Source organism: Sceloporus occidentalis, unplaced genomic scaffold (genome assembly GCF_023333645.1).
Source record: "Sceloporus occidentalis isolate IW3139 unplaced genomic scaffold, rSceOcc1.0.p SCAF_38, whole genome shotgun sequence".
Lineage (NCBI taxonomy): Eukaryota > Metazoa > Chordata > Lepidosauria > Squamata > Phrynosomatidae > Sceloporus > Sceloporus occidentalis.
This window is the reverse complement of record NW_028317018.1, coordinates 1,757,780-1,812,411: the sequence shown is the minus strand read 5'-3', so window position 1 is coordinate 1,812,411 and position 54,632 is coordinate 1,757,780. Positions and strand designations below refer to the sequence as shown.

General features: G+C 37.8%; 2 protein-coding genes across 10 annotated transcripts in view; both read right to left on the bottom strand.

The window, feature by feature from the left end:
- Window positions 1–439: 439 nt before the first annotated feature.
- On the bottom strand, window positions 440–26,271 carry LOC149290606 (collagen alpha-1(VI) chain-like). The gene is made up of 35 exons (XM_089488563.1): window positions 26,103–26,271; window positions 21,605–21,734; window positions 20,945–21,145; window positions 20,563–20,722; window positions 20,307–20,429; window positions 18,528–18,548; window positions 18,381–18,401; window positions 17,713–17,757; window positions 17,525–17,578; window positions 16,894–16,938; window positions 16,788–16,814; window positions 14,631–14,657; window positions 13,957–14,001; window positions 13,485–13,538; window positions 13,228–13,290; window positions 12,935–12,997; window positions 12,570–12,623; window positions 12,445–12,480; window positions 11,737–11,799; window positions 11,246–11,308; window positions 7,709–7,771; window positions 6,621–6,683; window positions 5,356–5,406; window positions 5,152–5,187; window positions 4,997–5,059; window positions 4,280–4,345; window positions 3,946–3,981; window positions 3,577–3,613; window positions 3,308–3,316; window positions 2,965–3,098; window positions 2,334–2,443; window positions 1,832–2,015; window positions 1,567–1,741; window positions 1,280–1,309; window positions 440–1,053 (listed from the first exon to the last, which is right to left on the bottom strand). Exons 1-35 carry the CDS (start codon window positions 26,269–26,271, stop codon window positions 440–442), a joined length of 3,135 nt encoding a protein of 1,044 aa, XP_089344689.1.
- Window positions 26,272–46,354: 20,083 nt separating this feature from the next.
- The window catches only part of LOC149290605 (poly(rC)-binding protein 3-like), a 23,349-nt gene continuing 15,071 nt past the window's right edge, over window positions 46,355–54,632 (bottom strand). For all 9 annotated transcript variants that reach the window (XM_089488375.1, XM_089488377.1, XM_089488368.1 and 6 more), the window contains 3 exons: window positions 52,268–52,320; window positions 49,275–49,444; window positions 46,355–46,391 (listed from right to left, as the gene is read on the bottom strand). In XM_089488375.1, the coding sequence (XP_089344501.1) occupies window positions 46,355–46,391; window positions 49,275–49,444; window positions 52,268–52,320 (260 nt within the window). The remainder of the gene's footprint in view (window positions 46,392–49,274; window positions 49,445–52,267; window positions 52,321–54,632) is intronic.

Genomic DNA, 54,632 nt, shown 5'->3' with positions numbered 1-54,632 from the left:
CATGATCTTGTGACACTTACCAAATATTTAGACTCTATAATAAAACATTGCAAGCCAAACCTATTTTTTTTAGAATGCACTGGCATGTTGGTATATATGCACAAACAAATGACCTCTCATGCCTAACCCTTAAAGGTCCAACACAAAGGTCATTAAACTAACCATGGCATTCTAAAAATTGTAATGTTACTTTTTGATGGGTGTTTAAATCAGTATTTGAGGAAAGTACACGAGGTGAGTTGATCGCAATCATCTTATCACTATTTCTGATGATACATTTGTGGGTCAAAGAATGAGTATGAGGGACTGTGAGGTTTAGAGTGGGATATCTGGGAAGTAGGGATGGTATCCCCCAATTATAATCTCAAGATACAATGTCTATGGCATACAGTCTCAGGTTTGGTGTGTCATCAGGTAAAGAGCTGCTTGGTCTATGCCCCTACTGGTTTGGGTTGAGGGAAACTCTGCGTGTGACGGTCTGGTACAGAACACCTCTAAGAAGAGAAGGATAATCAGGTATACGGAAAAGGTTTCTGTCAGGGAAAGGTGCAGTGATGTCTGCTGGGGCACCCGTCAGCAGAATCCTAAGGTTAGCCTCATTAGGTCGACTGCCCACGGCCAAAACAGAGATCTCTATACCCGCTGCCCGTGCTTCCCGAACTGCCTCTAGGAGATTATCTTCTTGATCTGTGTTTCCATCAGAGAAAACTAGCAGCTTCTTACTTGCACCAGGCATGGCATCTTCACGATAAAGTTCGGTTAATGTACGCAAGGCTGCTCCCAGATCTGTGGCACCATTCATGAATTCCATGTTGTCCACTGCATTCACAACTTCGGTATAATTTGACAGGAACTGTACTTCAACCCTTTGCTGAGTAGGTCCACTGTACTGCATCACAGACAGACGTACAGAGTCCAGTGCTGGACTCTTAGCAGTGAGGAAACGTTCTGCAACACGCTTTATAAAGCTCTTGCTGGTCAGGAAGTTCCGACTGCCTACACTGGCAGAACTGTCTACAAGCAGAGTGATATCAGCTGGAACCTGAAAAGAAACTGTAAAAAAACACTTCTTAACTAATGAATAAGACTTAGTTGTGTCCATCATAAATACCTAACAGTCACACACACAGTAAGACACACTCAGATCATCTAGTCTTCTAATTTGCCTCATTACGAATATATATAGCGTTATTGTGTCGCAAAAGTGGCAGAAGCGTTATTATCTGCTGCACTGGATTTTTAATGCCCAACTATACATAGTCAATAATCAAATACTCACTGGGGCAGGTATAATCTGGGCACTTCTTCTCTGTAAAAAAGAATTTATAGAATCACAAATCAGAAAAAGCAACTATCATAATACATTTATTTACAACAAAGTGTAAGTATTTGTCATTTTAGCAAATCAGTCAAAGGATTTCCATGAACTAATGATAAATCTATGGGGTTAGAAGCATTGTATTTCTATTAAGGCTCCATGTTATACTCTTTATGACATATGAATCAGATCACCTAGCCCTAAACAAGCCTGGCTGTTTATGTATCATTGTTTCTGCTGTCTCTCACCTTTGCAAATATGAGCAGTTACATTGTGAAGGAAGGCATCATCTAGGAGCTCTGCATAACTTGTCCTCTGCAAGGACAAGCCCTGTGTGATCGCTGGCCCCCCACATGATATTTCCTCAAGCTGGTCTGGGTTAGCGGCAGATTGGAATATGTCACCCACCCCTAGTGATACCACCTGTCCAAGAAAAAAAGAGTGGAGTATTATCGTCATGCTACTGTGGGAGCACCTTGGGAACAACTCACACTTGTACAGAATACTACTTACTGGAGTGACCTCACACAGTGTATTTAGTGGAGTTTTGTCTCTCAAGATGTCAGAGTGGCCATCAGTCAGCACCAATGCCACTCTCTTATCAGATGCAAACCGTTTAAGAAGATTGTCCTTTGTAAAAGCAAGTGCCTCTCCTGTCCATGTTCCACCTGCAATCCAGCCCAAATTCTTCACTGCTCTATAGACAAAATTTTTATATATATAGACACATTATTACAGTTAATAGTTCAATTTGTTATAATTAACTCTAATTTTCTAAGACTATCCTGGGTATTTATGGGATTCAGCCTGACATGCTACATTGTGATAACTTCTTTCATTATGTAAATAAATAAATAAATATCACCTTAACTATGGTGTCACATATACACAATACAAAAGTTTATTTTAATATAGCGTTCTGTCTGCTGTATTTAAATATAAAGACGCTGCAGTTTATTCACTTTCATAAGTTCTGTACGCTTGGCTTCCATTTGAGAATCTCTGGGTTACTTACTCCTTTAACTGGCCAATAGACTGGATATTGGCATCTCCCATGGCCACAGATTCCTGAGTGTTCCCATGACTGTATTGTACCACCCCAACCCGAGAGTCCCCAGAATCAAACTGTAAAAAGAAGATTAAAGAAGGTAATCAATAACAGAAGTACATAAACTAAAATCTGAAACGTATGGTGTTTTTTATAGTTTCAAATTAAGACAATTTTAATACTGTTGTGACACTAACTGAGGTGAAACTGCATGAAATGACCTTGTAAAAGAGCAGTTTATAAAGAATGGGAGTTATTTAACTTGTAACACAGCTCGTGTATTGTTTTTCCTGTACGTGTTAATGTTTGTGAAGAAGAACTTGGTAGAAACAATCACTTACTCTTAATCAACTATAACTTAAACAACAAACCCATCGTCGGCTGTAAAGTATCGTACAAAACTACCAGAAAAACCGACGGTGTATGTCTGAAAGCATGTTAAAGAGGCCTTGCTAACAGGTTTTTTATATGTTTTCCCACAGGCCGCATAGTAAACTAAAGCAGGATCTTAAGCCCTAGTTCCTGTGTCCTTCAACACGTGATGCTAAAGACAAAAATGGTCTAGTGATACAGCAGACATGCAACTGGGAGGTCTCACCTTAACGTGTTCATCCCGGGCCAGACGATCAATTACTTTTATAATAAATTCTTTGGCTAGTTGGAAATTAGAATAACCAATACTCTCAGAACTATCAACCACAAAGAGGACATCAATAGGACCACAGATGCATTCTGAGGGAGGAAATGCAGACAGGATTATTTAGGATTTCACTTCACTTCAGATTGTAGAAGAGGGAGGAGAAAGGGGATAATCCAGGTTTAATCTTTCTGATGAGTAACCATTAAATAGCAATGTTGTAGGTGGAAGAGAAATGTGATAGTTGGAATTAAGAGCAGATGAAATAAATATACTGAGCAATACACAGAGGCAACATACTCACCACAGCAAGCTGGAGGAAAAAACAAAATACACAATTAACAGAATTATAAAATCAGCTAATAAGCAAAATAAAATTCTACAAACAATTTAATCTGGAATTTTCTCATGATATAAAGCATGTATACATTGGAGAATAATAATGAATCGCACAGACTAGTACCCTATCTACCAGAGGTGCAACTAAGGCTACACACTTTGTAGTTCTGGATGCAGCAGGATAATACGAATGTTTCTTAACACATGAATTTTTAAAATAAACTTGATACTCACAGCACATTTTCATTATAATATCCAGAATCTCACACTCCTGAGAAAGACACAAAATATTAATCACATCCAAAATAATCATATTAAAATACAAAACAGACAGACACTCAAGCTAACCATGTGGGCTAGCACAAAGCCTTTAAATACAGAAGACATTTACAGATCTTGTTTCTAAATGTGTGGCATTTTAAATGATGTGTTTCCTATAATTGTTTGATGAGATCGCTATTAAGGTTAAGTATTCCCTACCAGGAAGATGTGATATAAGGCACAGACTCTATAGCAACCATTACTTATTCTCACAGTCACACTGTGGTGGGCGGCTTATTGGGTCAAGGGATACTTTGGCAACAAAAATATAAAGGCACTCACATCCGGGCCTGGGGGTCCTGGAGGTCCTTGTGATCCCTGTAAGAGAATATGGTTTGTGTAAAAAAGCAATGATAACACAAAGAATATATACCACAAACACACACTTAGACTGATTACGATTCTTATTATAATCAGTATGATATAAATCCTGAGTATTATCCCAAGCCTCACTGCACGGAAATCCTGCCTTAGCTATTGGCAGACACACAGTGTTATCCTGAGCAAACCCATGTTTAGACAGAATAAGAGTAGCTTTCCTTATAAAGCTGGGTTACTGCACAGCAGCCGAATATGGAGATCTGACAGATACTCTCCAAAAGTCTGTGTTACTTACTGGCGGTCCCTCTGATCCTCTATAGCCTTTTGCTCCTTTAGCACCAACTGGGCCTGGAATTAGATTCTGAAATATGGCACAAAACAAAACACATTTACATTTACTTATCCAACTGTGTCTGTCATTCATTTATAATACAACAATAAGAAATGCAGTTGACTAAATGTGGATCTCGGCCATGCAATATGAGAAGATTAGTTTGTATCGCTGCATTTATTCCTGGGAATTCTGTATATTGATCATTGGGTTGTCTTCTAAATTATTCTCCAATTTTTGTCAGCATACCAACATTACTGGGAGCTTTAGCAGGTGAAAACAGATCAATGTCTAGTCTCTAATGAAAAAAATAGATATACACAAAGATAAAGTAGCTAATATATGAATACTTTTGGATATATAAATATATATATATAAAAAAACAGTCACCTAATGTCAGCAGATACAAAGAATGGAACATTGCAAATGTTTATGCCACGCTTCTAAGCTCACATGCTGTGAAACGAATGAGCCAAAAAAATACCAGTGTAACCCTAGTTATCCTTTCTTACAACGGTTTAAGCAGCTGTTGTGAGCCTTGATACCATGTGTAAGTCATATATATATATACCTACTTACAGTTCCATATATTCATATAAATCTAGAAAAGAGTTGTGAATGGAAAACACTGCCATTGAACGCTCTTTGTTTTGCAGCAGTACTATATGCCTTCATACTCACATCCTCGCCAGGGTCTCCAGGCTCTCCCTCATCTCCTTTTGGTCCAGGATACCCCTTTGTTCCCTGCAGAATAAAAATGGAAAAAAATTGTATTCCTTTTACTTTCCATAAATAAAAAGGACAATGTCTACTCTTGGTACAAAACAATGACTTACATTAGTTCCACGTTCTCCACGAGCTCCGGGATAACCCTGAAAAACAAAGACAACAGAGATACAGGGAGTTTTATATTATCATCAAGCTAGAAGAATTCCATGACCAATGACATTATACACCTTCTGAAAATTAAAATCTAAGTTACAGCCCCCAGATCTATGTTGCCCACTTTCACATTTCTTTAACAAAAATGAAAACCTCACCTGGAAACCTTGGAATCCATCAGTGCCATTTCCTGGAAGGCCATCTTCTCCCTAATTAGACAAATAAATAATGTATGTTCATGTTCACCAGACCAGTGCTCTACATTGTATAACAATAACAAATTGTGGCCCACAGAAAAACGTATGATTAACAATTTAATTCTGCCACTGCAATAAATCAGTTCTTTAAATCCAACACAAATATTTCAAGGTCCTCTGATTCTTCTTTGTACACAAAAATATCTGCTCTAGATATATAGCACGTGTCTCCATGTTGTAGTGTATATATAAGCCTAATTGCCTCTTCAGATTAGACGTAAACTCATCCTGATGTGCTCTGTCTATACCCTGTCCAATACATGGAAAGTACTCACTCAAGCACTTCTAGATCAACTGTCTGGATAGTTAATAGTCTGGATTGTGGATTGTTTTCAGGCATTGCATACAATAGTACATTTTACAGCAACATACACCCCCTCTCCATGTCCATATCGTACATACAAAAAAACAGATGCAAGTGTGTTTATTTACAATATCCGGCCCTCTGCCCTGCAGATGCAGCCCTGATTCAAACCCATCACCTCAACACATACAACACAGAAACTGAAAATTTAAAGGCAGACAAGAACCATTTAGCTCATCTAGTCTACTCATTTTAGAAAGACTCTCAGACCTTTAGCAGTCCTTGGTCTTGTCTTAGACTCTGAATAGCGTTATACCTATACATGTATTAGCACACCGCATTTTGCCCGGAGACTCTGGGTAAAGCGCTGCTTCTTCCGGTCACTAAGAGGAAACTCTGGGTTGCGGGAGCTCTTTTGCAGCACACAACCCACTCCACTCATGGACAGGACCACCTACTGACGTCGCCTGGACGGTTCACTGACGTCAGTGGGATCTCATAACCGCAAGGAGGGCTCCAGGTACCCAGAGCTAGAAAACTCACAGGTATGTATATTAGCCTCCACCGTTTCTGATAGGAGGTTGTTCTATTTAACTACCACCCTCTAAGCAAAGTAAAAACCCCTTATATAACGTCTAAAACGTAACATCACATATTTAGTTATGATACATTAGTGATACAGAACTTCAGCCTACTGAACTGATCACACCAAACAGCTCCTTTGTGTACATAACGCTCCCCTTTTCTCTAAAACATTTGTCTGGCTTGTAAACACATTCCCTGTAAGCTTTAAGGGAAGTTATTCTACACATCGACAGAGCACAGAACACCACCACCTCCCCTCTTCTGTAGCAACACTCACCCTCTCTCCTGCCACTCCCTGCTCTCCGGGTAATCCTTTTGCACCTCTTGGTCCTTTAGGCCCCTAAGCAACAAAAAATAATAAAGTAAAAAACATGTAGAAATAAAAGGAAAAAAAAAGATTTATAGTTAATGGGAAACAGGAGACACAGGAAACAGCTGCAGATGATTCCAGTTTAATACACATGCCAGGGAATCCAGCGGGAATCACAAGCAACTCATTAAATCTCAATCTGGACAATTGTCCCCCTGCTTTGGTAGCACTTCCAAGCTGCTTGATGGGCACATAACTCAACTCACACTGTGGTAAGGGTGAGTGCATGGTGCACTATGAAGTTTGGAGGGCTCACCCAGGAACACAAAGCATTACACCCTGTAGAAAGCCGTGTTCTTGGAATGCATTCAAGAGTACTAAATTTTAGTATAAACTATAAAATGCAATGCAGATTGTAAATCGAGGAGAAATAAGATACGCAGCATGAAGCACAAATCATATGGTATGCAAGGATTTTTTTGTATGTACTAGGGGATATGTCATATTTACACTCACTTTAGATGGTAGTGGTGACCAATGCCACATTTAGCACAAAACCGTTGTATATGAAGATAATATGTCTATTGCCATTTGATGATTCATTAACCATATATTTGCCTGGACAACTAACTGTAAAACACAGTGTGACCAAACTTTAATATCCACAGTAAGTTCAGCTATTTTATTATCTTTCAGTTGAAGAATAAAGAACACCTGTGATAAAGTAAAAAGCTGAATGGTGGTCACAGACCCTGCTACTTCCTACCCCTTTTTTTCAGTAATTAACAGGATAACTGAACTGGCACAGCTGTAAATTAATCTGAACATATGACTTTTAGTTATTAAACTGTAATGCAAGTTAGGGATTACTAGAAAAAAGGAAATAAAAAGTGAAAAACAGTCTAGTGTTCCATTACACATGACTGTTACACATAACATGGGATACATGTTATAAAGCAGATTTTGTATTGCACGTTACCTATGGTAGGTTACCTTTGTTCATTACAAATAGTAGAGCACACTGGTACTGAATGAGAGAAAAAAAGGATACTAACCTCTGGTCCAGGAGGACCTTCATCACCTCTGTACCCTTTTGCTCCCTCGGGTCCAGGTTCACCCTACAAAAAGAAAGGAAACATAAGAATTAGCTGCTCAGGATGAAGACAAGGAAGACAATGTCTTCACATTATCAAAAAGAAAATGGAGCTAAAACCATGGAGACAGATGGTAATATAGATATAAAATATTGTAAATATAAAAAAATGAGAGAGAAGAACAAGTAGGTGGTATAAGAAGTGAATATTATAATATGAATAAGAAATATTGTATTGTTTATTCTAAACCATGTCCATTTTGCTGTATGTACATCGATTTTTTGACACTATCTAGAACAAGTAGCAGGGATGAGGATCCAAAAGAATTGAATGAAACCAGAAACTGTCAGAAAACAGGGGGTAATCTACAAAAGATTAATTACTAGAAAGAAAGATCTTAAGAAACCAAAAGGGAGCAAGAGCAGAATTCCACTCAGAGGAAAAAAGTTCCCGGGATTCCATTACGCAGGGAAACACTGATAACAACCAACAGAGGTGTCATGTAAGATAGCAGCGGTAAAAGTAATCCAGAATGAGACCTGATGGAATGATTCAGCTGGAGACACCAAACATCACCATAACACATAGTGGGAGGGAAGACCACAGAAATGTGAAAACAGTCAAACAGTTATCCAAAATACTCAAATAAAAACATTACTTTTCTACAAGCAGTAGGAATCTTAATGTCTATGTCAAAATTTCTTAATTGTACACTTAATTCTGAATGTGGCAGGACTGCTTTCATCACAGGTCCAAGGCACATCATTTGTCATCAGAAACTGAAATAAAACATTAGAGCTCCAACTACTTAATGAATATGATTATTATGTGCTACTCCTTCTTTTGGTCCATATTCCAGGTGATGCCTAAAAAGAAAATTCTCAGCAACCCTTAAGAATAATTACCTCAGATGAAAGATGTGTAAATGTTTAACTTGCTCGCCTCCTTGTTTAGTAATGCACAAGGAACACAAATGCAGTAAGCCTAATGAACATACAGTATCTCACAAAAGTGAGTACACCCCTCAGATTTTTGTAAATATTTTATTATATCTTTTCATGTGACAACACTGAAGAAATGACACTCTGCTACAATGTAGTAGTGTACAGCCTGTATAACAGTGTAACTTTGCTGTCCCCTCAAAATAACTCAACACACAGCCATTAATGTCTAAACCTTGGCAAAAAAAAGTGAGCACACTCCTTAGTGGAAATGTCCAAATTGGGCCCAATTAGCCATTTCCCCTCCCCGGTGTGATGTGACCCGTTAGTGTTACAAGGTCTCAGGTGTGAATGGGGAGCAGGTGTGTTAAATCTGTTGTTATCGCTCTCCCACTCTCTCATACTGGTCACTGGAAGTTTAACATGACACCTCTTGGCAAAGAACTCTCTGAGGATCTTAAAAAAGAATTGTTGCTCTACATAAAGATGGCCTACGCTATAAAAGGATTGCCAAGACCCTAGAACTGAGCTGCAGCACAAGACCATACAGCGGTTTCACAGGACAGGTTCCACTCAGAACAGGCGTCGCCATGGTCGACCAAAGAAGTTGGTGCACGTGCTCAGCGTCATATCCAGAGGTTGTCTTTGGGAAATAGACGTATGAGTGCTGCCTGTCAGTGCTCAGACCATACACCGCACACTGCATCAAATTGGTCTGCATGGCTATCGTCCCAGAAGGAAGCCCCTTCTAAAGATGATGCACAAGAAAGCCCGCTGAAGACAAGCAGACTAAGGACATGGATTGCTGGAACCATGTCCTGTGGTCCGATGAGACCAAGATAAACTTATTTGGTTCAGATGGTGTCAAGCGTGTATGGCGGCAACCAGGTGAGGAGTAAAAAGACAAGTGTGTCTTGCCTACAGTCAAGCATGGTGGTGGGAGTGTCATGGTCTGGGCCTGCATGAGTGCTGCCGGCACTGGGGAGCTACAGTTCATTGAGGGAACCATGAATGCCAACATGTACTGTGACTTACTGAAGCAGAGCATGATCTCCTCCTTTCGGAGACTGGGCCGCAGGGCAGTATTCCAACATGATAACGACCCCAAACACACCCACAAGACGACCACTGCCTTGCTAAACAAGCTGAGGGTAAAGGTGATGGACTGTCCAAGCATGTCCCCAGATCTAAACCCTATTGAGCATCTGTGGGGCATCCTCAAAAGGAGGTGGGGGAGCGCAAGTCTCTAACATCCATCAGCTCTGTGTCATCAAGTTATTTATTATTTGCACACAAATTGCAAAGAAACCAACAGGAAAACAGTGCCTATAGTATTTTTCTAAAACCTTTTAAGACAACAACTAGGTTGCCCAATAGGTTGACTTTCACTAGGCCACTGGCTAGACCACTAATGGGTCTCCATTATTCAGTGGTGTCAATTACAACTCATCCACCCTTCCTTCTTCTTTTATCCCTTATACCAATAGATGTGTAACCTCAAAAAGCATTGGGAAATATAAATCCAGTCAGGAACAGCACAGTCCAAGTATTGGATGACTAAGTGTAAATATCAGTGGTACTATAAACATATAAAGCAAACTGAAAAATATCTGCTGGAATGGCCTAGGACACAAAAGTACCAATTAAAAAATTAAAAAAAGGGAATTTGTAGAGAAGGAAAAAAAGGCATTATGAAATATTTTGGAAATCATAGAGATTGCAAAACTTAACTTAATGCTGTTCACACAATAATCATAAGGTAAACTATTTGGCTTTCTATGTTCATACATTCATGGACACGAAAATAAAGTAAATAACATAAAATACAATTGTCTCGGTGCTTCTGTATAAATCTCGTCCACGAACACCTACTTACACAGATTGGAGACATAGCATCCACAAATACTTGTGTATTATTCAGTGTTTGAAGAAGGTGATAACTATACATCATGTTATATGGGAGCAGATATCATGGGCTAAAAGGAATGCTCGTCACGCGATAAGCTAGATCGCTTTACCTTATAGAGGGTTTGCTGATGCTGACCATGTAATGTTGATAACAGGAGATCATAACCACCTATAAATGTACTTGCATACATTAAACTTGTAGACAAGCTAAATATGGAAAATTGATACAGCCGTATTAGTCCAAGTGAAGATATAGTCTTTAGCTAATGTGATACCTTTGATTGGGCCAACATAAAAAAAGATGTTGAGTTTCTCATGAAGCCTAAACAAGAAGTATCTAAGGTCCCTTATGTGACTACATGTTTTTATGTTGCCAAAAAAAAAAAGATATCACCTTCAACTAAAGACTCTATCTGCACCATCCGAACACACTGATGTATTATATGGTAGGATAATGTACTTATACCAGATGTTTAGTTTAACTGTAAGCTAAGGTGATATGAGAAGCCCTAGAGATATTCTACAGTAAGAATACCCCTCATAATGTATAGTTAATCTTGTTTCACCATCCATTGATGTAAAAAAGGATACAGAAAATAATATTTCAATACTTTAAAATAAGCACATATGTTAACATAATGTGTCTTACTGGATCCCCGCTGGGGCCAACTGGTCCATCACGTCCTTGGTCACCTTGCTGTCCTGGTTCACCCTACAATCAAAAATGAAATTTAGAGAAACAATAAGGTAAGGCTTATGGTGAAGAAAAAAAAAACCTTATTGGGGAGAGGAGGGAAATTTGAGTATTGCACCCAACAAAAACCATTTAGTATTTGGCATTATGGAGAGTTTGAGAATTTGGTAACATTGTTACATACAAATTACAACACTCATGTTAGACATGCAACCAATAACACATTTTTTGTGTAATTAAAAAAAAAACAATGTAAAACTCAATTTATTGACAAAAGATCATATAACATTGTGTATCAATACATGGAGTTTCACAATGTTTTTGATCACTTGCATACACTGAAACACACACATATAATAAGCATCTAACATGATACTGATTCAACTCGCACATACAACTGTGCTTCATACACTCATGTGTAAGATTCACCATTTTTAAAACATTACCCTGTCTCCTCTGGGTCCACGTGCTCCAGACACCCCAGGAGGGCCACGCTCTCCAGGTCCTCCCTGTAAAAGTTAATCAATTTAAGTGAAACAAAATCAAAAATATTTCATAAAATCTTTCAAACTTTTATAAAGGTAATGTTTGATGCTGCATCTTCTCTTTAGTGGTCTAAGCAGACTACAAGTCCGGCATTTTAAGCAAGTATAAAAAGTAGGGTTATAGCTGAGAGTGCTTCTATTTGCAATCACATTAGATTTTAATCTAGATTTTAAGCAATAAGTCCATGGGTCCATAGTTCTAGGCCAAGGTGGGCTAGAACTAAGGCTTTGCGTGAAGTGTCAAGTGAACTTCATTCCCTTTCTACTATGTAAAAGCAAGCGACAGTATTTATATCATTAACCTAATATAGTATAATTCACAATTAGGGTTTTCTGGACCTATACCAAACCAGTCAATACGTATGTAAGGAAATTACAAAAATGTTTACAATTGGCTTTGCGAGAACCAACAATATAAAACTATGGTTAAAACAGAGGCACAGATACTGTAGAATTTTGTTTTGGTGTGAATGAAAGCATCATACACATCATAAGGAATTTAAGATAAAGATATCTACACAAAAGATCACTACAAAGTGCTTAATTTCTTATTTTGGAACATTACATGCTACTAAACATTCTATAACTAGTTTATGTCGTGAATCTTACCCTTTCACCTGGAGGCCCATCTAATCCAGCATCTCCCTATAATGACAAGAAACATACATGTCTCAGGAAGGTTTGAAGACATTAGTTTCAAATTAGTCGGTAAAGAGATTATGTAGGTCACTCACCTCATCCCCAGACTCTCCCTTCTCTCCAGGTGCACCATTTGTCCCTGGATCTCCCTGGAAAACAAAGGAAACAAGGAATTTACCAACAAAGCTTACAATGAAACTTAGTATAATTAAATTGGACATTCCCTTGGAATTAAAGTTCAGAGGACTACTCAAGGTCTGTTAAAAGGGAGAGAGACATCTTATGCATCACAGTTTAATCTGAATTTTTGAGTGACGGACAAGTTAACAAGCACATAGGTGTTCTTGTCTGGTAGGACACCACCATTTATGACATAGGGCCCTTCAAATAACCTTGACCTTGAAGCCACATTTTTGGTGAATATTATTTCTCTGCTTCTTTTAAACTAGATTTTTCTTACCTTGTCTCCTGTATTGCCAATGCTCCCAGCTCTACCTGCAACACCTGGAATTCCCGATTCTCCCTGAGAAAAGGAAACTTGATTACTTAGACAGAAACATTTACTGTAATTTCTTTGCAATGCATTTGTCCTCATGTGTTGTTTTGGACACCAGGTTTCTTCCATACATTTACGCTGCTTTCTCTCTATTATAACCCCTTCTTGTGTTTCAGTCAGTATACTTTGACTTGTATATTACATGGTAAGAGTAGTAGTAGTTATAAGACATTTCAAAAAAGAAGACTGAAACTCACCTTGACTCCTTTGGGTCCATATGATCCAGGATCTCCTTTGGGTCCAGGTGACCCTGGTTCTCCCTATTATTGGAAGAAACCAATATTACTAGCCCAAAAAATTGTTATAACAGGACAACACATTCAAAGCCAAATACACAGAAAGGATGACAACAAACTGCCGTTTTGCTTTCTTCAACACACAGAGATTCACATACTGATCTTCATGACACAGACTAGTGACAGACTTCTAAAACTTCAGGATTAACTCTCCTTACTTCAAACCCAGGGGATCCTTTGCATCCAGGGAGTCCAGAGAATCCATCATCCCCCTTTTAGAAAGAACAAAAATATTTTAGTAAAACAGACAAAACACTTGCCTTAAATGCGACATGTACGCAATATGAGTGCAAATTTCAGAATGTATTTGTTTATTGTGTATTTATGGTTACATATATTTTATTAGTTTTCAGAAATTATGACAGCTAATGTATTGTTAATTACAATAATTTCACATATCATCTAACTTAAATTGGAGACGTGTATGTAATAAATCATCAATAAGCTGGCAATGGAAAAGAAAGTTGCTCTCATTTGCCTGCATATGCAGGTAGACCACTGTAGTGTCTTCAATAAAAAAAATGAAATAGCAAATATGGTAACTTGTGTAATTGAATGCATTTGTTTAGATAGTATATATGTTTGGGTGTAAATATGTGTAGTTTTCATGCAAATAAAATGAATACTAACCTTTTGTCCATCAATTCCATCAACTCCTCTCTTGCCTTTATCACCCTGTACAAAAAGATGAACGTATTACAGAATTGTAAAATGAATCTGGGTTGGCGGAACAGTCTGTGTGAATGTTTACTAATAACAGGAAAATTCAGACTACTTTGCGAGCATCTGTAAAGAGATTGGTTGCTCTCTCACTGTTCATGGTCGAGTTACTAATTGAACAAGAATGTTACAATGAACTCAATACAGTAAGAGCTGTGATTTAGCAAAGTCAAATAAGTGTATTCGCAATAGGGGAGCAAGAATAAACCATTGGGGGCTTGGACAAATATTTAACACAAGATATTGAGTCTGTCTAAGACACAGCAGTTTGTTGGACAGGTATAAAGATGACACAGAGACGGCAAGAGAAGGGCCTGCAGCAATTCAAGGTTTGGCTGTCAGATGTCAAAAACGGAACAGGGTAATTTCCGTCGGTATAGTAGTGGGCTGGTCAGTCTACAGAGTCAAAGTTGTACCTAAAAGTATGTGCAAAGACAATGAAAAGTTAATACCCGTGTCTCATAACAGTCAATGTGCAATCAGAGACTGGATAGACTGCAGGGGCCTAATTAGGATTATAGAAAATTAAAATGGCTAGTATAATAAACCCTGTTGCTCAACATAATATAAAAGTCAGTACTTACTTTTGATCCCTTTGCACCTCTTCCACCCTGTAAAAGGATGATTGCATAAGATAAATATTCCATACTTTTCTCCTGCCTGTAGTATTCTTGTGTTCTCTGAGTAGGAACTAATTTTTCTCTTTCTCATTCTCTCATCTACATTTTTGACCAAACTTATCTAAAGCCCTGGTTCCCTTTATGTGTTCTTCTCACCTCTCTTGTGTACCCACAATCACTCTTTCCTATTCGGTTCCTTAATTTTAGATTTAGCAAGGGTGTGCTTATCATATTGCTTATTCTACAATAAGTTTATAATAATGTATAAGTTTATTTATTCCTTTTTACATAGTCTAAATTATTTCTCAGGCTGTCTGTTCCATTTTTCCATCTTTGTAAATAAGGTTGCTTTATATTTAGAGTTTCTCACTTTATTTTAATACCGGTTACTACATGAAGACAACCTCTTAATATAATGAAGTGAGTTAAATATTATCATGGTGCTTATGACAAATTATGTTTATATATTATTAAATCTTCATGACATGAGAAAAAAACAGTAACAGATGAATGTTCGTAAGATAAATTTAGATGGGAAATATGTAGGCCATACGGACAAAATTCTAAAATATGAATAGTTTACCTAGAAACGTGTCTGTCACATGTAAAATGGTATATGTTCAAGGTACAAAGAAAATATGCATATTCAATGTCAGTTCTAAAATATATAAAAGCTTCAAAGAAATATGATTAAAACAATTACTGTGATGATGGAGGCTTTGTTTACTGAAACTCTGAGAACATAATCATTTGGAAATGGTAATTATCATAGACAGATGTAAGACCCGCAGTCACATGCTGCTGATTACATGAAGCGTACAAATAGATTGTTGACATAGCGTGATGTTATATGTAAGTGTAAGCAACAAGTTTCATTTATTTCAAAAATGAAATGGAACATGTACGAATACAACATGCTACAGTTTGGAAAGTACAGTGGGCATAAATAATGAACTTACAATTGTGAATATCTTTGATTTTGTTTATACTTAATAAAATAGCATCTATGTTATAACCCACATTTGTAAATTTTTAAATGTGTTTAAACTTGTAGCTACATAGATGGTTTCCAAGGATTTGTTATGTGACCTCTATATATATCCACAGCATAACATTATATTAAGAATACAGACTGTTTTAATTCATTAGACCTAACCATTGCATTTAAGACACGGATGGCTATTCCCCAAAGTGAGAGTTTGTAGCAGAATTAAGTGTTTCAACTCCCTAATATGTCACTGGATATTATGAAGGGCACATCTCAGTGAGCTTCTCCTTCAGTAAGAGCTAAATCGATCCTGTATAAATCATAGTTTAATCAGTGAGGAAAGTTTTAAGAAATCTCTCATATTACCCATTCATGATGCAGGGCCAATGTAGATCTAATTGCAGGAAGAAGTCACTGGGGTTTCACTTAAGAATGCATAATGATATCAGAGAAACATCTGATCCCCCCTGATCTTCCCTGATCTTCATGTTTGTGACTCTTCAGATACCCAGAGTTCCCGCTCAAAATGATATAATCTTTGCTAACTGTTCATGGACATGGAGGATTTTCTCTTAATTAAATGCACTGTTATATCTGCTATGCTGGATGTATTGATTTTGTAACTAAATCCACAGCATTAGAAACATCATTCCTAATGATGTGGAACACTCGGACCTTCCTCAGAAATAATTATTCAATCATGTTAAAAAGTTGCCTCAACCAATTTATTGAATGCTGCCCTAGAAACCAAAACAACTTCTTAAATGTTTCTGTGTTTTTTTATGAAACCTTCATACACAAACAAACACAATTATGGCTCTACTAAAGTAAAATTTTTCCTATAAAGTGCAATTAATGTTTTGTTTCAGTAAAACAGCACCTTTCAGATATACAATTATTGTTCTTTTATTTTTCTCCTGGATTTATCATTTAATGGTCCTTTCTAAATGATCACTCGATTCACCTCCCAATTACAGGTACTCAGTTCCCCTTATGCATAATCTGGGTTCTTCTATGTCTAGGTCCGCTCTATAAACTACAGATCTAGAGATAAGTGCTTATGTTGTCAGCTTTCTAACATAAAATGTGTTCAACAATACATTAGAATGCCAAGGTACTTCTTTATAACTCACCTTCTCGCCTCTTACACCTTGATCACCCTACAGGAAAAAAGAGCATAAAGATTTGTGAGAATATGTTCAAACGCAACATTGAAAGGTGGTTCATGGTGATGTTTACCTTCATTCCCTGGTATCCAGCAGGCCCAATATCACCTTGTCTTCCCTGTAGACAAAAAAAGAGTGTCAGAAATACAGACAAGCTTTCTGAGAGATTCCCTTACGGAGTTAAGTGACATGGTTTCTGGGTTGTCATATTTTAGCGAAGCTTTGGATTGAAAGTGAATGTGGCTGAAAGGAGTACCACTCACACCCTCTTTCATGGTGGTAAACATCAACCAGCGTCATTGCCTTATGTGGTTCTGGAGGATGAAAAAAATGCTGATTGGGGAGTTGCTGTTCTGAATCTAGGGCTATACAAACCACATGGCATGCCCTGATAATAACCAATATTGTTTACAGTGTCTACTTAAAGGATCTGAATACAATCCTTACTGCCCTAAGCCCACATATTACAGATGTATCTACAACCTTTCAAAATCAAATCATTTATAGTAAAGAGATTCTGGGGTACGAAAGTGTGAAAGTGGGTAATTGGGTACAACTGAGCTTTTACATTTTTAATATTTAGGAAACATAATATAGTGATTAGTACGGTCTTTAGATAACCTTTTGGTATGAAGTGTGCCAAGTGGCTTAGCTTAGTGTATAGTCTGGTGACCAGCGATACCAGTGGGTCATACTGTACTCACCGGATCTCCTGACAACCCAGGAAGTCCTGGAAGTCCTGGCCGCCCATTTTCTCCCTGTAAGTGCATATAAAATAAAAAAAAGTCAGTGTGTAATATGTATTGTTTTATATATATATATATATATATATATATATATATATATATATATATATATATACATATAGTGCTTGCCGTATGTTGTGACCCACCTCAAAACCGGGAGAGCCTCTATCTCCTACTGGGCCTCTTGGAGGCTATGGTAAAAACATAAAAGGAGTGAAATATAAAAAAAAAATTCAAATGTCCAACAAGCATATACAATAATACAATGATACACATTCTAATTAGGCAGTCATAGACAAACCTAAGAACTCGCCGGATTTTGCTCGAAGACTCTGGGTGAAGTCCTGCTTCTCCAGGTCACAGCCCAAAATCTCCAGGTTGAGGAAGCAGTGTTTAGACACGCCTCCCTCCCCGCCTATTTCCCATTCCTACTCCCATACAAATATAGAGCAGTTGGACTAGCCATGCCTATGGCCCAACCCACTGATGTAATCAGCCCCACCCATTCAACAATGTCAGACCCACCCACCAATGTCACTGGAGCAGGAGCCTGGAAGTTCCCCAGTATAGTAGTAGAATCATATGATAGGGTCGATATAACACAAGAATGTCTGCTTCACTATATGTCTAGATAATATATTTCTCAATTATTAATAATTCTTATCCTGTGTCCTTGTAACTTCATTTTGATAGTACTGTAATAGCTCAATATCATGCTTCACTTTTGTTCTAATATTCTTTAAAAAAAAAAAATTTTGCTACAAAATATATATATATATATAAACAGTAATAAGAGTTTTTTATAATCACTCACCCGACACTCATAAGAGCAGCACTGTGACAGGGAAAGAAAGAGAGAAAGATAAGTAAATTATTATGTGTAACGGTAATATATACATGGCATAGAAAACGTTTTGCTGTTTTGTCTATTATATCAGTAGATCAGATCTGCAGGACTCACCCCATGCTCAGCGTTAATTTTCTGAAAAAGAAAAAGAAAAGATTCATTACTCGCTATTCAATGGATCACGATGTTACTAGAAAGCATCGGCAGCATTACTGCAGAATATTTATCATATAGTCAATGAGAGGCATGTTATTATTTGATAAGGTGAACAATGTTCAATATTACTAATATGTACTTATGATGATATTCCAGTGTATCTGCCATTCCTATTACTGAGGAACGACCCAGTGTTACAGCAAGGTATGTCAATTCAAGAAAGCCCCAGGCGAGAGCATGGAGCAAGAGGGGCGCATGACTGAGGGGACGACAGGCAGCCCTCTCCCCCTCCCGTTTTCCTGTTTTGCAGAAAAATCTGCTGAGTCATGCTCGGGGGGCTGTCAGTCAATGTTTATTGACGGCCCTGAGCTGACAATGATAGGTGGGCATCATCCTACTGTGCTTAGGGGTGGGTGTCACTATATATATGGGAGCCCATCCCGTTTAGGTCACTTTTTCAATTGACCTGGAAAGCTTTCCCTCCCCTCTTTTTTGTTCCTTGGCGGTTGGTTATCAAGCTGGCATAGAGCAAGGGTTAACCACCTTAGGTGTGGTTTGACCCGTGGTGCACAGGCCCTCAGCCTAAGTGCAGGACACTCCTTGGGCTTGTGCCTTGGTGAATCCTAGCCATGACAATGGCTGCCGTGCAGGGGACGCCGGTGGTCTCTACGTTTTTTACGGTTCTACACCTGTGCCAGCCGGGTCGGTAGTTTACAGTCGTTGTTTACAATTTAGGGTTATGATTTGTAGCCTTTAGATTTGGTTTACAATTGTTATATTTAAGGTTGCACGCAGGGCCGGCCCGACAATGGAGCCGAGTGGGGCAACCGCTCCAGGCGGCACTTTTGAAGGGGCCGCACTTTGCCGCCCCAAGCCCTTTTTTTTTTTTGAAAGCGAAAGAGAGAGAAAGGGGCGCTGAGTGGTTTTCGCTTACCAAGCTGTCAGTACCCGCTCGGCGCCCCTCTCTCTCACCTCTGCGGCGAGTCTCCCTGTTCGGTCTCGGTGCCGGCCGGCTTGTAATGCTGAGTGCCGGCGCTCAGCATTACAAGCCGGCACCGAGACCGAACAGGGAGACTCACCGCAGGACTGCTGAAAGGTAAGTACAAGGGGGGGGGGCGAGGAAGGGTAGATAATTGGGGGGGCGGCAGGGACGGAGGAAGAGGAAGGGTAGATAAGGGGGGGGCGGCATTTTAAAATTCGCCCCAGGCGGCATTTTGCCTTGGGCCGGCCCTGGTTGCACGTGTCACAAGTAAGTCGGGTGGTGCGGCACGTGCATCGCTATATTATATATTATGTTTATATCGTGTTTACAAATAAAGTTCATTTTACTATGAATAAAGTTATTTATACCCGTGTCACGGTGTGGAAGGCGTAAAGCGGACTGCACCGTGGCCTTATTTTTCCATAGTTGACTTATAATAAAACATTATTTTATTTACTTTGTGTTTGTGTATTCATTTTGGGGGGGGTAAAAGACGGCGACGCATTGGCGCTACCTCAGTCATGCTGTATCAAAGTTAAAGCACAACAAATTTCAGCTTTAGAGTATATTGCTGAAGTAGCTTTAGTGAATTCATTCAATACTTGCTCTTTACTGCACATAAGTAATTAGCTAGTACATGAACCATACAGACCCGGTCTGTCATCAGAAAGATACCTAACTTTGTTCTGTATCGATAAATACTAGAAGAGGGTAATGTGCAATGCACATTTCATGTAATATAAGAGAATACTTACAATGGTATCGATAATGGCATCAATAGTAGTGTCTATCTCCTGAGCGGTGAGTCCAGTGGTGCTAGTTGCAGTAAAGTTCTTGCGGTAGTTTGGATCAGATGCAATAACGCTAAGACGAGGTTCCTTAACACAAGAACAGATAATAGTGAGTAAGGATGCTCTTACATCTTAGGGGCTAATGTGCTACATCTAAGTTCCCTTAGACATAATTTTTTGTGTGAAGGTATCAAATGGATTAGCCATAATGAAAGCCTACCAGATGATTTGGTGAAATTGCAACAGAAAATATTTTTATGCCCAGTTGTTTGGCTTCATTAGCAGCATCTTCAAGTCCCCCACAGGGTTCCTTGTATCCCTCCAAGGGGTGTCCATCTGTCACCACAATTAGATACTTATTCTCTCTCTGGTGGGAACCTCTATAAAGGAAAATATGTCATGTTTATTACAGTTATGCCACAGCCACATGATTAGAGAAAACCAGATAATGATTGGAACCATCTAAAAAGAGAGAATCAGGAGAAGAACATATGCAGCAGAAGGACAAAGCGAAAAATATTATTTGGTGGTAATTCCATAAAAAGAGAGAACACACAATTTCCCCAAAAAGCTTGAACATTAATGTTTTTTGCTATACCAACCCAATGAGGACCTCCTCAATGCCTCTTCTGATGGCACAGTCAGTGTGAGTTCCTTTCCCAATGTATTCAACTCTTCTTACATTTTCTTTAAGGGCTTCTTTTTCATTGGGTAGACGGCTAAGTCCACGAATAAGTTTCACTTCATCACTGTAGTGCAGAGCACCAGCATTCCACACAAGGTTCCGATCACAACGGTAATACCTATAACAAGATGAAAGGTGTAGAGATGTATCATATATAATACCCCTACGGTGAAACAATGGCTATATTTACTAAGGGGTTGGATGCCTGTATTTTCATAGGTCCGTATGATCAGGTAAAAAGTCACACACACTAGAAATATAGGATCAACCTCACGCGTTTTTATGTTGTCTTCAACTTAGGAAGTTTTCAGGCTTTATTATATCACGTCAATAGTGTAAAAAAAACTGCCAATCAACACCTCAGCTCTAGCTGATGCAATGAATAAATGAATGGACATTATATATGTCAGTTTTAGCTTCTGGGTTTTCTAATGATCAATTAAACTTGATCCTATTGGTCATATTACGTATACTGAGACTTATTTTAATAAATCAGTAAAGAATACAGATTTATGTTATGATGGAATTACAAGCTACAGTGTGAGATGTCGTCACACAGTTGATAATACTCATATACCTGGATGTCAGTTTGTCTATAAATGTATTGGTAAAATCCTTGACTTGATTCACCAAGGTCTTGAAAGGTTTCACACGGAGAGCAACACTTTCTGATGTATCCAGCACAAAGAAGATATCAACAGGACAATCTAAGGAGAGACACAATTACATACATCAGCAAATGTCACCTAAAAGTGATTATTAGGCTAATTAAGTGTAACTGAGCTATATCCAGTTTGCGTATCGTACTGATTTCAGTTTTTCAAGGACTTTTCTGGTCTTTAAAGTGCTAAGAGCTTGTTACACAAGGTTTGTCTTGGCACAATCAGCTGTGTGCTCTATATGTAGGACCAATCTCATAGGTGATCACACAGCTGGACTGCTTCACCGACTGCTCATTACGCCAACCTTAAGTGGTAGCAACATAGCAATTACATGTGGCAACATTTTTCACTGGAAATGAAAATGTTATTCTATGACTGCAATGATGAATCTAACTGGCTATACCACTAAATGATCAGCGTTTTAAGAAGTTACGAATACTCTAGGGTACGCAATATAATCCATGGCTGATACAGGGATCAGTGGCATTCATTAACTACTAATGTGCCTCTCATTAAAACTCTGGTAGGTGTCCCACTCACTTTTAGTACAGGTGGGGAGTTAACCAGGAAAACCGAAGCCAAAGAAGCACGCAATTGTGTCTGTGAGGCGGTGACATTATGGTTACAGGACACTGAAGCATCACAAATTGTATATGTATAGAGTGTATTTTTCCCCCATAGGTCTTACAGAACAATTGCTTCAGAGTCCCAAAGATGCGAGGGCCCAGCACCTCTCCTGTGACATAGCACCGGCAATGATGCCTTTTTCACTGTCATTGGCACCAGAAAATGACGTAATTTTAGTGACAGCGACAGCAAAGTGAGGGAGCTACAGGTCATAGTACTTACAGGATGTGGTCTGTAGCTCCTTCGCTGACATCACGTGACAGGAAGTGACACAATTTGCGTCATTTACCTGAAGTACTGTGGCCTGCAGCTCCTTCACTGTGCTACGTAATACAGTGTCTGTCAGGGAGCATGAAGGACATCCGGGAGGCAAAGTGTAGATATGATGGGAGGGGTAGCAAGAGGGATTCTTTTTGTCTAACTGCTCCAGGGCTCCAAGTGCCCTAATCAGGTCTTGGTAAAACATCTGCTAATACTATATTAAAGCACAATCCACAGAATGTAAAAAAAAACTATTTGTAGAATAAGATCAGCTCTTGTACAAGAATAAGCCAGGCGGTGATTTACTTTTGAAGCAATGCTTTCATGTTTATTAATGTATGTTAACTGCATGCAAATAGATGTTCTTCAGTTATTGGCATTAGAAAACTTCTGTCTCATTGAATGTCTCTCCTGAAATAAGTCTTAGCATTAGTATGTAAACTTCTTGCGCATGCTCAGCAGGCCAGTCCCCATTTTCAACCACTGTCCCAGATGGCTGCCCCAGTGTCTCACTTATGCAGACAATGAGGCATCAGTGGCTATTTAAGGAGGTCCTTTGATCTCCACTGATCAACCAAGAGAGCTGTAAAATAAACGGAACACAGACCTCCATTATAGCTCCCATGTGGACACTTTGTGACACTCTGGAGCTGAGCGTAGCAAGGTGGCTCTTCTTCAGGTAAAGAAGGTGATGCCTACCCAAGCCCTGCCTACTTCCCGGGCAAGGCCCACCTCACTACACACCTCCAACACAGGTGTCCTGATCTGGACACCTGAAGCTTTTAGTCGGATGTGTAAGAAGCCTACTTCAGTATGCTCTCTTGTGTCAATAGAGAAGAGGGGTAAGAAGTGAAATGAGACAGATGTCTTCTTTTCTAACTCCAACTTAACATAAAAATAGGGTCCTTGTAATGCCCCTTTAATATACATTATTGTTGGGGGGCACAAAACTGTGCCTTCAGCTAGTCATTCAGGGCTGTGTCAAGCAAGTGGCTTGCTTCAACAGCCAGCAGCACTTGCTTTTAGGGCTGATGTAGCATTCCAACCAGTAATCCGTCCATATTCGCACTAAATTACTACAGATGATCTATTTAAGAAGCCATACCTGTATGATTAGGTAGCAATCAAATGAAAAGCTGAGGCATTTCCCTCTGGGCCATGTTTAACACCATCAAAACTCTTTTGCTACTTGAGTTCACTGTTCCATGTCAGTACAAATCTAGATGTACTTTGCAATATTACCTACTTAATAATAAAGCCATCGCTACTGCGGACTGCAGACACAGTGGATGGGATGATAATTCTTACAAAAATCTCAATTTGGGGTATAAACTATTTTACTTGAGCGTGCCAAGCAACCCTGAGTGACAGTATGCAGAATTTTCACTGTGCTGAATTTTGAGCTGTAGCTCTAGAAAAACTGACATATAATTGTCCCGGACTGAATACAGGTTGTGAAAAATATATTCCAACCTAACTTAAGGTCTGACCATGACTTTTTTTATGCTCATTGCAAAACTTAAACATACTGAATACTGCCTTTCTGAGAGGCGACGTCAACGTACTATCCACCCTATTGTAAACAAGGCCACAGGTTGGGTGTTTTACCATAAACTTAGCCTTGAAAAGCTGTTAACGCTGTTACTGCGCTCTTTTGTTTGAAAACAATGCAATTACATACTGTGTTACTCAGTTAGTTACCCAAGTCTGTCTTAGTATAGAGATTAGCATCAATTGTATTGAAACTGCGACAGCCAGATGTCATTTTGAAGGCAACATGAAGACAGGTCAGGTCTAAGCTCAGCACTCTTTTAAGAATGTACCAATTCTCTATGAGTCCGGTACAATATGAGATCCTAAAAGATGATTTAAGTAAAGAGCCCAAACTTAAAACTTTACAAACTTTTGTGTAATGTTTCCTTCTCATGAGTTCAGCGATAGAACAAAGAGAGAGCAATGTCGCAAATCAGAGCTTGATATTACAAGTAACAATAATATGGCTCTTGGCATTATAGAACATGTTGTTTCTTAAGTTTCCCATTTAAAGTCACAAAATGGTGGATCCAGCCATCTTATTCTGTTCATACAGTATCATTATTATTGTAATACAGTAACTGCACACATGAAAATATAGATGGAATGAGACAATATATATTTTATATGCACTGGAAAGTTGGCAAGTCCTCTTATGTTATATAACACCATCTGTTTATGAATACATTCAAAAATCCTAATAAATAAATAGATATTTGCACACACACACATATATATATATATATATATATATATATATATATATAACAAACAATAGCAGAGAGAACTATTGCTGAGATTTTGCATACCGCCGGTCTTTCAGTCTTTACTATACGTTTGGATGTATTTATGCAGGCAATTTCTGCATAGTACATGCCACTATAGGGAGAGTAAGCCATTAAATTAAGCACTCAATGAGTTATATGAATAGACAGCGCCCCCAAACACAATCAGGCAGGAATGAGAAATGCATCCAGCATCTCTGATTCAGTGTGTAACAAATAGAAAAGTAACCCAAAGTATACAACCCAAAAGTTAACATTTGCGATATAAAGTCAATTGAACAATAGGTAGGTGTCAGTGAAAAGAATTGCATCTTGCCACATTAACTATAATTTACTAACCCCGACTGTTACTGTTAAACACTAGAATGGTATTCAATGGCCGAGTTGGACATTAATATTTAATTGAAAAAGATACCAATATTACAGCAACAACTTATTGTGAAACCGCCATTTGTTATATTGGGGTAGAAAGGCTGGGACACTGCACTGTTCGAAGTTTACCCATTACTTTGCGTAGACTAGTAGTCCTACATCTGAGGATGGCTACCACCAGTCCTACCTTAACTCAATTGTTTCCCTCAGTATACAAACACGGCTGTATATTATATTAGAAAATAAAAATAAAAACTAATATACATTGTCATTTTTATATTTTAGTCTTCAGTATTTTTTGTTATGTTATATATAGAAACACATTTATGTATTAAAATATGCATAATTAAAATGTACAATACAGCAAGAACAGTTTTTTGTCACTTACAAAGTCATATAATTGACCATAATCCTATAAAAAGGAGGTATAGGAAGCAGGAGGATATTTGTTTGTACGGCATTAAATTGTGAGCATTATTATCACACAAGAGAAATAAACAAATATTTAAAATAAACAATGTTCATCCAAGCATTGTTTTTCATAAAATGATAAGTAATTCTAAACTAGAATTAGTACAACTAAAAAGTCTTAAGTTAACATGAATCTATCATCCAAAAGCAAGCAACAGATGATGCCCCATGAAGAAGCAAGACCTGAGGACACCTTAGGGTGTGTGATATTTGGGTAGAAGACACACTGTGGGGATACTATAAACATGACCAGGTGGGTATTTAGGGGCAGAACCCCTTATTCTGAAACATCCTTAAACATTAAAGTCCAGTCATTTCAAACAATGGTTTGTCTAAGGAATCCCTATGTGAGATGTTTTATTACCTTGGAAGGAGGATGTTCTGTCCACTCCAGGGATAATTATAGTGGATCCTTTACCCCCTGTGCCACCTTCTGGGGGTACCTTGATGCCCACCTGTTGGGTAAGACAACTCCCAATCAGCAGGAAAAGCTGGAGAAGGGTCAGCGGGAGGTCTCCCTGCAGCATCTTCATGATGCTCCCCTGGACTCCTGGACAACCAGGCAGAAGGGAAGAGATGGATTCGGTGAGCGCTGAGAATCCTGGTGAATGCTGCACACAGCACAAGGAGAGGAGAGACAAACTTCAGGGAGGGAGAGGAGGGGGGGATTTCTGAGCACTACGGAAAGTGGGGGGTGCTGAGATGGGGAGGGTGGAGTGCTGGACTCCCAGAGGATGACTGTGAGAGAGGGAGGGCTAACACTGTGAGGTTGTAGGGAATAATGAGAGTATGGGTTGCGAACATGTCCCCAATGTGTGCTGTGTCCGCAGTAGCGATGGCTGATATGGGATGTGTTGTACATTGAGATGCGTTTTATCAGAGTTTGTGGAGAGGGTATTTGAAATACGGTACTAAGGGTAGGAGTAAGGATTGGTGGGCTTGATCTTACAGTGAGGGTACACTGCTGAGGTGTATGGAGTGGTGGGCATGCCCTCAGAGTGAGGGTATAATGCTGAGGGGTATGGAGAGGTGGACATCCCTCAGAGTGAGGGTATAATGCTGAGGTGTATGGGGTGGTGGGCTTGCATTCAGAATGAGGGTACAATGCTGAGGTGTATGGAGTGGTGGGCTTGCTATCAGAGTGAGGGTTCAATGCTGAGGTGTATGGAGTGGTGGGCTTGCTATCAGAGTGAGGGTACAATGCTGAGGTATATGGAGTGGTGGGCTTGCTCTCAGAGCTAGGGTACGATGCCAAGTTATATGGAGTGGTGGGCTTGCCACTGGAGTGATGGTAGTGTGTTAAGGGATTTATTCAGAGAGGCAGAATGCAGATTCCCAGTTGGTCAGCTTGGCAAGACTGTTACTATTAAAAATAATCCAGAAATAGTTTGCCACTGAATGACCATGTCATATTGTATTCAAATGGTCAACGCAGAATATCATGAAGATTAAAATTAAAATTTCGATAGAAGTGGTCACACATCTGATATTATGGTCACGGGAAAGTCTATATTTTTATGGGAACTAACTGAAAAGATCAGACACAGGGCATTGATTTCCTAGTACTTAACATAGAATGTGTTATGTATGTTCTTTTAGAATAGCTACAACTGTAATAACATTATTGTGAGGCAACAATATTATAAATCTGTATAATAATCACACTTGCATTGGTTCCTCATCTGCATCTTTTAATAGGGGCCCTAAATAGCTTCTTAACCTTTTATATTGTTTCCTCGATTCTTAAATATTATCTAACACATATGTCAAAATAGACATGTCTAAAAGCAAAAACATATATAGGTGACCGCAGCCCTCACACCAAGTGAGCATAAATAATGCAAATAATACCAATTCAATGTAGCTTCAAGGAAATCCGAGAAGTATGTAAAATTCTATCATAGAACAGAAAGAAAAGAAAAAAACATCATAGTGTAGTTCATCAAAATAATTGTATATATATATCTAACAGGCAAATTGGACCCTTACGTTTGGTGGGGCTTACTCAAGCCCATAAACCGCGTAGGGGGGTGAGCGGTAGGGATTATTCGTCTCCCGAATAGATTTCACTCTCCACCTTGGAATTATTCAAAACTTCGTGATCTCGGAAAGAGAGCGAGAAATCAAGGTAACTACTCCCAAATTCTTCAAAGCACAGATCCGGAGGCGAGGATGAGATAAAGATGAATACTTTAATATATTAAATAAATAAATAATCGGACTAGCGGCAGTTTTCAAAATCACGGCGTCCCACGTTCATCCACTGCTGCACAATCGAATGTATATCGGCAAATAAAAGTCACGTCCTCTTTCTCCTCTTTTGTGCAAAGCTTCCAATACCCTTTAAGAGTTCTGCGTGGAGACATACAGATAAGGACATCGATTCTTTATCCATGGACTCCTTTTTAACATATGACTTCTGCTTTATACATAGCTTTAACCATTACATTAGATTATAAATCAATGAGTTCTAAGTACATAGGTATGTCAGATCACAATAATGCAGTGTAGGAACATATTCATTTAAATATATGAAGTGCCAATAAGGAAGCCGTAATAGTCCTTTTGTCACCGCAGTTTTGATTTAGTGGCTCAATACCGGATTCTTCTCTTGTTTAATTTTGCTTATACTCACTCTTTTTTTCAACCTTTTTTTTAATAAAAACTCACTTCCATATAAAGAATACACAGAATGTCTGGGTACAGATATCCTTTCTTGCCTCTTCTGTGGACTCTCAAGTGGGCGCGATCATTTCAATATTATGGGATCTTATGGGAATTAACACTTACAATTAAAAGGACACTTTAATGCATATGATAGCTGTGGGGTCACTTTACATTTCCATGGTGCCCCACTTGCAGATGCATGGAGGGGATTCTGAACATTGACTCCATATGCATTTGCCCCTTTTATACATCCCTTGCTATTAGCCAAGCAGTAGATGTGTTCTGCTGAACACATCCTCTGCCAAGCGATATACTTACTGCCAGTCAGCTCAATTGCAAGCCCAAAGAGCGTTACGAGGAGTGTCCCCGGTGCGCAGAAAGCGATCCCATCTTATCTGTCAAATATTTCCAATAACCAGGCCTTGGGTATATTCTGGATAGCTGTATGCCCATCTCATTCAATAAACTCTGCCACTTCTGCTGAGAGGCTGTTTCACTTATCCACAACCCTCTCAGTAATCTGGCACTTGGACTATCACCTCACATTTCTCCCTGAGACATATTTCCCTCATGTATTTGTTAAAATTCATTCTCTCTCTTCTATATTATATAGAACATGCAGTTTGTACTGTAGTTAACAGAATATTGAATTTAGATTTTAACAAGACTTTTCTGAAACGTTAACTAAATGACACTGATATAATCCATATACACAGAGCTGGTTATAAAGGAAGTTTATGGAATAAAAATGGAGGGTCCGAGATTTTACTTTATCGAGAGGGTGGTAGTTAAATGGAACAGCCTCCCAGCAGAAAGAGTAGAGGCTCATACAGTGAGGGGATTTAAAGATGCATAGGACAGGCATAAAGCTATCCTGAATCTAGGAGAAGGCCAAGGTCTGGTTAAAATCTGAGGCTCTACATCAAGAAAAATGGAAAGACTAGATGGGCTGAATGCTTCTTATCTGCCTTCATAGCAAAAAAATTAAATAAAACTACCGGTATAATTGGGTTTAAAAATGTTTTAGCTGAACAACAAATGCTGAACAACATAGACAGAGCTCTGATTGTTAGCGAAGTACTGTGTATGAGAGATTTAAACTGTGCAGGAGTATATGGATGGTGTGCTCAAACTTATTGGGGCAAAAAGTCCGTAATGTCATGTGAGGCCGTTCTCAGGGTGGGAGTCAAATGAACAGTACAGAAGGGTGGAGAGGGTAAAAGAGACACATTTTCAAAGGAAGAGGGAACACTGCTGATGCTATATAAATCTATAAATCATGATAATGACTGACTTTGTTTGCAACCCTCTGCCTGCCAAATAAAGGGCAGTTCCTGCACCATTGAGCTTTTCCAGCCAGTGAGACAAGCAAAATCAAAAGCCTCAGACGTTCAAAGAGCGTTCCGAGGAGTGTCCCCGGTGCGCAGAAAGCGATCCCATCTTATCTGTCAAATATTTCCAATAACCAGGCCTTGGGTATATTCTGGATAGCTGTATGCCCATCTCATTCAATAAACTCTGCCACTTCTGCTGAGAGGCCAAATAAAGGGCAGTTCCTGCACCACTGAGCTTTTCCAGCCAGTGAGACAAGCAAAATCAAAAGCCTCAGACGTTCATCATTTCCTGCCAAAGCAAGGGGGACCTTCTGACCTTCATTATTACCTGTGATCCTCATGGTATGATCCATATATAATGCTCTTTACCTAACCGGCTTTACCTAGTTAATGAGGCAAAATTAGGGCAATTGTGGAGCACAAACACCCTACATCTATGTTTAGGGAACTGTCAACGATATTATAGACTATGATACAAATATTTAGATAACTGCCTGTCAATTCATTCTAGATACTGTTAATGTTTGTTCTTTGGATCTTCTTGTCATAACCTTATTATTGTCTATTTGACGAAGCAGATATCCTACCCGCTGAGACAAATATATAGATAATGCTGGTTAACTAAGCTTTTAATAGCTCTTTTACTTTTTTGTGCAGAGAGCTATAACTGTGGGGAGTAAGTGTTAGGGTAGTAAATATGGAATGGAAAAAAATATCCATGTTGTACCATGAGTGCAGAAGTGGCGTCATTTTTCGCCGTGTACTTGTTGTTAATTACATGTAGAATGACATAGTGAGGTAACCAGAGTAGGTTCACAGATTGTCAGATGCATTTTGAGTCTAGAACTCTCCTGTATGTTATTCTGATTCAATATTTACAGAACCGTCAGATGCCTTTCCTATGTGGTCATAATTGAGGAAATCCCTGTTTAAAGGGGAAGGATTGTCGATGTCAACATAAGTGATCGAGGGATTATATTGTGTTTTTTTAACATATACAGTAATAACTAGGACAGAGCTAAAATTAAAACTGATTAACTAAATATTGAGGTTGATTATTACTTTAACCAATGATAAACTCATTGATGGCCCTTGTGAGAATATGTATAATTGGTAAAATTGGGCAGCATGAATCTTATACTTCTAAGGAAGTAGCTCAGATTAAAATTTGCTAGGCCCTCGTGGATTAACAAAATGAAACAAACGGAATAAAACAAACCTCTTATTGTAATAATAAAGACACTAGTGAAGAAATGTCCTTTTTTTCTTCCATCCTGTTTTCATATATACTTTATAAATATGTAGTTATTCCCTGTACTGAGTTCTACATCATCATTTCACTAGTCAGTCACTAGCCCAAAATGCCCCATTCTGGGTCTGGAAAGGGTCTTAGAATGAAATGTTGCTACCCTAGCATTGACTATGTCTGTATGTATGCGCAAATCTGTAGCCATCACAACATGACTTGAAATCTAATGATATAAGAAATATAATATTTTGAGTCCCACTATTCTATATATAAAAGTTGTACAGGACTGTAACCGTTATTTGTTTTTTAGGTTGAGTAGAAATGTTTTGTGTGAAAACCTTTCTGATTTTGTCACCTTCTGCATGGATTTCTTATGTGGAATAGTCCAATTACCTGATTATTTGGTATTTAAAAAAAAAATGAAAACGTGTTCATTATTGTTACATTCAAGGATAATTTGTTTATTTTTCTGTATTCTTTGTATGCACTAAAATCACGTATTACCTAGTGTGTTTTGTTTTTTCTTGGTGGTATTATGGTTTGTGACCGCAACCTAATGGATTCCCAAAGAAGTTCAATTAAAATGAAGCTCCAATACTGCATACTGTCATTCTGGGCATTCTTTATTCAGATCACTGCTGCTCATTAATCATTTTAACTTCTTTTTGCTGATTATATGTAAGGGTGTATAAAGAGTATAAACATTAAAATACATAAAGATAATTAAATGAACACTCCAGTCATTTTTCAGCAACTATGATTCATTTTTTCTGTATATAGATTCCCTTAATTAAAGTCAGAAAATGAGAGTCCTGTCTTCCTTTTCATCTGGTAGACTCCATAAAACATACTAGTACAGTACTGCAAGCTTACAATCTATTAGGAAAAGGCAATTGAGGGAAAAGGCGGGGTACTGTTTGGGCGAGGATTTCATTGTAGCAGAGGTCAAGTGGAAAATCAGTGACCTGGAGATCACAAAGGTTGGGTGGAACAGATGGTTTTATAAGGCAATGCAGGTTCTGGGTATTACAATAATAGATTACATGCATCTCTGAAAAAGTAGGGGGTAAGAATAAGAACGAGGTGGGACAGACGATACAAGGTAGGGAATAGCTAGAGAACAGGTGAAATCCTTGAGATTTGTACTTTAGTAAGCTTAAATCCTGGAAGTGTACTTATGTACGCATTTCGCACTTGTGCTCATTGATATCAGCTCATCTGTAAGTTCCCTGCGTAGTCAGTATATACCTCTCTGATTTTCAGATTTCAACTTTATACTGAACAAATAATTCTGGAACAAATTAAAAAATGTATTTAGTTCTTAATTGACTTATAAATTACTGCATTTAGCTTTGTATACTTTGATTTCTAATATTAACTACTATTATGCAGGGAATATTTGTCCTAGAAAACCACACTGGGCCAGATCTTCAAATAAAATGTTTCCTCTGTACTCTCCTACAACTTACTGGTTAGTGCATCAGCATCAAAGAGCGCTCTACTTTGGAAGGCTACAAGTTGATGGTCAGTATGTCTAATCAATGGCATAAAACAAAATCCTGGGGCCCTTGCAAGAAAGACTCCTCTTTAAAAGTATCATGTTTTGGATCGAAATGGCTTTTTTTCTTTTAACATGTGACATTAGTGCTAATGTATGGAACACAAAACACAATGTTTTTCAAAATACGATTACATAAATATGGGAAAAGGCACGGCTATAAAATCGATGTATATAAGATAGTCTGGACCAAATACGATTACAACGCTCAAACCTGTGCCAACCAGGTATAAATATACACTAGTAAGTTAAGCCTGAAATGCACTTAAAGTAAAGAAGAAAAAATCCAAAAGTATTCATGCAAAAATAGAAAAAAATGTATTAAGCACAATAGTGCTAAAATCAACATACAGTCCTAAAATCAATCACATACATGGTAGAAGATTGGAGAATGCAGTGGAGATTCCCAATGTTTCGGCCAGAAGTCTTCAAGGGTGATATAAGCCAGTGGTACATCTTTGGCATATGGGAAAAATAATGCAGATTAAGGCTTTTTTTTCACTTCTGCACCTTTGTGCCTTTGTGCCTTTGGATCGTTTGAGACATGCCCCCCCAACACCACAAGGGCTACAAGGACCTATGTTAGGCCCCTTCCAATCATTCAACATTCACATAATTTGTTCTTCAGAGATTAATCAGGAATAAAAAAAAAATATTTTCACATATAAACTGGGGTCGTATTCACTTACATTATTTAGAATGGTGTTAAAATGCTAATTATTCCTCTCTATTGCTCGTGTACTTAAAATGTGTACTTATATTATTTGTTTACGTCCGATTGGTCACTTCATGTAAAATGAATGTTTCTATATACACATGAACAGTGAATGGTTATTTCTAACACATGACATAATGTAGTCCCTTGGGGGACCCTGTCCCTTGCACAGATGGAACAGATGAGCAGAACTTCTCTTCACCTCACATTCTTACTTTGAAGAATAAACTGCTGCAATAACTCCAGAAAAGAGGTTTGACACAGACAGCGTCTGCAGTCAATCTCTATCCATATATGGCTGTTCTACCACATCTGGAAATGATCACAGGCACAGGCTTTTAGAAGCCAAACAGCTGTGCCAAATCTCTAAGCATTTGCTTATGGGCTGTAAAATAAGACAGAACCGCAGTGCCACCTGGAGCCCAAAAACAGAACTGCACTCCAAGGGGTAGAGATTTGCATGCAATGCAAATTCAGAAAATTAAGTGTAATCCCATCCCCCCATTTACTGTAAAATCCTGGCAGCCTATATCCCTTCTCCTCCCTAAATCAATGCTCAAGTCCAGCAGCTCCCGCTGAACCACATCTACTTTGCAAATTCAATAGCACTTCCACCATTCTAAACAGACAGGACCATTGCAACTTAATTTTCACACTTTTCCTGCACAAACCTATCCAATTCACATTATACAATCAGTCACCCTACTCTCTGTAAAAAATCTGGCAGCTGTAAGACATACATGTAAGACATACATGTACAGTCAGTATACATACAGTATGCAACACATATACAAAGGATTTTACTGAGCAGTGTATGGAACCATAACATTTTAGGATTCTTTTGTTGCTCTGTGTAAGATGCTGGTTTGGAAAGGGTAAACGTTTCATTTTTGTTGAGGTTTTGCACATCTGCTAACAATATTTCTTTAATAAACTGAAACCGTGGGACAAAGTTTGGCTAATGTACATCAAAAAGAGGGGGAAAGATGGGCAGATTAATACTCAGATCATGAAGGTGGAGACAGGAAAGAACAAGAGGGAGGGTTATTGGACAGAAGGATTTGGGCAAAAACTTCCTTTTTTTTGCGTGTGGGGAAGAGATGGATAGAGTTTAGTTTTGAGCATCTGGCTCCCAGAAGCCTGGACAAGATCATGTAATCTCTCTGAAATACAAAAAAAGCAGTATGTGGTCCAGGTGGAGGGAGATGAGAGAGTCAGACAATGAGGGGATTTTGGGATGGTCAAAATAAGACATAAAATGCCATGCAAGTGGAGAGAAAGTATCTATACCTGATCAAGTGAATTTACAATATTATAAAGCATCTTGTACTGCAGAACCAGTGGCAAGGTCAGTTTGAGAGACACTGCCAAACTACTTTAAAATTTAACACTTAGGAATCCATACTTAGCTTTAACTGCCATATGTACAACCCCATATGTACACAATGGATATTTCATCCTATACACATACGCACAACCTTAATATTAAGCTTTCAAATCATTATTGGCAGATTCAACATTTTTCTATAATGATACCCATTACTCATAGCTATCCTAAATAAAGTTTGTGTATGTCTTACTCACACGCACCCGGGGAGGCCCCCCCCCGGTAACATACATGCACACTCTCGCACTCATGCTAACACACACACACAATTACACATACACCCGAACACACATAGACACTAACTGTAACACATACTCAAACCCTAACCTTACTTGGAATATTTTTTTAGCTATCTTTTCCCACACATACAGTTTAATACTGTATACCAACCCACACACACAATCTGACACACACAGTTTAATACTGTACCGTACACTAACACACACACCACTGACATGCATACTTGTGACAAAATTCTGTAGCTGGAAGCTATACATGGCACTACCAAAGATCTTAAGCACAGTCCCCGAGTGCAATAGACCATGTATTATTTTCACTAAAAGACCAGATCACTTGTCATTTTTTACTAGGTCTCTGTTTAACCATAATTTCTTAATTAATCTGTCTTTTCCTTTGAAACCATAGTCCCCACAAGTATGCCGCACAAAGGGAATTCCCTTCCACTTTGGCATTAAAATCTCAGTAGAGTGCCGTCACATTCAAGGGGCCACAAGTTTTAGCCCTGCTGCTGCAAAAAGACCATGGTGCAAGGAATACTTACTTGGTCTTTGTGACAGCCCATCTGTTTATTCCCTATGTTATTTTGGCCCCATACCTGTTTTCATGTGTTAAACCCCATCCCTAGCCACAAATTCATGGAAGTGTACGGCGGCTCAGAACTGTGTTGATGCCCGGCGATAATTGAAACTGCGTCGCTACGGACATCCTTTGTCCCACCACATCGCTCTTTTGAGGATACATTAAGAACCCTGGTTTTATTACCAATCTCTAGGACCGGGTTTACCATGCCGCGGCTATTGAAGTCTGGCCCGGCTACTGCGCGGACTATTCCTGGGGAAGTTTCCAATGCAGTCCATTGGTACCACGGGATTGAAGCTGCTCCTGCGGTATCACCCGAGTGGGTGATGAGATTATACCCATAATCCCATTAGGTTTGTGTATACATATCTGTGCTGTCTTTAATAAACTGAGTTCTGTTATACCCCTACAGTAAATCTCGGTTTATATGAGTCTTACCTATAAATCTCGGGGAATATGAGGGTTTAATCCCTTGAGCAATTGAGCATTCACAGCAAGGAGGATTTCTTAAGCGGAGCTACTCAGTTCGAGTACGGGTCTCCGCCACACTCTTTAAGGACCATGTGACATATCCCCTACATTCACGGTTGTGAAGGGGTAAAATACAAAGAAGGGAAACTGCAGTCCTTTTTTATTTAAACTGAAAAGAATATAAAAAATAATCGTGTGCCTTCATGTCTCCCCCACTACACATTTTAGGTAAATAACGTTTTTATTGACACATAAGGAGTACAGCAACAAAAGGTAGTACAAATAAAGATCAATTAGACAATGATAGACAGATAAATGACATAACTAAAGAAGAGCCACTTTGACATGCGTCGGACAATGCAGAGTAAAATCGCGCTGGTAACCTCATAAGGGCTACCGAAGAGATCAAGCAAGTTGACATTCGTGGGGCGGCTCGGGAAACAATCCAGAGAGAGAAAATAAAACAGCGGATTACAGGCGAGTGCGAATGTATTCAGTAACACATAGCAGTACCTATGGTTCATGGTTAAGTAATCACACATTGTAACTCAGTACATGCGTAAGCATGAGTGGGACATTAAGGTAAAGACAAAGGAAGACAGTCAAATCAGACAGTACCCACTACACATTTTATGAGCAAAGGGAGATATTTGTAAACTGAACTTATTCAGAAATCACTGGAAGACTTATCAAAAAAGCAGATGAAACTCCAGGGTCCAAGGTTTGTGGTGATTTATAATGTGATTCTTACTAATACATTTCCAAATAATTCTAATGTTTAAAAGACAATTGGATACATGTGTGTATATACAGTGGCATAAATAGAATTCTTTGGAATTGTTTTCATTATGATTTTTGAGAAATATATGATTTAATGAAAAAAATAATATAAAGTTATTGTCCATCTGGACTGTTACTTAACTCAAGCATGAATGCTCAGCAATGGTTCTAACCAATGTACATGAGTAATATGTCCACAGTGATCAATACAGCATAAAATGTTAGGAACCATGTCTACCAGGCTTGTGGGACTTGTCCAGCCTCAGAAATATACCAAACAAATTGGGTGAAGTCAATATGTTGGCCAGGGCTAGTTGCGTGTGTTGGCGGGGCTCACCACTTCAAAAAGCTGCTAGTTGTATGTAGGCATGGACTAGCCCCAAACAGCCCCAAGTTAAGCAGGAGAGAAGTGGGTGGGAGTAAGGAAGAACACGAAGCAGTTACACCATATGTATTTAATCTGACTAATAGGTTCCCTACATATAAAATAACAGTAGGTTAGTAAGTTAGATATGTACAATGTGTCAGGTTTGCAGCCTTCATAAGGGTCCTACACCCTGTAAAAACACGGGGACTTGGCGATAAGTGGGAGGGATTTACAAAGAAGGGGGAGTGGACATGTAAGTTGACCCTGAGACGATGGAAAGCAGGGATGTACCTGGACACTTTGTGTCAACCCCAGAGAGTTCCCAGATATGGATATGGTTTAAACATGCCCACTCCCCACCTTATTCCACTACCATAAAGCTTTGCACTCCCTGGGGCTAGTTCTACCCTTATCAGTGGCTAGCTCACCCCCCCCTCCCAAGTGGGTAATGGAGGCTTTTTCCACTTGGAAATAAACCACAGTTTGGCACAAATATAGCTGATTATGAGCCTTATTGCCCTAGGTTTTGTCTAAAAAAATATATATATACCGTATATATATATATATAGAGAGAGAGAGAGAGAGAGAGAGGAAGTTGCAAAAACATATTTATTAAATTTTAAATACTGTAGGTTCTTGTCTACATCAAGTACAAAAAGGTATATCATACCTACATGGAAGCCGATAAGCATAACAAGGGTGATAATGAAAAAGAATAATGTTCAATGAGAAATCTATTTAAAACCAAAACTACAGATTTAATTAAAAATTGGACTATCAAAATATACATCAATAATCAAAAAAATATGTGCGAATGGATTATCTCTGAACATCAGCTAAAACTATACCCTATAATGTATTGTTAAAGAAGTAACTGATTTGTTTACCTTAGCAATTTCCAGGGTAAAGTTTATAATGCAAGGAAGTTTTACGTTGCTGAGAGGGAGCTAGATAAGTGGAACAACCTTCCAGCAAAAGTGGTAATGGTTAATACAGTAACAATAAATTGTAAACATACATGAGATAGACATATTGCAATTGAGTCCCCCTTAACCTAAATATCTAGGGGGTACATTTGGTATTTTCGGAATAAACAAACACAGATGGCACAGCATCACCAAGATGAACCAAGCAGCATTCCAGAGGATATGAAAAACATTTGTTTACCAAATAGCAAAAATATAAAATATTACAGAGCTTTGGATTATGGATAGAAAAACAAATATGTTACTCCGACGGACCTAGGACAATACTTCAGAACTAGACGTTCTGTCACGTTGCATTTGCATTTTGAGTGTGAATTCAATATGAAGACGTTATATTTAGGAAAATCTGTCGTGGCTATGATGTGTAACTTGTTTATGTTCCATTAGGCGTTTCTTCATGCTATATATCATAAAGTAAGTAAAACAAATTGAATTTTGTAAAAGAGTCAATCTTTGAAGTTTTATGGTGGATATCATTTTGAACAAATCAGACAATGGATTGACAGTCTAATTGGCGAGTTTCGAGGAGATGTTAAGTTAAGGCGCAAGCAAATGCTGCAAAACTATGACTTACTCTGAAAGATTCCTTAAAACATAGGATCAAAACCACAGCCAAAAGCCTTATTTTTCTATAAGACAAAACCGAGGGAGTATAATATTGTAATTTACCTATTTAAAGTATTTTTTTTGCATTAAATCTTTACAAAATAAGACATGTAACCACTATGATTATATGGGTCAGATCTGTTAGGAATAATTAAAACAACTAAATAAACAATCTTAGCAGTTTTGTAATTTCAGTTCATAAATCAGTTGTTCATTGCTTGACAAAAATGGAATGTATGACAACAAGACAATGTCACTGTGATGAACTGAACATGTTATCTCACAATATAGAAATGACGGGGCACAGAATTTGATTTCTTAATGTTTCTTACAGTTTGGCTGGAAAGGTGTAATTTTGGCTCTTAGAGTAAACTGATTACGAACATTCTTCATTCTTTATTCACATTTTCCATGCCACTGGTTGCCCTGGGTTTTGGAAAAAGTCCAAGAGACATATTGGCTGTACTTTCTACAAATGACTTTAAAGGTTGAGGCATGCCAACACCAAGCTCTTCTCAGTGAGAGTTATATTTGCTAGAAAAATGAAATGGACCCTCTAGTTTTGATAGAGACTGGTAATCAGGATCTTGCAGGTGGCTTTGTAAGACTTCATTGGTATTCTTTTTTAAATACTTGTTATTGACCAGGGTTGGCATACGATACGAAACCTCCTCTTATTTTCCTTACAGATATAACAGTCTCAGCAGTCGTCAAAGCAGTTGGAAGCTGTAAATTCACAATTGTTGTGAGACAGCGGGAAAGACAGACATTCACATTGATAGTACAATTACAATAAAACTTGAAAAAGAAAGGATTTGTCTTGAGCAGTTGTTAAACTTATTAACCATCAATTATTAACTCTTGCTCCGAAACAGTCTACTGCATTGTTAACATCGATATAGATGTTAACCCCGGGTTTGGGGGATAGAACCCCCGAAACCCGGTAACACGGAATATCCCTATGAATAACAAAAGTACACACGTATGATTTGTCAGATGCAGCAATGCAAATCGGTGGATTATTTAGATTTAGTTGTGTGGTGTATAATTATGTGTATTGGAAAGTAAGTATAATCTTGCTCTTAAGGTCATCATTTTGGACAATAATATAGGATGACCAAATAGAAAAAACTTCCGGTTTTAGTCTTTTAATCAAGGCTAGCCTCCAGTCAATCTATTCACATGACGTATAATAGTTTAGAACAGGGAGAGAGTGGGTGGCTCCTCATTGATCCACTGCTTTTATCGCTGCTGCAACAAAAAGTCACTGCCAAGAGCCAAAAGATTTTTTATCCAAGGGCAGTGATACAAGTCAGCAGAACCCTTTCTTTGGCCAATGATCAGTATCCCCGCAGGCCCATCCTATATAATCTACAAGGTGAAAATATTTTCACATTTTATAGACCATATCCCTATACAAAGCTGCTAGTATTGCCTTGTATACTACGCATAGAATAATTTCCCTGTACCGGAGCCTTACCATCTCCTGCCTGTATTGGTGCTTTACTAGTCTCTCTTCTGAGGTCAGGTACACCGCCAGTAAGAGAGAGATCTATGATCGCCCAAACTGGCCCTGCTCCTCCATCAGCGGGCAGACCAGTCAACCCCAGAGGAGGAGCCCCTACTGATCTGTGCCTACCTTGCCTAGAGGTAGCGAAGGCCCTATATATACTGTATATTGAATATAATGTTTGGGCATTATTTGGAAAAAGAACTGTACAAAGTGGACAATCTTGTTCCTGTATGCAGTCGCTGTTGACAGAAATTAAATGATCCTGATAAGCTGTTTGGCAAAAAGATGGCACTGAGGAAAATGGGTGACATGTTGTCAGGGGCCTAAAGAGGAGAAGTGGTTGCCACAGAAGGGTGTGGTTGGAAGTGTTATGTTTATTAAGGGGAGGAGTTAGCAGTTTAGCCACACCCATCTGGGGCACCAAACAATTCTTGCACCGGTGACTTACTTAAATGATCCATAATAAAATCTATTCGATATTAAATGTCATACAGTTGGTGAAATATGGTAAAGCAAAGAATGTTCTTTAAATGATTAGGAGAAGAGTATTTTTTTGGAGTTTTGTAACAAAAAAAAAATAGGTAAAACACAACACAATTTGTGTTATTGTAATAGAAACATAGATTTCGACAGGAAATGAGAATTGTTTGGTTTATCAAGTCTCTCTGTTTTTACTCATGCAAAGACATAAAGCTCAGGTCAGTTCTTGGGTTCGTCTTAGATTTAGGATAGCCATATGCCTATTTCACGCTTTTTAAAATTCCCTCCCTGTATAATTAAAGCTGAATGATTGAAGTTCAGTTCATGGCCATTCACAGGGTAGGTTAAAAGCATCACAGTCCCTCTTTTTCTCACCCGAAATACTGTGTGCTTCTCTGCTACCCTGTGTTCAAAGTCATTGGCCATTTGGCAGGGTTATTTTATAATGCCTTGGGAATGTGTTTATAGCGACACCTCTAGTGCAAATATTTAGCTCCCACTATATGGTATATCTGTCCAGACTCTACACCGAGACCCCAAATAAGTGCCTGGGGTCATGAATCTCATCAAATTATCTTTGTTGTCTTCCCAAAAACTTCATCAGGCTCATATACCTGATAGACCACTGGAAACCTGACATCTGGAAATCTGATGTTGAATGAAATCCCCGTAGCATAACCATATGAAACTGGCATATAGGAAATACCAGAAAATGTCTGGAAATTATGAGTATAAGAAACTGAATTATAATTAATAGGGTGTTTCTTAATTCTGTTTGGATGTATGCTATCCTCACCCTAGCCCATTAATACTCTTTCGTGTTGCAACCTGGAGACTCATAAACATTGATAATTGTTTACTTTGTGGCTTTCAGTGTTTTAAAGCTATTAAACCTTTTTTATGGATTGTGGGGTTTTTTTCTACTGGAATGCAGCCACACAACTTACTTGGGATCAGATCTGCCACTTTATTTTATTATCGGTAGGCCCATAGTGGCCGAATTTTCATTTGTATTCTTTAGCCTTGGTACCTTTAAATTCGAAACCAACTGGACTCCTGCTGCCTTGTACCTTTTGGTTAATTATTACAAATGCTGCTTTACATCCCATCTTGGGGACACACAAGATATATGGTGTAATCCGCACGTATTTAAACTGTGATTAGGCTTCACGTCATATTGCATATGGAATAACAGTGCATTTCCTATACAGGATCCTGTAGCACATGGAGGCAAGTTAAATGTTATGTGTATTGCCTGCATCGCAGACAAATTCCTGGTCCGTTGCATTATGGCAACTACAAATTGTGATTGACATTAAAAGCAACTGACCATTTTTATTTGCATGCAAATACCTAGTATCCACTGGACTGAGATTAAAGACCCATGGGCACCACTAGGTTTACCTTGACAGATAATCCATTCATTCACTCACAATTTTTTTTTTGTTTCTTTCGTGCTTAAAGTTTTATTTTGCGTAGTAGTTGTACCCGTTGCCACCTCACCTCTGTGACATTTCCAGTGAAAGTTGTAGCCAGAACCTCACCCTTAAATTGCACATGACTCACCTGTTACTCCTGAATGAGATAATTTCCCCTTTTCTAATTATATTCTACGGGGTCTTTATTTTCCTTTATATTTTACAGGTTTCCATGCATGTTCCATGACTGCCTTACTTATTATTTCCAGATGATCTTGGAATATTGGTCTGGAAAAGACTTCTAGTTTCTACAGTTCATACACAAATGTGTGTGTTGCTCAGCAGAACCACAATGCACTAAGAAAACACTCCAGTAAAACCAGCACATATTGAGTTATAAACATGGCAGTCTTCCAAGGTCAGAGCTGCAGTCAAGGTTTTCGAGTTTGGATTCCTCGCTAAATTCAGTCCTGTTGATAATAAAACATATATTAGGATATTCGTAAACACCCTGTCTATTTAAAATGATTTTATACAGTTAGTAGGATTTGGAGATATATTATTATGATAATAAGCTACTAGGACCAAATGATTAAAATACGTTTCTCTGTATTAGTGGACATATCTTAATCTAAATGTATAACAGTAAAGCAAGGGGGTCGAAATGGGTGGTATTGAAAATAAATCACAATATTTCATGATTTATGTCATGTTTCAAGCAAACTATATACCAAAAAGAACATCTGCTAATCCAAACTCAAACAATCTGGAGGGGGGGGGGCATAAAGATTTTCCAAAAAGCTCCTTTCCTGATATCCTCAATCATGAGAGTAAAATCCCTGTGGTTTACGTTTGTGAATGTAACGTGGGGAGCCGTATCCTAAACAATGAACAGCAGACCGAAATTAGCAACAATTTACACAAGAAATGGGTGTGTTTATGTTCCCAGCGGACAGCCGTTGGAACATGATTACTTTCTCCCACTAACACATGGATGCTTTCTTAAGGCTCTGAACATATAAGAATTATTTTGTGGGGCAGACCCAAATGTCTCATGATTCACTGGAAAATGACTTCCAGTTCTCCCTTGGAACTCACTTAATTAGTAGGTACCATTAACAGTTTCCAAGGAACAACAACTGGAAAATATATTTGGTTAAGGCCCCCATGAAGTATGAGAGTAACTTTTCCAGTGTAGGCTCTACCTCCTCATTGACTACTACTGGAATAAGACTTTCATAATTTATATTTTCATGTGCATGTTTCACTTTCTCGGTTTTAACTAAATTCTGCTTAATTATACTGCAGATGAAAATAAATCATGTTCCTCAAGGTAAAGTATTATAGTGTGGGAACAATATGTTGGGGTGTGTAGTAATTATTCTGTGAGCAGCGCTGGATATAAAATTGTACCAATTAAGCATTGCACGAATATAAATGGGCTACAAACCACATATTTTTATTGTCTCACCCAACAGCGTCATGCACACACATGAAACATCGAACAGTGACAATGTTTAGGACAAGCACTGTATCTCTGACATGTGTAGTCTATTCATTAATGCCACTAATGTATTGACATGTGCTAATTATTATTACCCTGCAAACCACTAAAGCACCCTCAGACCAACCCAACCTCATAATAAATAGGGTTGTCTCTTGGAACCTTCTAGGTTTTAATAAATCCAAGGGAAATTTGCTGATAGTTTAGGATTTTTTTTATTTCGTTTGCCATAAAATTATTACCCGGTGAAGTTGGTTTTAGTCATTTGCACACAAGCTCCTGGATTTCCAACCTTACAGAGATGATTGCTGTATAACAATGCATTTTGAATCCCATCTCGAAAGCACGTGCGACATGGCTGGGATGGGTTGCTCACCAGTTCCAAGGCTTCAATGGTGTACTAGTTTTAAGTAATAGAGCATTTCTTGGCCTGAATTAGGAAATATAACACCCCGACAGAGTTAGAACACAACTGCAAGGAACAGCAGGCAAACGTATTATGGAACTAGAAATGCTGGGTTATATATATATATATATATATATATATATATATATATATATAATTTTCTAGCCCTGGATTGGTTAGATTTATAGTATAAATGTATCGGGTTATTGTTTAGCTGATATGAATAGGGTAGATCTTTGTGCCTGTTTCCAGCTGGCTTGGTTCTTGTAGGCAGGTAGCTGCAAGAATTAAAAAAAATATCACACATATGAAGTGCCAGGACTTTAAGTGAAATGTAAAATTCTTAAGAGTGGTGGTGGTTTTATAACAAAAATCCATGTAAGTTATAGTAAGTACTGATTGTATATATATATATATATATATATATATATATATATATATATATATATATATATACTTTCTGTACTTACAAATGGAAAATGTCTGTTCTTTCCAGATTTCAGAAATAGAATTAATGTCAGATTATGCCAAATGAGTTTGGTAAAATGTTTATTGAGTTTAAAGTGCCATCTAGTGTTTACCAATAAATACTACGGTTCTTTTATTCAGAACTTTTTAACATATACTGGTACTTTTCTCCAATAAAGTAATTTTTATTAACCTTAATACATAATGTATGCTAAACCTAATGTCTGCCTTGGCCATAGTTTTGCTCTTTTCACACTACCTGCTGGTTTCCGTAGCTGTAGTGTAAAATGGTTAGAGATATTCCAAACAAAATCCATGGACAATTAAAATGGAAGGAAAGTATGTGAATACATGGACTTTTTGTGTGTGATTTTTTTGTATTTGCAGTTGGCAAGTATGCTCAAATGTGTAGTTTTTCTTACATTTTATTTTTCTTAAATGTAAATTGCTATTTTATGGAATTTAAACAATGTAAGTCAAAATATCAGGTTACCCTTTTAAAAAAAATTATACCTTTAGGCATTTTTTATTCCACTTAATCATTCATTTAAAAAAAACAAAACATTTTGTTGTGCTGCCTCATCATGTTTAAATTTGGTTCAATGCGTGTGCCAGAAAAAAGCATTCTCTGTGTACAATTGTGTACTGGTGGTAGAATGTACCCTTCACTGAGGATCACAGAAAAAAAGGCATGAGTTCCAGTGGTTCTGAGATCAGCTGATGTCACAACCGGAAAATATAAATCAGAATAACTTAAGTAAACTTAATGATAGTTTTGGTTTCCTCTCCAATGAGCATAACACGTTCATTAAGATTGTAATATTATATATAGTATTTGATCCAATCACTTCTAAAATTGAGCTGCAATTTTACACAATCCAAGTAAATGTCCAATCAAAAAGTGAAATGACTGTAGCGTGTATTTAGAAATAAGTGGACAGAGCCATGAATGGTCACAAAGTAATATATTTTCAGGCTTCTGAATAAATATTTCATTAAGTGCATACACATCAATAATCCCCAAGTAGCAAGAAGACAACATTATCATACATATTATAGTTAAATTAGCTAAGGTTCATTCCACAACAGAAACACCAGACGCTAAGTAAGCCCCAATACGGAATCAAGAAACGGTAAAATCAGAGACGTGTCTGGAGCAGAGGGAGGTAACATTGTGTTTATATAAGTAACCTTTCAAAAGGTGGCGAGTTGATGTTTTGACATCCTATCCTATAAGTAATTTGGAGACTCTTGATGATTTATGGGAAATAACACAAATCCTAGTCCCCTGTAAACTGTAAGGGAAAAGAGACCGTGTTACACCTCTATGGTAATATATGAACTGTGATGTTCATAATAAATTATTTTGGGGCTGGATGTGAACATGTAGTATACCATGGCAATATGGCTCTCATATCAACATGGAACATACTGTACACATTTTGACAGCTTTCTTAAAATATTACAAATAACTCACATTTATCAGGTATGGGTAGACAATTGTGTTGGCTAATATAGTCATGCAATAAGTATGCAAAATATATGAAAAGAAAGTTATTTCACTGAAAACGTTTGAAGAAAACATGCATTAAATGTTTCCTGAACCTACAATCATGGATTGATAAATGAATGGTGCCCAAAGCAATGTCTGTGTATGCACATGTATTGGTTTGGTCCTATACTGGCACTAATGCAGTTTCATGTTGTGTTTTGTGTGTTTTCATGATGGCACACCTGATACACAATGTTATTTTTTATTTATTTGTTCATATCCTGCACTACAACAGTCTATTATGCATGAATTATAATGAGAAGATTGTTCTTGAAGATGGATGAAGAGTCAGCGGTAATCACAAAGGGTCAGAGAGGCAGGACTCCAGGGAGAATATTACAGTGTGCCCATCCCAGTAACCTCAGATGTCAGCCTAAAAGAAGGCATAGGTGAGGAAGAAAAAGTAGATAAACAGATTATGCTTTAAATTTTTTCAGCACAAGTTAAGCTATTCATAAATTCCTGCTTTGAAATAAAGAATGAATCACATTGCATGATATAATGGTACAAAAGCAAAAAAAAAACATAGAATAAAACTTATTTTCCCCATTATTTCCCAGTATACAGCTGTGCTCAAACGTTTGCATACCCTTGGAGAATTGGTAATATATGTACTATTTTTAAAGAAAACGTGTGAGCAGGCAAAACGCATTTCTGTTATTTCTTATGGGATTCATATGTAACGGTAGGTTATAACAGAATGGCACAATCATAAAACAAAACATGCCAACAAAGAAAAAAATGACCTCTGTTCAAAAGTCTGCATTTCCTTATTTCTTAATACTGTGTATTGCCTCCTTTAGTATCAATGACTGCATGCTGTCTTTTGTAATAGTTGTCTATGTGGCCCCAAATTCTTGCAGGTGGTATAGCTGCCCATTCATCATGGCAAAATGCCTCCAGGTCATGCAAAGTGTTTGGTCATCTTATATGAACCGGGCGTTTGAGATCTCCCCAAAGCGGCTCAATAATATTAAGGTCAGGAAACAGTGATGGCCACTCCAGAAACTTTACCTTTTTCTGCTGTAACAACTGGAGGGTCAACTCGGCCTTGTGCTTGGAGTTACTGCCGTACTGGAAAGTCCAAGAGCATCCCATGCACAGCTTTTATGAGGAAGACTGCAAATTGTCTCCCCGTATTAAGAGCTCACACACCCCCCATAAAATCAGTGAGCCACTACCATGCTTCACAGTGGGGATAGTATTTTTGCTATAGGCCTTGTTGACCCCTCTCTAAACATGGCGCTTATGGCTGTGACCATAAAGCTCTATTTTAATCTCATCACTCCAAATTACAGTGTGCCATAAACTGTGAGGTGTGTCAAGGTGTTGACCAGGCTTTTTTGTGGCATTGGAGCAGTAAAAGCTTCTTTCTGGCAACTGGGCCATGCAGCTCATTTTTGTTCAAAAATATCGTCGTATTGTACTCCTTGAAACAACCACAACATCTTTTTCCAGAGCAGCCTGTGTTTCTCCTGATTCTTTGCATCCCGAACAATTCTTCTGGCAGTTGTGGCTGAAATCTTTCTTGGTCTACCTGACCTTGGCTTGGTATGAAGAGGTCCCTGAATTTTCCAGTTCTTCATAAGTGATTTAACAGTACTAACTGGCATTTTCAAGGCTTTGGTTATCTTTTTATATCCTTTTCCATCTTTATAAAGTTCCATTACATTGTTACACAGGTCTTTTGACAGGTCTATTCTGTTCCCCATGGCTCAGTATCTAGCCTGCTCAGTGCATTCATGTGAGAGCTAACAAACTTATTGACTATTTATATACAGACACGTATTGCAATTTAAACAGCCACAGGTGTGGGAAATGAGCATTTAATTGCCATTTTAACCCATGTGTGTCACCTTGTGTGTCTGTAACAAGGCCAAACATTCAAGGGTATGTAAACTTTTGATCAGGGCCTTTGGATGTTATTATTGTGATTTAAAAAGTAGCCAAACAACTATGAGATAATAAATGGCTCCATATGATCACTAGCCTTAAATAAAATGATCAAATCAAAATCAATGCCAACATTTAATAATTTCTGCCAGAGTACGCAAACTTTTGGGTACCACTGTATGATGAATGAAATAAGCAAAGAAACAAAAACTAATATTTACTGAAATGCCCCAAGACCCCTAAGTAAATTTATCAAATAGATGTTTCCAACATATACATAGTGGGCACATATAGGAAGGTTTTATTTCCAATGCATTCTCAAATATTACATCCTTTTTCACATCACTACAAAATGTGCATGCTTCTGCCAGTTACAGCTTAAATTACCCTTATCATTATGGTTTACAGGAGTTGCAGTTCGTGAAAGCTTTTTCAACCCATTTTATATATACAGGGCTGCCGTCTGAGGTGCTTAAATCACGTGTCACAGCATAGTGTGCGCTGAGACAGGCGCAGTGGGTTCACCCAGAGGCTCCTGTAATAAAACGCACCAAGGAGCTTGACTCTGAACCTTGAATATTGCGAGTATTAACTATCCTGAACACATGTGGGAAATATGCCTTTCGCTGTGTGATACTGCCTCCTGTGAGCAGCTCATGATACTTGGCTACAAATCCCTTCCCCTAATATTCCAGCTGTGGTAAAAAAATTACCAGAAAAATTTATTTTTAATAGATGTAATATACACTTCATATGTATTTGCTTCAGGGTTGTGTCTTGTGTATTACCAATGTAAAACGCAGACTGGTGCTTTTTTTTTATTATACTTTATAAGGGGTTCACACAGGGGCTGTTTACTATGTTGTTAATGCACTGGCTGTACCCTGTTCTTGCTGTGACAAATGCGTTATTGACTGTACTTATGGCCATCGCTGTCTTTTAATAAAAGGAGAATGAGAAAAAAAACATTGCTCTTTAGGAAGGATAGACCCTCTTTGGCCATTAAATCCCTGTATCCTTATTTCTTCCCCTGATATCCATCTTTTCTAGGAGCTCAGAAAGTTTGCCAAATAAAAGTGTATTGCAGTGTGTTCCAATAATGCAAGTCACGTAGCTGTGTGTAGAAATGGCGGGAAATGGGTTTAGAAATGAAACTGTGTAAATGCACAATAATTTTTTTAAAAAATATTGCTATCTATATAATAGAATTGGTGGGGGAGCAAGGGAATATCCTTTCCTGGGTTGGATGTCTAAGACCAGCCCTGTTTGTACCCAGTGTTTGGTCATAATGTGCTTTTTATCAGAGGGTTGATTTGAAAGTATATGTCTTTGCATAAGCCCCAATCTGAACAATGTGGTTCACCTGGCGTTGATGAGGTACTGTGCAAGGCTAATGTTAGCTGGGCTCCCAGTAATGGTGATCTGGCGCTCTGCTGACCCTTCCATGGCACTGGCAATTTTGATTTGTGCTCCAGACATCTGTCGAATTTCATTGATTTTTGTCCCTTGGCGTCCGATGATACAGCCTATTAGCTGGAAAAGGAGAGCAGCTGAAACATGCTTTCATTTGGGTACACATAAGAAATGCACAAGCACCATGTACAGCAGTGGAAAGTAGCATCTAGACAGGGACAACAGTCTACCTGTTCCAGCCACAGAGATGTTCTAAAAACTGTGATGCAAGCCTTGAGGAAAATAATAATAATTAAAAAAAATAATAGTGCTCTCACATACAAATGGGACATATGCCCTCAGAAACATGTATTGAGCAAGTGGTATATGAATCAGAATCCTCCATTGATCTTTACAAAACGGAGACAACATGACAATACAAATACTCAACTATAGAATACAACTTTGCCTGTGTCATGAGAAGAGATGCTTTCTCGCATAGGCAGAAGTGCACAGAAGCAACATAAAATTGTATCTAAATTCTCAATATGTTCTTTGCTCGTAGATAGAGTTGATTTCCTCAGGAGACAATACCTGATGTATTCTAGCCACCGTAACAAGATTTCTGCAGTCCTACATATATCTAGTCTGAGCTGAATGTGACCGTGACCACAGCAACCACAGTCAATTCTAGACTTAAAAGGGAAGTCCTATGGACAAGATTCTACTTAAGCTTAAAATACAGTGCTGTATAGGTTACCATTCAACTGATTTATATCTCATTGTATTCTAATAATAAAATATTCTTTAACTTAAGCAGACCTGGAGGTTTCCATTGTTGTCGGTCATGTTATATGTTGGGTGATTTTTCCTGCTCAAACAACATACTTAGCTGATTATTTATGACAATGCTGATGATGTCTGCTCCTCCATAGACTACTTCATAGACTTTCATTAGCTAGAACATATATTAACGGCCAATATCCAGCTAACTTAAAACTAGAACTGTTTAAAAAAACAAAAGCACAATATTCTTGAAAACGTATTTTTAAATTGGTTATACACATCCCAATTTATTGTTCATTGTCACAGACACATTACACTATTCAATCAATCGATAAATTTATAAATTTTTATTATTATTCTACTTGAAGTTTGTGTAAGGTAACAGCACCCACTCAGAGAGTATTGTATTTGCATTGTAAATTGTATTACACAACTTGCCGTACTTCACCATTTTTATTACTATCTTTTTTGTCTCTATCTATTTCACCTGTAATATAAATGAGTCTACCACCAAATGTTATTAATGACAAAAGCCCTTAAGAGCCTGCAAAACTAAGCGAAAAAGATGGAACCGCCATATCTTTGTATCTTGAAAACAGTTCTTCACTTTAACTAAATAAAAATACAGTAAGGGACCATATAACTGTGATTTGTGGTGGCAACATTTTATAAACTGCTTGTATCAATACTGTATGCTGGCATCATCTATATAGGCCTGTATCAATAAGAAGTAAGAAAAAATATGGAATTTCCCCTCTAATGTCAAAGAGAGATCATTTTTTTGCCAAATGTTATACTGCCATTAATGGGATTAACCTATAGAAATACAGGAGCAAGAAAAAAGTGAACCCAGCATTTATGTATACATTTGTTTTAACATATGATATGATTTTAAGTTACAATAATGAACAAATACAAATTGTTTGGACTTATAACACACAAGTTATTGTATTGTCCTTGTACATATTGAATACATAATTTAAACATTGACAGTGTGGGTTGGAAAAAATATGTCAACCCCTAGGCTAAATACTTTAACAAAAGCTATTTGGAGTCAGGAGTTACCAAACCTGGAGTCTTATCAATTGGGGGAGTTTTAGAGCTACTTTGTCATTAAAAAACACACAGTTTGAACTTTGCTGTTCTCAAGAAGCATCTGCAGATTTGAACCATGCCTCACAAAAATAAATCTCTGAAGAACTTGGATCAAGAATGAATGATTTGCATAAAGCTGGTAAAGGTTACAAATTAATCTCAAAGAGTTTACATAGTCAACAGTCCACAGTTTGGCTAATAGTTTTTTAAGTGGAGCTGATTTAGTACTGTGGCAACTCTCCCTACAAGTGAGCGCCCAGCCAAGATGACTTCAAGGGCACACCCAGAATGTTCAATGGGGTAATAAAAGAACCCTAGAGTAACAGCTAAAGGCTTGAAGGAATCATAGGAACTGGTTAGCATCATGCCATTATCGTGGGGACAATGAATTTTCAAGTTTATCAAGGAATCATATAGAATAATGTCAGGGTAGCTGTCTGTCAGCTTAAGCTCAGTAGAAGCTGAGTGATGCAGCAAGACAAAGACCCTAAGCATCGAAGTAAATATTCTACAAAATAGCTTATAAAAAATAAAATCCACCTTTAGGAGTAGCCTAGTCAGAGCGGAGACCTTAACACATTAGAGATGCTATGGAATTTCCTTAAGAGAGCCGTTCACACCGCACATCCTAAGAATATGGCTGAGCTTAAGCAGTTCTGTAAGTAACAATGGTCTAAAATTCCTCCTGAACGTTGTGCAGGTCAGATCTGCAGCCACCGAAAGTGCTTGTTTGAGGTTATTACTGAGAAAGGGTGAAAAGGTTTTAGCTTCTTTTCACCAGCACTGCGAATGTTTAATGGGTGTGTTCAATTCAAACAATTTCATTGCTTGTGTGTTTTTTAGCTTAAGCACATTGTGTCTACACTTGTGACTTAGATGAAGATCAGATCACATTTTATGAACATGTAATTCAGAAACTAGGTTATTCAAAAAGGTTCATTTACCTTTTCTTGCCACTGTATATACATTTTCAACGATATGGACGATATTCTATAATATATACTTTACTATATCCTATTACTAATATGTGCATCAGCCACAAACATACATTTAAGTGTATGTATGAGGGAAAAAGATACTCACATCATTGGGTATGGTGAGTTCATGAGTACTTGCCTGGGGACTGGCATCCATACCTAATATTTGAAGCAAACATGTTAGAGTGACATGGAGGTTCACAAATGTATCTCACTTTAGATCTCTGCTGTCTATTAGTTGAACATATTAGTCATAGCTGTCTCTCATTTACTAACTTTTCCTCTTTGTCTCTTACCTGATATCAGTGTTTACCATCTGTGTCTACATGAGACTGGGTCTTACATCTGTCTCTTACCTGTGTTTAGAGATATCACGCATCATTCATGTGAGAAAGGACCTCTCTTACTAGAGTCTGGATTTCACAACTGTTTATCACCAGCGATCTAAGTTATTATGCAAAAAACAAATATGTCCTATCTCTCGCATGAATCTAGATCTCAAAGTCATCTGCTACATGTGCCTGATCTTCTCTTTTTTTTCAGACAGTTGATGGCTCCAAGATTTGGGAAAAAAGTCATGTAATCTCAATTCAAGAGGCAAAAGTCTCTAAATCACACTTGAACTTAGAATAAATACAATTTTACTAAACATGCATCATGATAACCCAGAAAATCCATTAAATCAGCATACTGCATGTTTCACTGTTCCATTACTGATATCAAGTCAATTGGGTCTAGCGTAGTCTACAAATCCGCAGACTTGCAAAGCAGTGAGCAAACATGCAAATGCTACAAAATAAATAGTCAAAATTAGGGGCTTCGGCAACATAATTTATTAAGTATTCTGTAAAATAAGTCATAAAACTTGTCCATCATGATAACATATTTAGCATGACAGACAGCATAATTGTCATTAATGAAAACGTATCGGGGGACAGGATAGATAGAGGGAGCAAGTTCTTATCATAAACACCTAGAACAACATAGAATACTTATAATTATATAACCTTTGAACTATACACCATTTTATATTCATTATATATTAGTATGCATATGACCTAAAGTAATCCATAGACAACAACAAAAAATAAGAATCAACTCCAAGCTCTCAAGTGATTATTTTTATATACCTAATATTCTATCTGTAAGGGAGAAAGCTCTGATTATATGTTACATCATTAGTGCCTAGCCACCCCAAAAAAGTGCTGGTTTGTTGCCCTTCACATTTATAAGAAATGTGAAGGAACAGCTCTTATCTTCTTGTGACCAGATCATCTTTACCACTGCATACAGTGACTGGGACAGTAAACTTCAGTTCAGAATTTTAATGTATACCAGATTTTTCTCACAGATAAACATTAAAAGTTTGATGATTAAACATTAAGGGGTTATATGCAGGGGTGAGCTATGGAGGGGGGCAATTGCTTTTCAAGCTATTTGAATAAGAGAAAATTCACCAAACCAAACTCAACATCGCATTTTAAGTAAATGCTTCCTTAATTTAGACCAGACTTATAAGTGGATGGTCCTCAATCATTCAAATCTTTATAATTTATGATAGTCTCCCTGGACAAATCAATGTTTTCCAAACATAAAGTTAGAGAAATTGTATTTTAGTACCATTATACACATAGAAAATGTGTATAATAAACAAATAACCTGTACACAAATCTAATGAATGCACAGAGCCCATGCACAACAAATATCTAATCACAGCACAGAAATGCAATCACGTGTAACATCAGGATGTAAACTACATGCACATTTCAAAACTATTAATAAACATATATATATATATATATATATATATACATATATATATATATATATATATATATATATATATATATATATATATAAAAAGAAGATTAACTGTACTACCTATATGCTTTGCAAACCATAAGTATGTGTCTGAAATGACCATCAGAGTGCCAGCCAGTGACTAGCCAACTATCATATCAGGGTGAAAACACAGAAAATACAACCAGGGACTTCAGTACTAGATTGTCTCGAACAAGGTCTATTGTGATGTTTGAAAGACACTGGGAAAAATTGTGTATCACTGTTCAAATCATATAAATATAGAGTTATAGTAAATAAAAACCATGTGCACTATGCAATTTAAACTATTAAATTATATATGATGCAACACATGCTTTGCTGAACACATCAAAAGTATACCAACATCATACCAAATATCAACAAATTATATTAACTTAACTTATACAACACAGCAAAAGTAATCGCTAAAAAGTTAATTCAAACTCTACTGAACTAATACAGATATGTAAAATTGTTACTTAAACATCAAGACACAATCAAGTTATTCTCTATATATACATGTGTCATCATGTGTATATATACATCCATCAATTAACTGAACTCATGTAGATCCCTTAACTAATCACTGTGTTAATACACACATATAATCAACTAACTCAACTGTTAAAACCACACATCCATTGATTCAT

What these genes read in the sequence shown, in the direction of transcription:
- LOC149290606 (XM_089488563.1), bottom strand. Translation starts at nt 26,271, where the DNA reads ATGAAGATGCTGCAGGGAGACCTCCCGCTGACCCTTCTCCAGCTTTTC. An exon ending in CAATTTCACCAAATCATCTG is followed by an intron (nt 20,430 to 20,562) that starts GTAGGCTTTCAT and finishes TCTTGTGTTAAG; the next exon opens with GAACCTCGTCTTAGCGTTAT. An exon ending in CTGGGTTGTCAGGAGATCCG is followed by an intron (nt 16,939 to 17,524) that starts GTGAGTACAGTA and finishes TTTTGTCTACAG; the next exon opens with GGAAGACAAGGTGATATTGG.